General features: G+C 36.5%; 3 protein-coding genes across 4 annotated transcripts; 2 read left to right on the top strand and 1 right to left on the bottom strand.

The window, feature by feature from the left end:
• The first annotated feature begins 13,950 nt into the window (after window positions 1-13,950).
• LOC137813646 (uncharacterized) lies at window positions 13,951-18,880 on the top strand. Its single transcript, XM_068616010.2, has 3 exons — window positions 13,951-14,215; window positions 15,078-15,440; window positions 16,851-18,880. The coding sequence occupies exons 2-3, from the start codon at window positions 15,085-15,087 to the stop codon at window positions 18,652-18,654; spliced, it is 2,160 nt and encodes a 719-aa protein (XP_068472111.2). The 5' UTR covers window positions 13,951-14,215; window positions 15,078-15,084; the 3' UTR covers window positions 18,655-18,880.
• Window positions 18,881-20,009: 1,129 nt separating this feature from the next.
• LOC137813647 (DUF1997 family protein, putative (DUF1997)) lies at window positions 20,010-29,742 on the bottom strand. Of its 2 annotated transcripts, none has more exons than XM_068616011.2 (8): window positions 29,578-29,742; window positions 29,372-29,462; window positions 28,370-28,600; window positions 28,119-28,227; window positions 22,521-22,566; window positions 21,996-22,081; window positions 21,434-21,492; window positions 20,010-20,303 (listed from the first exon to the last, which is right to left on the bottom strand). In XM_068616011.2, exons 1-8 carry the CDS (start codon window positions 29,579-29,581, stop codon window positions 20,192-20,194), a joined length of 738 nt encoding a protein of 245 aa, XP_068472112.1. In that variant the 5' UTR covers window positions 29,582-29,742; the 3' UTR covers window positions 20,010-20,191. The 2 variants fall into 2 exon arrangements, with proteins under 2 accessions (XP_068472112.1, XP_090156947.1); XM_090300821.1 differs by having other exon boundaries at window positions 28,119-28,189; window positions 29,578-29,722.
• Window positions 29,743-38,909: 9,167 nt separating this feature from the next.
• On the top strand, window positions 38,910-45,991 carry LOC137813648 (putative metal-nicotianamine transporter YSL6). The gene is made up of 7 exons (XM_068616012.1): window positions 38,910-39,600; window positions 40,571-40,743; window positions 41,554-41,651; window positions 41,863-42,000; window positions 43,353-43,542; window positions 44,082-44,214; window positions 44,841-45,991. The coding sequence occupies exons 1-7, from the start codon at window positions 39,237-39,239 to the stop codon at window positions 45,773-45,775; spliced, it is 2,031 nt and encodes a 676-aa protein (XP_068472113.1). The 5' UTR covers window positions 38,910-39,236; the 3' UTR covers window positions 45,776-45,991.
• Window positions 45,992-72,089: the final 26,098 nt, after the last annotated feature.

Consider the following 72,089-nt stretch of genomic DNA (forward strand, 5'->3'; position numbering starts at 1 on the left):
CAGCATCCATGTAGCAGCTTGATGGCATTAGAGTGCTTGCTTCTTTGTAATTCTCCATTTCAAATTTCTTGAGAATCTCCTTGCAATACTTTGATTGACATAGAAAGATCCCATACCTTGTTTTCTTAACCTGCAATCCAAGAAAGAAAGACAATTCTCCCATCATAGACATTTCAAACTCACCTTTCATTGCAGCCACAAATTCTTCACACAAACTATCTTGTGTAGCACCAAAGATGATGTCATCAACATAGATTTGCACAAAAATTATTTTTGAATTTGACTTTTTGATGAAGAGAGTCTTGTCTACCATTCCCCTTTCATAACCATGAGATAGCAGAAAGTTGTTAAGCCTCTCATACCACTGCCTTGGAGCTTGCTTCAGTCCATACAAAGCTTTCTTCAACTTGAAGACAAGGTTGGGATGTTGATGATCTTCAAAGCCTGGTGGTTGATCCACATACACTTCCTCATTGATGTAGCCATTCAAGAAAGCACTCTTGACATCAATTTGGAAGAGTTTAAAACCACTCATACATGCAAAAGCCAGCAGCAGCCTCACAGCCTCCAACCTTGCAATAGGGGCAAAGGTTTCACCATAATCTATGCCCTCCTCTTGATTGTAGCCTTTGGCAACTAGCCTTGCTTTATTCCTTGTGATCACACCATCTTCATCCAACTTGTTTCTGAACACCCACTTCGAACCTATGATGTTCATCTCAGCTGTTCTAGGGACAAGAAACCATACCTCATTCCTTTAAAACTGATTCAACTCTTCATGCATAGCTTCAACCCACTTTTCATCCTTGAGAGCTTCATTAATTGACTTTGGTTCAATTTGTGAGACGAAAGTTGTGTGCCTGCAGAAGTTTGAGATGGAACTTCGTGTAGAGACACCTTCCTTTATCTGCCCTATGATGTTTTTCACTGACAGATCTCTAGGAATCCTCCATTCTTTGGGAAACTCACTCTGTTGCAGAATTTTAATCGGTTGTTTCTGCGAATCAACCGGTTGTTTCTGCGAATCAACCGGTTGTTTTTCTGCACTGATGTCCAGCTTCTCCAAACTGATGCTTTGTTTATCCTCTTCAGCACTGGTCTTCGGGATTTGGATGCTTCTGCGATCTACCTCATCAAAGACAACGTGAACTGACACTTCTACAGTCATCAACCTCTTGTTGTAGATTATGCATGCATGACTTGTGAGAGAATACCCTATGAAGATGCCAAGATCAGTTTTTTCATCAAACTTCCCTAGATTTTCCTTTCCATTATTGAGAACGAAACAACTGCAACCGAAAACTCTTAGATGATTGATGTTAGACTTCCTTCCATTGAAGAGTTTGTAAGGAGTCTTCTTCAGAATAGGCCTAATAAGCACTCTATTCATCACATAACAAGAAGTGCTCACTGCATTTGCCCAAAAATACTTAGAAAGAGATGATTCACTAAGCATTGTCCTTGCTAGCTTTTCAAGGGACCTGTTCTTCCTCTCTACCACACCATTCTGTTATGGAGTTCTTGGAGCAGAGAAATTATGCAAAATCCCCATCTTTTCACAGAACTTGCTGAACTTTTCATTTTGGAATTCTCCTCCATGATCACTTCTTATTGAGCTTATGTTGTTGTTCTTTGTATTTTGCAACCTTCTTGCTAGCTTATTGAATGCAGAAAAGGCATCACTCTTTGATTCCAAGAAGAGAGTCCAAGTGAACCTAGAAAAATCATCAGCAATAACAAGAGCATAGTAATTTCCACCAAGGCTCATAGTTCTTGAAGGTCCAAAAAGATCGATGTGAAGTAGCTCAAGAGGTTTTAAAGAGGAAACAACATTTTTTTATTTTAGAAGAGCTTTTCACTTGTTTCCCTTTTTGGCAAGCTTCACAAATATGGTCCTTCTCTAACTTGAGCTTTGGTAGCCCAATCACAAGCTCCCTTGAAATTAACTTGTTCAAATGATTCATGTGAATATGAGCAATTCTTCTATGCTAAAGCCAAGATTCATCTTGCTTGGATAGAAGACAACCAATTGAACATGGTGAAGAGATATCTAGAAGATAAACATTATTGATTCTCTTACCTACCAACATTACCTTTTTGGTGTTGGGTAGACAGATATCACATGTGTTTGTCTTGAACATCACTTGATATCCCTTGTCACACAGTTGGTTAATGCTCAGCAGATTGTGCTTTAATCCTTCTACATAGAGAACATCACTTGATATCACATGTGTTTGTCTTGAACATCACTTGATATCCTTTGTCACACAGTTGGCTAATGAATCAACAGATTGATGTCTTTGTCTCCTATGGATCCTCTCCCAAGAATCCTTTCCTTGTTGTTGTCCCCATAGGTGACATGCCCTTCTTGCTTAAAGGATATGCTTAGGAACTTTGATTTGTCCCCTGTCATGTGCTTGGAGCATCCACTGTCCAAATACCATTGTTGCATGCTCTCCTCCAAGTTTTCCTACAAAGAAGATTTTCAAGTACAAAGATTTGGTCCCCTTATGAATATGGGTCCATTTGGTTTAAATTCATCAATTGAACCTTTACTGCACTTAGGAATCCACTTCATAAAGCCCCTAGGAACAACATATTTTCTAATTTTATAGAACCTCACAGAATGGCCTCTTTTTATGCAGTAAAAGCATGTAACAACCGGTTGTTTCGATGGTCCAATCGGTTGTTTTTCTGGCATTTTCGAAAATGACTTTGAAAATCTATCTTGTTTGTTTTGTGGGTTAATGCCCAATCCAGCTTTTCCAGAAACACAGTTTTGAGATGCCAAGACATTCTCAAAGTTGGATTGACCTTTAGAAAGCTTATCCACAGTTAGTGGACCTTCTTTTCAAGATTTTCGCAATTTTCACAAACAAGAGTATCACACTTGCGAGAGGAGTTTTTGTAAACAATTTCAAGATTTTCAAAATCTGTTTTTGAATTTTCTAATTCCTCTTCCAGTGATTTGACTCTGTTCTCAAGCCAGTTATTCATTCCCTTTAACCGGTTGTTCAAGAGGGCCAATCGGTTGACTTCTTCATGTGTTTCTTGAAAGGCTTGAAGCAATTGACTATAATTTTCAAAATTTGAGAAGTTAGATGAACTTACACTACTTGAGTCATCTTCCTTTCTGGCCATGAAGCAGAGGTTGAGGCTTTTCTTGTTTTGCTTTCTTTTCCTTCTTGCTTGACTTCTTGACCTTGCCTCCTTTGGTTCATTGATGTTTCCATGAGTAGACTTGAGTGTGCCCCACATCTCTTTAGCAGTTTTGCATTTTGATACCCTGAAAAATTCATTAGTATCTAGTGCAGAAGCTATTATGTTTTGAGCAGTACAGTCAAGCTTGGCCATTTTACATTCTTCAAGGTTTTGCAATCAAAGATCCATTCTTTTTAAACTTTAGAATGAAAAGACCATTCTCAATTGAATCCCAAATTCCTTGATCAATAGATTCCACAAAGATTTTCATTCTGGTCTCCCAATACTTGTAATTCAATCCACATAATAAAGGTGGTTTGTAGATTGAAGCACCTTCCTCAAAAGATAGTTTTCCAGCCATAGAAAAAAGGTTTTCGGATCAAACTTGAATAACTTTCAAGAACCAAACTCTTGATGCCAATTGTTAGAATGTATGACTTTAAACTAGAGGGGGGGGTGAATGGTTTAAAGAGGTTTTTCGAAAACTTTTAAGCCTAGAATGAATTTATTCGAGAATAACTTGATTAAGAAATCAGTTTGTCAAAACACAAAGCAAAAAGCACAGCACCAGAAAAACAATCGGTTGTTTCGCAGAAACAATCGGTTGTTTCGCAAAAACAATTGGTTGTTTATACCAGTTTTACAAATATCAAAACTGAAATTAAAGAGTTAAAAGATAGAGAAAATGCACACAGAGATTTATACTGATTCACTCTTAACCCAGAGCTACATCCAGTCTTCCCATAAACCACTGGGGAATCCACTAAGCAATCAACCCTAGATCACTTACACCACAACCAAAGAAGTGACCTTGATCCCCTCAAGACACACACTTCCTTTGGTCAAACACACTAACACTAAGAATGTTGATCTTGATCCCCTCAAGAACACACAACATTTCTCAACAACACACAAAAAGTTTCTTTCAACAGTACAAAGGATTACACTTGTTACAGAACAAATCCGAAATCAAATACAAGATGAAAATCCTATCTCACACTCTTTGATCAAACTCAATCTCTAAGCAATTCTCAACTTTTTCTCTTAAGCAAAAATCAGTGAAAAACTCAAATATGTTTTTCTGTATATAATCAAAGTTGTTGTTTGTTATCAAATCTTAACAAACTATTCATTGCATTTAAAGATTGGTCAAAGCATTAAAAATTGGAGCGTAAACAGTGAGAAAATCATTTAATGCTCAGTCAAAGCACAAAACAGTTTTCTGTTATGGTACCAAAACAAACAATCAGTTGTTTCTACGAATCAATCGGTTGTTTTGGTTTTGACAGCAAGTCAACCATTGAAAACAATTTTCAATCTTTCTAAAAACACCTAAGTATAAAACAATCGGTTGTTTCGACAAAACAACATGTTGTTTTTCACTTAGTTTGAAAAACACTTTTCTTTTAAAAGGTTTGAGAATGCTTATGCTTTGGATTCAATCAAGAGTGGATGTTACATAAAATCTACCCCATATCCTAACTAAAAGACAACACAGTAACAACAAGCACAGCTAGCCTTTCATCATCCTTCAAAGGGTTTGGATTCTTCAAAGCTTGAACACACTTGGTTCTACATGGATAACTTTAATTATTTTTTCCTCAATCCACTTAGTGCATGACAGAGCGCTCAATATTTTAAGTATTTTCTTAAGGCTTGTTTATTTGGAGTCAACCCGCTGAGCCATTCACTATGCGTTGGGCAAATTGTCATTTTTTTCTATTTCCTTTGTTTGTTGGTTTCTACCATTTTCTACAAGATTTCTACAAATTTCTTCTTTACTTATTCTTTTATGAGCTTAGCTAGCTTTGTAGGGGTTTCAAATGCTTTTCAGCTCATTCTTCCACATTTTCTATACAAAATGCATGCCTAATGTATTATGAATTTTACAACATTTTAACCCTTATCAATCACTCTACCCATAGTCGAGCTTATAATTTCTTTGATGAGGACATCGAAGCATTAGGCCGGCTAGATTACTTGATGTTTGGAAGAGAAAAATAGTGATATTTTGTTCCTAAAAGAAAGAAAGGATGATAGGAACATATTTCACATCCAACAGCAAAATGAATGGAAGGTTATGAAAGAGCCCCTCAAGGATGAAATTGCTACTTCCTTCAAGCCAATTTCGAACTCGCTTTGGAACAAGTGAAACTTTGCTTCCCAACATTGATTTGTCTATTGTCGATCTGTGTAAGATGGTAGTGGATGGTCAAATAGTTGAGGACTAAAACTTGTAATTTGTTTTATCCTCCGTGTTCCCTATGTTGGACTTTGTTACTATTCACACTTTGTATAAGTCTTTCTATTTGATATTTTGAGAGTTTTCTTCAAGTTATAACTTGTATTGTATGGGTCCGACGATTTATATGATCGATTTTCATTTTTAATTACTATCTTGTGAATTTTAGTTTTCACAAATACACCACTATGATTTTATTTTTTTTTACTTTCATGTATGGATGTAATGAAACTACCTTTGTTTGTTTTTTGAGGGGTTTAAAATTTTTCTTTTAACCAACCATTACTTTGTGATAATGGCATGTAGCAATTTATGGCTAAATTTCTTGTTCCGTAATAGGTTTTAATTTTATCAAAATGAAGAAACTTTTATTCTATCATCAAGGTTATCGCCACATGGATGATCTCATGTCATTTTAAATATGCCATTTATGTAAGTTTCATTATTCTTAATTCGAGTACGCGATCACCACGTATATGGATTTATGTTTTGCAAATATCTTGTGTGGCCACCATGTGACTGGCTCGTGCTTTGTATCATGTGATCGTTATGTGGACAGGCTTACACATTGTGTATGGGACCATCGTGTGAACACGTTTACGCTTTGTATATGCGGTCGTCATGTGGGCAGGCTTATACTTTATATATGTGGTCACACTGTGGACGGGCTTATGCTTTGTATATGCGACTGTAATGTGGATGAGTTTATACTTTGTATCATGTATGCGGTCGCCATGTAGAGGAGCATACACTTTGTATTATGTATGTGATTGCCATTTGGACAAACTTATATGCTTTGTATGTTTTATAGCTTAAAAATATATAAAATTCGTTGAATAAATGACTTTTATTTCAACGTGCAACTTCATTAAAAACCCTTAAGAAAACAACTTTTTTTCAAAAAACAACTTAAGGAAAAAAGTGTTGCTTTATTACCTTTAATTGAAATAAAATCACAACTTTACCGTATTCCATGTCCGAGGTATCAAACCTCCATCTAATGTTTCTAGCTCATAAGCTCCCCTTCCTACAACTTACTTTATCTCATAAGGCCCGACCCAATTGGATGAAAGCTTGTTATCCAGGTTGACCTGGTCCCTCCTAAGCACTAGATTTGAGACTTTCAACTGTTTATGTACTAGCTTACTTTTCTACCTCATCTCCATTCTTTGTTTCATGGCCCCTCCTTTGATCCTGACACCTTATCTTATTTTCTCTATCATGTCTAAATTTTCTTGGATCTCTTCTTCTAAATGACTAGCAAAAAAACTTTTGAAGAGATGGTTTGATAATCTCTATGCATATCATTGTGTCAGTTTTGTATACGAGGTTCAAAGATGTTTCCCTAGTGGTTGATTGCGAAGTTGTGAGGTAAGATCATAATATCCTGGAAATCTCCTTTGGCCATTCGCCCTTTGATGCGTTCAACATCCTTTTGAGTCCTTGTAGGATTACTCTATTTTTTTTTTCAACCTGTCTGTTCATTTGTGGGTGCTCAACCGATGTGAAGATTTGCTTGATGTTGAACTCGTTGCACATTTGTTTTACCTGCCTGCTAGTGAACTGAGTGTCATTATCAGATATTAAGATTCTTGGGACATCGAACTTGCACACAATGTTTGTCCATAATAAGCTTTTGATCTTCAAGCCCGATATGAAGGCCACAACTTCCACTTTATCTACTTTGTGAAGTACTCCACTGCAACCATTTGAGCATAATAGTGTGCATCAATGACCGAGTCACAGAGTTGCGCCTTCAATTAGGTGGCAGACTCAGTGAGGTACCTCCGAGTTGTGCATGTTAAGCCTTCTTTTCAAACGGAACCATTCATTCCTCGCTCCAAATGCATACTCTTATGCCTTGAGAGGAAACATGAAGAAGAACACTTATCTTTCTTTTGCTACCTTCTTATTCTAAAAAAACAATTTATCCTTAGAAGTTGTGGACTTAAATTAAGGAGTTAAAGGGGAGAGCAGTTAAAGGGAATCGTGAAGGTTAACAAAGAAGTGAGAAGTTAAAATATTTATGAGAGAGGAAAAAAAGTGAATCTTCATATTTCAAAATTCAAAAGTGCTCTGTCAATTAGTAATTACAAAATGACGGAATGACCCAAATAAAATAAAATGTTAATGTAAGAATAAAATGGAAAAACATTTTTAAAAAAAAATGATTTTAAAGAAAAATTCTCTTTATATATAAGTATAAGTATAGATTCATATTATTAACATATTCTAAGTATTATATAGGATCTAAATTCTCTACATTTTTAAGAAAAAATCATGTAATTTAACCATTAATATTAATAAAACTAAATTTTAAATTTATTTATTAATTAATTTTATAAATAAATTGCATTAATGAGATATTTATGGAGTTTTACTTAAATCACCTCACCACTTTCTAATAAGTTCAATTTGACTCATTAAGAATAAAATAGGAATAAATTTATAGTATTGAATATCTTTCGCTTCAATCTTAACAATATATCTTTTACTAAATATTATAGTATTGAATATCTTTCACTTAAATAATTTTATTTTTTAAACTTTATTATTAGATTCAAAATTTTACTATATATATATATATTATATATTATAGCTGTTCCTGCTAGGGAGATGGGACCTAGAGAACTATTGAAATCTTCTTCTCCTTCCTTCGGTCGGTCAGGTGACTGGATAGTGAACTGAGGTTCTCTTCGTCCTCCTGCTTCTCCTTCGGCCCTCGGCCTCGGCTGAACACCGGATGGTGGGGGTACCTGCGAAGGCACTCCGACGCTCAAGTCAGTAAAGCGGGTGGTCAGCTCTCAGAGTGATAAATGACATACCTTACTCCTTGGGATGCGTACTATTTATATTATTCTAGTGGGCCTACCTTGTTGGGCCCATTTATCGAGGTGGACACCTCTTAGGTTTGCATTACCTAATTCTTAATGATAGATTAGCTTCACTGATCTTGGTTTGAGCGTTAACTGTAATAGGGGTCGGCCATCGGCCAAATCATCATGGCATGGGTCGGCCATCGGCCATGTTCCAGTGGTCTCGGTCGTCTCGGCCAAGTCTTCTAAGGTCTCGGCCTCTCAGTCGTCTCGGCCTCTCGGCCAAGTCTTCTAAGGTCTCGGCCCCTGGGGCAAGTCTTCTAAGGTCTCGGCCCCTCCGGCAAGTCTTATAAGGTCTCGGCCCCTCGGCCTCTCGGCCAAGTCTTCTAAGGTCTCGGCCTCTCGGCCAAGTCTTCTCAGGCCTCGGCCTCTCGGCCATACCGGTACACTTGCCCCCCAGGCTCAAGGGCAGATGTGTTACATATGTCCGATGAGTCTTTAATGATGGGTGTCGGTCGGTTTCCCTTGATCGTGCGGCTATTCCATTTCTCGAGGTGTGACGTGACCCTAGGTGTGATCAAATATAAGTTGGATTTGGGCGGTCGGCCTTTTAATTGTGATTTTAATCGAACAAGAACGGACGATCGGCCTTTTAATTGTGATTTTAATCGAACAAGAACGGGCGATCGGCCATTTAATTGTGATCTTTAATCGAACAACTAAGGATAGGTGGCCAGCTATTACTTGCGATGTTAATCGAGCAAGTGTAGCGGGCGGTCGGCCATTTTGATTGTGGACGTGTAACTCGAGCAAATAAAATATGGGCGATCGGCCGATATTTGCGAGCGTTAAACTCGAGCGAGTAAAATGTGGGCGATCGGTCATTTTAATTGTGAACGTGTAAGTTGAGCAAGTAAAAATGTGGACGATCGACCATTTAATTGCGAATGTAAAATTCGAGCAAATGAAAATGTGGGCGATCGGCAATATCTACGGTCGTTGAAATTCGGTAAATGAAAATGTGGGCGATCGGCCATTTAATTGCGAATGTAAAATTCGAGCAAGTAAAAATGTGGGCGATCGGCCATTAAATGCGAGCGAGTGATATGAGGGCGATCGGCAATATCTACGGTCGTCGAAATTCGGGTGTATAATACGGGCGCTCGGCCACTATTTGCGAATGTTGGATTCGGCAGGCCGGCACTTGCGATGTTAATCGAGCAAGTGGGCGTTCGGAAGGCCGGCACTTGCGATGTTAATCGAGCAAGGGGGCACTCGGCAGGCCGGCACTTGCGATGTTAATCGAGCAAGCGGGCAGTAGGGCGGCCGGCACTTGCGATGTTTAATCGAGCAAGCGTGCGTTCAGCCAATACTTGCAATGTCATCGAGCAAGTTTGGTGGGAGATCGGCCGGCACTTGCGATGTTTAATCGAGCAAGCGGGCAGTAGGGCGGCCGGCACTTGCGATGTTTAATCGAGCAAGCGGGCGTTCAGCCAATACTTGCAATGTCATCGAGCAAGTTTGGTGGGAGATCGGTCGGCACTTGCGATGTTTAATCGAGCAAGCGGGCAGTTGGGCGGCCGGCACTTGCGATGTTTAATCGAGCAAGCGGGCGTTCAGCCAATACTTGCAATGTCATCGAGCAAGTTTGGTGGGCGATAGGCCGGCACTTGCGATGTTAATCGAGCAAGCGGGCAGTTGGGTGGCCGGCACTTGCGATGTTTAATCGAGCAAGCGGGCAGTTGGGCGGCCGGCACTTGCGATGTTTAATCGAGCAAGCGGGCGTTCAGCCAATACTTGCAATGTCATCGAGCAAGTTTGGTGGGAGATCGGCCGGCACTTGCGATGTTTAATCGAGCAAGCAGGCGTTCAGCCAATACTTGCAATGTCATCGAGCAAGTTTGGTGGGAGATCGGCCGGCACTTGCGATGTTTAATCGAGCAAGCGGGCGTTCAGCCAATACTTGCAATGTCATCGAGCAAGTTTGGTGGGAGATCGGTCGGCACTTGCGATGTTTAATCGAGCAAGCGGGCAGTTGGGCGGCCGGCACTTGCGATGTTTAATCGAGCAAGCGGGCGTTCAGCCAATACTTGCAATGTCATCGAGCAAGTTTGGTGGGCGATAGGCCGGCACTTGCGATGTTAATCGAGCAAGCGGGCAGTTGGGCGGCCGGCACTTGCGATGTTTAATCGAGCAAGCGGGCAGTTGGGCGGCCGAGAAGTCGGCCAAGCATTGAGACTTGATGGCGCTCCTCGGCTCATAGCGTATGTCGAACTCGGAGAGTTCGACCGACCATCCTATCATCCTCCCTGCAAGGTCCGGTTTAGATAAAATTTTAAAAATAGGGTAGTCGGTTCTTACAGTTGAGTGATTTTGGAAATAGGGGCGCATCCGCCTTGCCGTGAGGACGAGTGCGAGAGCCTCCTTCTCAATCATCTGATATCGGGTCTCGGCCGAGTGGAGGGTTCGGCTAACATAGTATACGGGTCGCTCCTTGCCCTCGGCTTCCTGCACTAGGGCAGCGCTGACTGCTTCTTCCGAGGCTGCTAGATATACCAGGATTGGGTTGTCGGGCCTCGGCTTCTGGATGACGGCCGGGGATGTGAGGAACTCCTTGAATTGTTTGAAGATTTCCCCACATTGGTCGTCCCAGACGAATTTTTTGCCCTCTCGGAGTAATCTGGACCATCGGCCTCGTCCTCCAGGCGGTAGTCTACGCCGTTGGAGTCTTCGTCCGTGAAGGTGATGGGTGGCATCCTCGGCCGGAATGCCACTGCGTTGACCTGGTGTACCGCCCGAAGGTGTTTCTTCCGAGCATTGTTTGTGCTTCCTTCCCCGGCGAAGCCGCCGGCTACAGTGTTGATAACTTCTCGGTTACCTCTCCCGTCGGCCTCCCTGGGGGGATCGTCTCTTTGAGGGGGGTCGGCCCTCGCAGGTTGTCGGTCGCCTCTGTTATCTCGGTCATCTTGTCCGCCTGGGTGGATCCGCCCGGCCTGGAGGGTCTCGGTGGAGATGCCCAGCCTGGATAAGTTCCTCGATCTTATCCTTAAGGGCCTGACACTCGTCGGTTGAGTGTCCGATGTTTTGGTGGTACCGACATTGCTTCCTCCGGTCGGCATTATTTGGGCTGGCCACCTTCCTTAGGGGAGGGATCAACTTCGGCGTTGAGGGCCTCGTCCAAGATCCTCCCCCGCTTGGTCGTCAGGGGTGTATACCTTGACAACCGGATCGGTCGTTCCTTTGACCCGGCCGCCCCTGACGATTCTTCTCTTCCTTGTTTTTCTCTCCACCGGCCTCGGCACGGACCTGGTTACGGAATTCTCTCAGCTCTTCCAGCTGCATGTACTTAGCAGCTCTCTTTCTTAGCTCGTCCAGGCTGTCGGCCGGCTGCATGCACAGGTTGTCGGCAAAGGGCCCCGGACGCAGGGCCGTCAGCATGTGGTGCATGGCGACGTCCGGACTCAGATTCCGGATGCTCATCGCCACTTTACTGAACCTATCCACGAAGGTTCTCAGCGACTCTCCCTTCTCCTGGCGAATGCCTACCAGAGCGATGGAGGTTAGATGGTGCGGCCGGCTGGTCGCGAACTGCGTTTCAAACTTTGCGACGAGCATGGCAAAGCTGTCGATGGAGTTGGGTGAGAGCTTGGTGAACCAACTAAGGGCTGCACCCTTCAAGGATGTGGGGAACACTCGGCACAAGACGGCGTCGTGCGAGGTGTAGAGACTCATATGGGTTGTGTAGGCGTCCATATGCTCGTCCGGGTCGGTCGACCCGTCGTATCGGTCTCGGTTGAAACACTTCCACTTCTCAAGAAGTGGGACTTCGATGATGTTGTTTGTAAAGGGATGTCGGCGGTTCGGGTCGGTCGTCGGGGTCGTCCGGGTGGACCTGATTAGGCACGACTCGTCGCCCATCTCAGTCTCGCGGGGAGGGGGTCGGCCTCTCGTCCCCTCGGCCACATCCGGGTTGGGGGGAGAGGTGTAGGACTTGCCGACCACGTTCGTCGGTATGACAGAGGGTCCTCCCTCCCCCAGCTTCTTTCTCATATCTTCGTTCTCCCTGCGGAGAACTTGCAGCTCTTGCTCATTTTTCTGAGCGGCCTCCTCGGCCTTTCTTCGCATCTCGGCCATCTCCCTCTGGAGAGACAGCAGCAACATTGTTTGGTCGGCTTCAGTCATTCTTTCCATGCTTCTTGTTAAAACCATCTACTTTTTTCCTTCAGCTAGTTTCCCTCGGCCCCACGGTGGGCGCCAATTGTTCCTGCTAGGGAGATGAGACCTAGAGAACTATTGAAGTCTTCTTCTCCTTCCTTCGGTCGGTCAGGTGACTGGGTAGTGAACTGAGGTTCTCTTCGTCCTCCTGCTTCTCCTTCGGCCCTCGGCCTCGGCTGAACACCGGATGGTGGGGGTACCTGCGAAGGCACTCCGACGCTCAAGTCAGTAAAGCGGGTGGTCAGCTCTCAGAGTGATAAATGACATACCTTACTCCTTGGGATGCGTACTATTTATATTATTCTAGTGGGCCTACCTTGTTGGGCCCATTTATCGAGGTGGACACCTCTTAGGTTTGCATTACCTAATTCTTAATGATAGATTAGCTTCACTGATCTTGGTTTGAGCGTTAACTGTAATAGGGGTCGGCCATCGACCAAATCATCATGGCATGGGTCGGCCATCGGCCATGTTCCAGTGGTCTCGGTCGTCTCGGCCAAGTCTTCTAAGGTCTCGGCCTCTCAGTCGTCTCGGCCTCTCGGCCAAGTCTTCTAAGGTCTCGGCCTCTCGGCCAAGTCTTCTAAGATCTCGGCATCTCGGCCAAGTCTTCTCAGGCCTCGGCCTCTCGGCTACAATAGCTATACAAATTTATGTTTAATAAATTAATTGATATTTCATTTATATATATAAAAAATAATAATTTAACCATTAAATCGACCTATATTTTATATTAAATTATAATTTATTTGATATTTTATTATTATTATTATTATTTAACTTTAATAAAATATAATATGGATAACATCAATTATATGTAATTATAAACTTTTACATAAAAGTATAAAAGATATAATCTTGTATAAAAGATATAATCTTTGATAAAAAGTTATACTCATATAATTAAATTCCTCTCTTGCATATATATCACACTGCAAATCCTTCAGACTCACCCAATTATCGAGGAGAGATTAAATAATAACAATATATCTTTTACTAAATATTATAGTATTGAATATCTTTCAGTTAAATCATTTTATGTTTTAAACTTTATTGTTAGATTAAAAATTTCACTATATATATTATAGCTACAAAATTTATGTTTAATAAATTATTTGATATTTCATTTATATATATATATAGATATTTATATATATATCAACCTATATTTTATATTAAATTATAATTTATTTGATATTTTATTATTATTATTTAACTTTAATAAAATATAATATGGATAACAGCAATTATATAATTATTGGGAACACAATATATCTGTATTTTTTACTTTTATTATTTATATGTAATTATATTTATTATTAAAATTAAATAAACAATATTATTCACACTTAAACATATCTAACAAAGTAGTAATAAATTTATTGATTATTCAATTTAATTTAATTTTGATAAATTTTAATCCAATTAAATAAATTCCTCTCTTACATATATAAATATAAGTATAAATTATAAATTTTTACATAAAAGTATAAAAGATATAATCTTGTATAAAAGATATAATCTTTGATAAAAATTATACTCATAACTAAATTCCTCTCTTGCATATATATCACAGCCTTATAGTTTTGTATTTAGCAAATCATTTGAGGCTCACCCAATCTGAAATTGGAGGAACTAAACATTGCAAGAAGAAGAACCCTCGCTGATTACAAACCTAATTCGCGTCCTCATTCTCAATCTCTCCAACTTCACTCAGAGGCCTTTCTGTCTCGCGTCTTCGGAGGTATATTCTCTAATTCGCTTCCTCTCTTTGCTTTGATCTATGTGCTAGCCTTTCGAATCGTATTTTTTTTCCATCGTCGTTTAACATAGGGTTTTAAGGGATCAAACATAAACTCTAACTTGTACTCTTTCAAATGCTGTTTATTCCAAAACTGGGTCAAGTTGTAAGGTTCTCGATTATTGGAATTTAGGGTTAAATGATTTCTTAGTTATACTGATTGATTTTTTTCTTATTATACCCCTTTTTTATATAGCTTTTTAGCTGTGATGATGGCTCTGTAATTTATGATCGAGGTATTTGTGTTCAAACACTGTTTTTTTTTTTCTAGTTTTTAAGCAAGGCGAGAACAACCCTGCTACTATGCTGTACATTTTGATCGCCCTTCAAAGTGTTTTCATAATAATGTCATGCAAAGTTGCATTTTCCTTTTATTTATTTAGATGTTTATATTTTAAGCTTATGATGGAAGGATTTATCAAAGAGCTATGAAAGGGGAGCATTTTAATAAAATTTGTATATTTCAATTCCTTGGTCCAACGAGTTATTGATATTTAGCATTAGTCCATCATGTAGATTGGTATCGAATTAAATTTTTTAGTCACTTCTCTTGAATTAGAGAAACTTCATGTTATTTGCGTTATCAAATTGGATTTCTGTCTTATAAACAGAATCTTGTGTTACTATGTTATTTTGGATAGCGTATTGATATGTGGTACTATACATCAATGATTTTAGCACATTATCTTGTTTTTGCAATAGAAACCCATTTTCTTGGATGTTCAATTGGTGGATATATTTTATTTTTTTTTCATGACAATATTTCTAAATTACCATTGAAATTGATTTCTAATAATTTTTTCAGAGTTGATATGTACAATGGAATTGGACTACAGACCCCAAGAGGGTCAGGTACAAATGGCTACATTCAGAGTAACAAGTTCTTTGTGAAGCCCAAGATTTCAAAGGTTGCGGACAACACGAGGGGGTTCGAGGAAGATCAGGGCACTGCTGGGCTTAGCAGGAAGCCCAACAAAGAGATCCTTGAACATGATCGTAAGCGTCAGATCCAGCTTAAGCTTGTCATCCTTGAAGACAAGCTCATTGATCAGGGCTACACTGATGCCGAGATTTCTGAGAAACTAGAAAAAGCTCGCCAAAATTTGGAAGATGCTTCTGCCACCAATGAATCTGATGGACTTGGGCCTGTATCTGCATCAAATAAGAAGTAATTGATCTTGAATTCTGCTGTTTTTGTTAGAATTGTGATTCTTGTGAAATAATTGTGTCTATTAATGTGTTAATAGGGTTGTGATTGATTTTTAATTTTAACATATCTGTTAGGGTTGTGAGTGATTATTATTTGTGATTACAGTATCAGCATCAGAGAAGAAGCAATTGACTTTGATGGAATTTTAGGCTTGTGATTCTTGTGAAGAAATAATTGTTTCAATCAAGCTTTTTGTTGATAAGCTCTTTTACATTTTTATGAATTGTTGTGTTTCTTATGTACTGTTTGTGTCTGTGATCTTAGAGCTGAAAGCTTAATGTGAGAACAAACAAAACCTTTATGCGGAGAATTACGATCTTTTATGGTTGGACTCTATAAATTAAATAGGACTAAGTGTAACAGAAAATTCAAATGGTAACATCCTATCTTAAGTTTAGATGGTAAGAACAATATCATTATCTTTACCTCAACAACATCTGTGAATCACATCTTGCACACCAATCATCCAATTCTTCCACAGAAGGTTATGACACCTTTTATCCAAAGGTTGTTGCTCTGAACCTGTTCAAGCTTGCAGCCAAAATATAAAAAAAAATGGCTGCTCGAGCTGGCAATCACTGCACTGCAATCTACATTTCTCTGTGTTGTGTTTGCTGCTAGTGGGTCAAGAAGGGAGATATCCCAAAACTCTACAGTTATACTACTACGTATTGTCTTCTTTTTTATGTTAAGATCTTTTATATTTTAGTTCCAAGACAAAAACCACCTGGTCTCATCTTACTTTGGGCCTAAAGTTATCTATTGGACCCTTTTATTCATGGGCTTTCTAATGTTCTTTAATCAAAATATAAATAACAAAATTTAGATTCATTAAGGTGAAGGTTTTTTATTGAAAAAACTATGTTTTTTATTGAGAACTCATAAATAAGGGCTACTGCCTATTACATACTAGGTATAACAAACACATCTATGTGAAACCTATACAACAGAAGATAATCATTATTTGAGGTCTTCATAATGATGTTGTAAAATATCTGCAAGTTAATCACTGGAATTGATAAAATTAACTAATATCCTTGGATTACAACTTCTCTCGATTAAAGTGACAATCAATCTAAATATAAATATGTTTAGTTAAACATTGGGTTAGATGCAATCTGAAGGGCTGACTTATTATCACAATTTGACTTAGTTTGTTGGACTCCTCTAAATTTGAACTCTTGAAGAAGTTGTTTGCATGTTGGATTATTTGGATGTAAGGTTGTTTTAATTATTTTAGTGGTTGCTTGTTGATTGACGTTTCGAAGGCATACATGCAGTTATATTTGGATTATGTCAATTTTTGAATGGTGTGTGTAAATTTATGCCTAGATATATATTTAATAAAAATTATTTGGAGTTTTTCAGGGTTTCAGATACGCAGACTCATCAAATTGCTGCTAGGAAGGAAAAGCAGATGGAATCATTAAAAGCTGCTCTTGGCATTGTATCATCTGAAGTCAATGAAATAAATGCAGATGGGACTGATGGCCTTGGAAATGATGGGAAAAATGGTTCTAACATGGACGGGAAACATATTTCAAAGCCTGAACATGCCTTTTTGGACAGAAATTTTAGTAGGAAGAAACAAATGGTTGAAGGTCAAAAGGATGAAAATGTTAAGAGCCACAAGAAGATTGGAACTCGTGAGAAAAAGTACAATGATGATTCTTCTGATTCAGACACCTCTTCAAATGAGAAGAGAGGTACAAAGAAGCGTGGTAAAAAGTATGATGAATCTGATTCTGATAGTGATTCTAAGAGAAAGGTTAAGGCCAAAAAGATGAAGATTCCTAAGCACCACAAGAAGGGTAGGGTGGAAGATAGTGATTCTTCCTATGACTCTGATGACAGCAATATTGCAAGAAAAAGTTACAAGAAGAGACAAGAGTCTCATTATAGGAACACTTCAGAGGATGATTCTGATGATCATGATGACATCCCCAAGAATAAGACTAAGGAAGGGATGAAACATTCAAAAATGAGCAAACGTCATGATTCTGAGGTGGAATCTGATGTTGACAGTAAGGAAAATAAATATGGTACAGCTGGGAAGCAGAGGACAAGAAGGTATAATTCTGATGATGAGAATTCTGATAGAGACGGTGTTAAGCATGCCTCTGAGCAGAGAAGCAGAAATTATTATAACAAGGATGTTGAATCACAGATTGTTGGTCGGACTGCTCGCCATGGTGAGGATCATTTAGCAAGGAGGCATAGAAGAGACGATGATAATCACAGGGAGCATGAGCATAAAAGGAATAATGATGACCGTGGGGAAAGGAAGCATGGAAGGGATGAAGATCGCATAGAAAGAAATTACACGAGGGATGAGGATGTTGGAGAAAGAAAGCATGCCAGGAATGAAAATGATTCTAAAGAAGAGAAGCACAGAAGGCATGATGATGGCCGGAGAGTTAACCGAACAGGAAGAAAGCACTCAAGAGATGAGGATGATCTTGGAGAAAGAAAACAGGCAAGGGATGGTGATGATTCTAAAGAAGGGAACCGCAGAAAGGATGAGGATGACCATAGAGAGAGGAAGAACTTGAGCGATGTAGTTGACCTTGTTGAGAGAAAGCGTGGAAGGGATGAGGATGAACATGGAGAGAGAAAGTTCAGAAGGGATGAGGATGAACATGGAGAGAGAAAGTTCAGAAGGGATGAGGATGAACATGGAGAGAGAAAGTTCAGAAGGGATGAGGATGAACATGGAGAGAGAAAGTTCAGAAGGGAGGAGGATGAACATGGAGAAAGAAAGTTCAGAAGGGACGAGGATGAACATGGAGAAAGAAAGTTCAGAAGGGATGAGGATGATCATGCAAGAAGAAAGTTCAGAAGGGATGATGATGATTATGGAGAAAGGAAGCACTCAAGAGATGAGGGTGGTGTTCATATGGAAGCAAAACACAGTAGGATTGAGGATAGTCGTGGAGAACGAAAGAACATAAGGGAGGATGATGATAGAGAGAGAAAGCACTCAAAGGATGAAGGTGGTCGTGGAGAAAGAAAGCACAAAAGGGACGATGATGATGATGGTCATGAAGAAAGAAAACAGCACCGAAGGGATGATGTTGGCAGAGGAGAAAGAAAGCACAGGAGGGAGGAGCAGGAGCGCAGAAGGGATGAGAGGGAAAGTCGAGGAGATTATTCCAAAAGAGCCAAATACTAAGTTTTTCCTTCTAGTGGAGGAATGAAAGTCTTATGAACTGTGATCCAGGCTTTGAGAATACTTTTTTGCTGCTTTAATCTTTGGATTGTATGTGTGTTGTGTTGCTTTTCGAATTATGTAACTTATGTTTGAAATATTTTTCATGCGTGCTTGTTTCAAATTGTGTTCTGCTGTGTGACTGGTAGTATTTTTAAAAATAAAATAAAAAATTTACTTTTTGTTGAAATTATATTTCAGACGCATGGATTAAATGTCAGGCTTCGCTAGTATAATTGGTGGTTCTTGAAAACAATAAATGCCGATCGTTTCATTCAATGGGGAATTAATGATAATATCTATTACATAAGAAGATGAACAAACCTATTTTTAATAGTTAGGCTCAAAAGCTTAATTACCATTTTAGTAGCTCATTAGTTGTGGCCGAGATTTTTAAGTTGTTAAAATGGGAACACATTATTTATGTTGTCTAATAAAAACGATAATTTACCTGTAAAAGTATACCATTTAATCAAGTCTCTATCTAATAATATTGTAGTTTTTAAGATGAAATGCTTCGGAATGGACATCACGAGACCATAAATGTTATTCTCCATTTTATCTACAATTTCATAGCTACACATGATTTTGTATTTGACATAAAAAAAAAGTTGATACACTATTTCCACCTGTCATGCCTCGTGTTTCTTAATGACTTGTTCTGCTTTCACTATTTTTTCAATTTTGTTTCACAATCATTAAAAATTATTATTTGCTCTCATTCTTTATAAATTGACTTATGGATTGTCTATCAAACAACAAATATTATGAAAACTTATAATTTGGCCTATTTTTTAAAAATTGATTTTTGTGTATAAAAGAATCCAATGTAGTATTGATGTGACGCTGAGATAATATTATTGAATAAAAACAATAAATTAATCTATAATTTATTTTAATATTTAAACGTTGTAATTGAAAAGTGAGTACAGAATGAAAATGACGTTGCCATCACCCTCACACGGTATAAATGCCACTTTTATCCATTTAATAGAAGAAAAAACATCGTCATATTTTTAAAAAAGGACCAAATTAAAATTTTAATAATTGTGGATAAAATTTTTAAAAAATTGGTACGAAAATTTGAATGGAAGTATCAGTGTAAGGAAGAAAAGTTAAGAGACTAAATTAATACAACTAAAAAACCAAAATCTGAATCTGATACTTGAGTTAAGAAATACAACTGTCTCACTAAATTTTGAAAGCTTTTATCATTTTTAATTTATATACTGTTATTCGTTATGGTTGTATCTTTGCATCTCAGTGGTGTTACGACAACGATAATTCTTAAGTAGATAGAATGTATTGTGACTGTTAAATAAAAAGAACAGAGAAAGAGACACTGTTACTAACTAGAAGTGTATTGTTTACATGGATACAGATTTCAACCAAGGTCTCTCAGAAATCTATTCTCTCTCCTTTTCCCTTAAGCATCAACTGTTCTTCCTCTCTCTCTCTGTTGTCTCTATCTAAAAATTGTGTACATGCAACTAGTCCATACCTAGAATCCTGATTTAAGAGAGTATGATTGCATTTCAACCCATTCATGATAATCTTGTAGCATCTGCTGAAGTAGCAGTGGCACCAGCTTGTCCACCAAAGCCTGCATCATTCTGTTGCATAGCCAAAAGAAATTAATCATCCTAAACAAAATGGCGAGTTACTAATTTTGTCTTCAAAGTGATAGACAAGGGTGAGCACATACTGAGTACAAGGCGAAGACACAGAAAAGAAGAAAAAGAATCACCTCCTTTGATCTACTTGCTGCTTTCTTATTCAAAAAGTTCTTACATAATGAAACTTATTCATAAGTTTTAATACTAAAGCACATTGAAATAAGCTAAACTAGGTTATAAACCACTGAAATAAGCCTAAATAGGGCCCTAAGTTCATCCTCTAAAAGAAAATGATTTAAACAAAGCATAAACAAATTAAATGTCACATGCATACAAAGTTGAAAAGAAGAGATATTCACCAAAATTCCCAGAGGATTTAAATTCTTGTCACTTCAAACCTCAATCTGTAATTTCTCAGCCAAGTCCAAATTACAAAATAGGTTTCTGCCATAAGGCTACAGGTTTGTAACCCAGAGAGACAACCAATATCTACTATAAGTTAACTGCAGAATATGACATCACCTTGCATAAACTGAGTTCTTATTTATCATTTATATAAACAGAATCCATAGCAAAAATAGAACTTCTGTGCACATCCAGAAGAATAACTAGTAATTCAATCTCAACATTTACATTATCTAATATCATAAATTGGTAAAGTCAAAATTGAAATTAGGAATTGTTCATCTTGGCAGATTAGAAAGACTATTTAGGTGAAAATTTTACGTCATGATAGACGGGTTTGACAAAGGGCAAAGGTTACATCATAAAAGTAAGGAGGAGGAGAAACTAAGCCATCAATCAGAAAAACAGTGTCTGATGATTTTTCCTTAAATTTAGTCAACAAAAAACTCAATATTTAACTGCAATATAACGTCCTACCCCTCACATTAACTATATATTAGTGTTCTAGAACCTCTCAATTTCCAATAAGTTGCTTTTGAATATATTCCGAATTCACATGAAGTACATAGACCTTAGTGAAAGAAAGACCTATATTAAAAAGAGTTTAGCATGGCATTTATAGCAACAGACACTTAATGTACAAATATATCGTAAAACAACTTGACCATGCAGAGTACACAATCTAAAAGGACGAAATTAAAACTATTTACTAAGTAACTCACATATTTCCCGGACCCTCAACAGCAGAAGTAGGCATCATGGTAAATGGTTGTGTGTAGATCTGCAGAGAGATATCTTTATTTTAATGATGAGAAGAAAAGCTAAAATCAGTTATATCAAATTGAATTAAAGTTAATATAGTCATGGATACTAATTTTGATTAAACCAGTGATCTTTTTAGCATATGAATACGCAGCTACAAAAAATGAATTAGCAATGATTATGTTGGAGTTAGTAGGACTCCTTCATTACGTAGAAATGAACAGTGGAGCAATATCACTGAGAAAGAAGGAATCTCTCAACTTAATTCATAAGTTTTTAGACAAGAAACAAACCAGAAATTTCACTTTGATGACAAAATTCAACTGAATACCTGGACTTTCTTTCTTATAAGGCTACAATATAATTTCCATGAAGTAAGGCAATCCATGACTTCATAGTCCTCGAAAACAAATTTAATCATCATAACATACAGGATTACCACTCTAATATTCCAGGAAAGCCAACAAATATGGATGTAACAGTATATGTAATATTTATGTATTTTATGAGGATAAGACAAACCTCAAGGGTGAGATTCAACTTAACATCAACTTCTAAATATGATTCGGCACCAGCACCACCCCATTTCATATGGTTTACCATGAATGCTGCAAAACATAGAGTTATTAACAAACTACCAGGACAGTTGTTAAAAGCACTGAAAAAACAAAAGTCTCATGAAACATGTATTTCAGATAAACTTGAATTCAGCGGAAAATTGTGATGAAAGACTAGCTTTTACAAATATAATAATATCAAAGGTTCTAAGTAAATCTCCCCTGATATCTGGAGAAATTCCATAATTTTCTGTCTGAGCACCCTTGATAAGTCGTTTCCAGCATTTTCAGCACCAGGTGGTGGAGAGTCTTACCCTCAATTTATGATAAGGAGAACGAAACAGTTTTCTCTCTACTAAGCGGAAGACAGATAAATTTCTTTGCACAAGGTTTTGATAGAAAATAAACATTTTTTATATTTCAATTTCACAAAGGGAGGATTTATAAAACTAGTACAACTACGCACACAGAGTACATTATAACTAACTACCTGAAAAGTGGCGGTTTTGCTCTTTCACGACTTCTGAACCCTCAAACTGAATAATAAAGTATGAAACAATTAAAATGGGATGAGTAACGAAAGGAATGTTACAAAGACTCATGTTCAATCAAACTAAGGTTTATATACATCTATTATTTCTTAGGGCATTGATTAATGTTGGAAAAAATGGGATGACAGTATAAATAAAATCGAGAGAAAATAATTAATTTTAATGATAAAAGTTTGTTACAAAAACTCTCAAATAATCTCACACTACCCTTCTGGACAACTCATCTCTCAAAACTCTCTTTTGTTTTGTTTGTAAGGTTTTAAAGGTTCCGATGTTGTTTTTATTAAAAGAAAGACGTGTAAGTACTAATTAATAAATAATTTAAACCACACATAACTATAGCTATCTTTCTAACTTTGATAGCATGAAATAAACTCTTCTATTGGTTTCATTTTAGATGTAGTGGAACCATACAACAATGCTCCCCCTCCAACTACATCTAGGAAGTCATTATCTAACATTCATTTCACTAATGTCTTTGCACAACTCTAGCTTTTCTATAGTGAGCACCTTCGTAAGCATATCCATTGCATTCTTCTCTATGTGAATCTTCATCAAACTTAACTCTTGTTGATCCATCATCTCACGAATCCAATAATAGCGAGCATCACAATAATATTTCTTTTCTAGCTGCCTCTATTGTGAATAAAGCAACATACTTCTACATCCTTGATTGCCAAGACATGACTCACTTGCAAAAGTGTATATGTATCCCGATGTAGATTTTCTACCATCAAGAATCCCAACCATGTCTGCATCTATACAACCTCTAAGATTGGATCAACTCCCCCGTAACACAAACATGTCTTAGATGTGCCAATCTAATTAACTACTTCACAATGATCCTTTCAAAGATTTTAGAGGTATCTGGTCATTGCTCCAACAACATGTGCTATATCAGGTCTCATTCACATTATCGCATACATCATGCTTCCAACTGCAAAAGAGTAAGTAACTATTAACACTTCATCCATCTCCTCTTTAGAAGAGGGACACAACCTCTTTATTAGCTTGGAGTGATTAGCCAATGGTTGGCTTAGTGGCTTGGTATTCTCCATATTTAACCTCTGAATAAATTTCTCTTGTGACAGCCACAACTTGTGTACTTTTCTATCCCTGTAAATGTGCATGCCAAGAATCTATTGAGTTCGTCCTAAGTCTTTCATATCAAATGACTTGAAAAGTTTTCCTTTCATATGTTTTTATCTTTGTTGCATCCTTACCGACTATCAACATGTTGTCCACATATAGTAGCAATGCAACAAAATATCCTCCTAAGAGCTTTTGGAAGTAGACACATTGCCCCATAGTTATTCTTTTGTATCCTTGACTCATCATGAAAGAATCAAATTTCTAATACTATTGTCTTAAAGCTTTCTTAAGGCCATATAAACTCTTCTTCAATTTCCATACAAGGTTCTTCTTTCCTGCAACCTCAAATCCTTTTGGTTGTGGCATGTATATTCTTCATCAACATAAAGGAATACAATCTTCACATCCATTTCTTCAAACTCTAAGTCTAGACTAGAAGTCAATCCAAACATGACACACACCAATGTCATTTTTACCACATTTGAGAAGATTTCATCAAAATCGATTCCTTTCTTTTGGAAGAATCTTTTAACCACGGTCACGCCCTGTGCTTCATGACCCTTCCAATACTATCTTCTTTAATCTTGAAAGCCCATTTATTCCTTAGCGCCTTCTTTTCTTCAGGATCTTAGCTAAGTCATCTGTCTAATTATTTTGCAAAGATTGTGCATAGCAGCCTGCAACAATTTCTCTTTGTTTGGATGAGACAACACTCTTTTTAATCCTTTCGGCTCTTCTTTTTCAGTGGGAAGAATGTATTGTGTATTTCGTATACGTCTTGGATGGAACCCTACTTCTCGTTGACCTCCGTTGACTCATAAGGTTTTGGTGGTGCTTCATTTTCTAATCTTTCTTCATCGGATTGTTGAACCTGGTTCAACAATCTCTTTTGCTTACTCTTCAATAGCTTCAAGAACATCCCTGTAAGATTTGAAACAAAATATGTAATTATTAGACTTTTAGTCAATGTAGGTTTATTTAGATCTTCATTTTCTAATCTTTCTTCATCGGGTTGTTGAACCTCACCTGGTTCAACAATCTCTTTTGCATACTCTTGCATAGCTTCAAGAACATCCCTATGTAAGATTTGAAACAAAATATGTAATTATTATACTTTTAGTCAATGTAGGTGTATATAACTGGTTCCTAGGAATATCACATCTCTACTTTTGAATACCTTCCTTTCCTTTGGGTTCTATAACCCATATCCAAAATTTTCATCTCCATTGTAACCAATGAAGATACTTGGCATGGTTCTTGCCTTAAGCTTTTGCCTTCACTATTTGGATAAATGTGCAAATGTCAAACATGTGAATCCCTTTAAATGTGAGCATGAGGGGTCTTACCATACCAGATCTTCTCTGGAGTCCCAAAATTCAAAGGAACTAATGGTGATCTATTTAATAAGTGACAGGCAGTGCGAACAACCTCTCCCCAAAATGTCTTAGGCGGCTTAGCCATACTTAACATGCTTCTAGCACACTCCATGATGATTCAGTTAAGACTTTATACTACACCATTGTGTTGAGGTGTACATGATATTGTCTTCTCATGTTGAATGTCATATCTCTTGCAGTAGGCATTGAACTCCTTAGAAGTACACTCTGCTCCGTTGTCTCAACAACTTCTTTCCTATCTCACATTATACCATGGCATAAAATTGCAAGAAATTTTCTAATACCTGATCCTTGATCCTCAAAAAATACACAAATCTTTCTAAAAGCATCTTCAATAAAAGTTAGAAAATACTTGTTACGATCTAGTGATTCCATCTTCAAGGGACCGCATATATAAAAGTGAACAAACTCAATAATTCTAATCTTCTTACAGATGAGGAGCTTAAACAAATTCTTCGTTGTTTACCATACAAACAATGATTACAAAGATGACTTTTCATATCCTTAATAGTGATCAACTCATGTGTGACCAAATCTTTGGTGCCACAAATCCTACTACTCTTCTTCCACTACATTGGTGCTTTCTAAGTTGATTTTTACTCAAGTTTTGTATAAGCTACCATAAAGTTTTCCTTGAGCCGTAACTCCTTTCAACACTTTACATGTTCTATTGCGGAAGCGATTTTCAGAAACCTCATTGATCAAGAGTTCATCTTGAAAGTAGATTCAATTGAAGATCTTCTGACATATATCAAACATCCTTCAGAGTAACTCTACACCCAACGTCTATTATTATTTGAACATCGTCAATACTCACAGTCTTATTAACACTAGTGTTGTCCATCTTCACAGTGCCAAATTCATCGGTCTCATGATGTGAAGATGTCTCTTCTAGGAATGGCATGGCAAGAAGCGGCAATATCTATTGTCCACTCAACTTCTCCACTTCACACCACTATGCATAATTCTTCTTGAACGGCAAATGCAACCATCTTTTCAACAACTATGACTTGTATCTCTTCATCCTTGTGTGCTTAGGAACTCTTTGAATCTTGCTCCCTTCACAACCTTCAACAATCCCTTTTAAAATGACCTTTCATCCAACAATAGTAACAACTCAGTTTCCATCCTTCTACTAACCTGCCCCTTCTATGTATTGGCTTACCCCAACTTTTGCTTTTACCTTACCCCTACTTTGATTTTCCCTTAATTATCTCCCCCTACCTTCAATGAAAAAGGCGTCCTCATTGTTTACATTGTTGTCCTTTCGCCTACCTTCCTCATTGAACAAACCATCCGTCACAGTAAACATGGTGAGTTTTCCTCCAAAAGTCGAATTGTTGAGGGTGACTCCTAAAGTCTCCCAATTATCAGGAAGAGAACTAGGAAGAGAACTACGAAGTAAAAGGGTTTGAAATTCATCGTCAAGATTTAACTCCATTCTAAAATATTGGTTTGCTAGGTTCTAAAATTCACTAGTTTGTCTGCTATTGAAGTTCCACTTCATATTCATAAACTTTCTTATTAGGAGAGCTTTATTTTCTGTGGTCTTAGATTGATACATATCCTCTAGCTTCTTCCAAAAAGTACAAGCACTAGTTTCATGAGACATGTGTTGAAATACACTATGATCGATCAATTGTCGAATCAAACCATGTGCTTCCTGTTCATCTTTTTCCACTCTACATCTTTAGTAGGATTAGGATTCTTACCTTCATGCTCTATAGGATCATAGTAATATTTTCAATTAAGGAGATTCTCCATCCTTGCTTCCAAAGTGTGTAGTTGTTGGCAGTGAGCCTAATCATATCACCAAATGAATCGTTGATTCTCCGTTGCGAAGAAGAAAAATAATATCGTAGGGCTAAACTTAAGAAAAAAAATTAACAGGGAAAATACATACTTTAAAAAGACAATTTAAAAGGGACAATGAGTTGACAAGATGAAACATGACAATGAGGTGATAATGGTTTTACGCTTGCGTGGTAGCTAATGTGGTCGTCTCTCACCAGATTTTATCTCAACACACAATCACACCCCCCAAAACTTCAACCTAAGCTCTAGTACCACTTGTTGGGAAAAATGGGATAATAGCACAAATAAAATTGAGAGAAAACAATCAATTTTATTGATAAAAGATTATTATAAAAACTCTCAAATAATCTCACACCACCTTTCTTTACAACTCATCTCTCAAAACTCTCTTTCGTTTTGTTTTTAATGTTTTAGAGGTTCCTATGTTATTTTTATTAACTACATAAAGACATGTATATATACTAATTATAAATAATTTAAACCACACATGAGTATAGCTATCTTCGTAACTTTGAGTGCATGAAATGGTCAACGAAAAACTTTGGCTTCGTTTTAGATGTAGTGGAACTATACAACAATTAATATGTGTGCTTGAGGAATATTATTAACTAAAGTTTTCGAAAGGTGCTTACAAACTAGAAATTAAGAAACTTTACTATTTGGTGTATATTTCGTTGATTCTCTCTCACACACATAGCATTTGTGGACACCAGTATCAAGCACTTCCTTACTTGTACTGTCTGATAGCTGCTAGAAAATTTACTTTAAGAAATCTAGTTGTTGAACTACACTTGATTAATATAATCACTCATTAATCTGGGAGTAGATAGTGAAATAGTTGATGGGTCTTTGACACATGTATAAGATAAGAGGGGCAAGAGAGCATGAGCAGGAGTGTTGGCCGAGGTTTATGAGAGCATGTGACAGCAATGTACTGGAGAGGGGAATTGTTAAATGATGGGGAGAGGGTGAGAGAGAGAGAGAAGGAAATATGAATACGGAGAGGGAAGATAATGAAGAGGCATAACCAAATTTTAGGAGTGAATTGGTGGCTTAGGCAAGGAGGGCAGAATCTATGTATTAGCTCTTATTGTTATCTCTTATTGCTTTGTTTCTATTGCCCGGTTGTGTTGTGTTTCTGTTTATTGAAAAGAAGTCTAAAAATTAAAGCTCACACTTAATCATGAACAAAACATTTTTGTTATTTTTGGGTTAGGGAGGACGGGGTCAGACCTTACAAGAAAGCATCTCAACCAAGCAATCTTCATCCGTTGAGGTAACTCGCAGATCCAGCAATGGGGCAGCTTCAAAGTTTAAAAATTGAAGTTTAGGCAGTTCACATCTACACATACAAGAATAATTATTTGATTACAGATGTATACTAATTTTTATGTCACGATCTAGATGAGTAACAATATTTGCATAAGCCAAACCATTGGAAGAACAACTCAAGCCACCAAAACAGAATTAAGGAGGTGGCAAACCTGTATGTGTTGGCATCAAGAGATTGAAACGATTGCAAGGCCTTTGTGTTTAAAACGGCTGCAATTCCACTAGGGTGGCTCAGAAATTCACTGATGTGATATTTGTTACCTCCAAAATCATCACTATATGTTGGCAGCCTGATTCTCTCCTTTTTTGCAGCAAACAAATTTGCCCTCTTTGAATTTGAATTCAAGGAAGTTACAGCCTTCCCCTTGAGGTCTATTTTCTTCCTGAAAATTTAAAATTCATGGCCGAAAAACTAACTATTCTTAGCAAAAAGATCACATTGACAAGATTTGAAGGTTCAAAACAAACCCAACAGAGAAAAAAAAAAAAGATAAAAACACAAATTACCCTAACACCTCTTGTGGTATCTTGAGGAGATTACACATATTCATCTTTTTAACTCCTACAGTACCATTTCTTAGATGTTTCAAATGCATTACAGTGTGAGGTATCAAAAAACACATTACACACTTCTCTAAGAGAAGTTATTGTAAACGTTAAAAAAGTAGAGATATCGTGGGCAATTTGAAGAAATCACATGAAACGTGAGTGTAATTCGCTCTTAAAAGTAAACAAATGCTTCTCTAACCTCTTTCATAAAGCACAAACAAGAAGTGCCACAACTAGATCTCATCAATAAACAAATACTCATAGAAAGGGAAAACTTCAACCAAGTTCACCTAACTTAACTCGTATCATTTGAAGCTTATTGTGTTTTATGGCCACTAATAGAACTAAGAAAGAACAAGAAATCATGTATATCAGTACCCACAACCATATAAATACCTGCTATCACTCATATTATCACTACCTCCATTCTCATTACAGGAATAAAAAAAACTAAATTCACATAATAAATTATATTAAAATTTACTAATTTCTTAGTATTTTTCCTAAATTGTCAATGAAATAAAAGTTTTAAATTGACTATAAATGGAGAGGGAGTACAATTTTACTAGTATGGAACAACAACGAAGTTAATTACGCTAACTAACCCGTTGATAAATTGTTGCATGGTGGGGGATGAACGTGTAACCCAGATTTGTTCTTGTCCGAAACATTTGTTGCTCAAAAGGATTGCTTTTGCTGCAAAATGAAAGCAGTAGAGATTAATGGAAACATAAAAAGATAAAGAGAAGTGAGAATGAGAGTGTGTGGATGCAGAGAAAAGAGAAAAGGAAGTGGGGGTTGGAGTAATCACCCATTTATGTGTTGGAAGAAATACTAAGAACGAAAAAGATTGAAGCAAAACAAAGCAGATTATGTTGGACCTGTTGTCTGTAACTGACAACTTTAATGGAAAGAGAAGATTTTAAGGGGAAAACTGATATCCTGTTTGCATGAACAACACACATGATCCTTTCAATCAGTTATTAATCTTACATTAATTTAAATTATAATTACCAAAAGTGTTAGATGTTTTAATCATTAGTATTAATGCAGTTCATAATCTAAATATTAGTGCGTCCATTCACTTTATATTAAATCTAAATGTAAAATTGAAAAGAGAAATATTCGCAATACTCCATCTCATGGTTTTAATATTTTCTCTATTATTGGTTAGAATTTATTGTAAATCATAATTGAATCTTACTGTCGTCTCTATAAGCAAGAAGAGAGACCAGCTGGATGAGTACTACGTTTCACAAAAATTACGATTTTCAATAAATTTTACTTAATAATAAAATTATAAAAATAAAGCATTAGAAAAAATATCGAAAAAAATTATCACTTAATAACTTATTTCAACTAAGTATTTAAGTACTTTTTTTAATTCAATTATTATTAAAAGTACCCATTTAGCTTTCGTTAAAAACAACTCAATGAATTTCTTTTAAGAGTGTTTCGTTGTGTATGGATTGGAAGAAATTGTATTTGAATTGAGACAAGAGTGTCAAAGATTGAGAAAGAATATGTTAAAATTTGAGGAAGTGAATTTAGAGTGATTTTTGTTTGTATTGGGATATGTTATTATGAATTTATGAGGAAAGTTTATTCAAGTATATTTTTAATTTTTTTAAAATATGTAAAATATAAGTTTACAAATTTATTTTGATTTTTACAAATTTTTAAATAATAAAATATAAGATAATTTTGTGTAAATTTGTTGTTTTAAAAATATTATATAAGTATATACAAATTTATGGTTATATTTAAAATTTTAAAAAATATAATTTATTTATTTGTAATTTTAGTTTTTTTTAGTTAAAACATTAATTTAGCAAATTTGTAAACAAGTGATTTTAGGAAAAAAAAAAATCATGTAAGGTGTTTATTGTTAAATTAATGCAATGGATTAATTTGTAAGTTATTTTAATATTTAAATACTATTTTTGAGAGGTGACAATGACTTTGGTTTTTAGATGTATTTTTCAATAGTGAAAAACATAATGGTGATTTGTAAAGAAGTTATTTGGGAGACATGTCTTACCTTAGGTTTCAATAGGAAAATTCATAATTTTTAAGACTTTTATATAAATTGAAATTAAGCTAATCTTATTTTAAATTATTATATTCTTTTTTGATAAAGTTGTAATTTATTGAATTTTAATTTTCTTCTTTAAATAAAGTATTTCAATTACTATTAAATGTAAAAATATTAAATAATTATAAGTAAATAAAAATATTAATATTAATTATTTTTTAGTTGATCTTGTTTTATATTATTTTTCAGTCAAAATTTGTTAAAAAAATTTAAATTCATATGGGTAGAGTTTTTTTGTCAATTTAGATTCATCGAGATTACTTTTAGTTAATATCTACTATAATCAATTTGTAGAACATTGTTAATTGTTTTTAGATTTAATTAGCTTATTCATCCTTATATTTGGAGTCAATATTCAATTTAGTACCGTGGTTTTTAAAAAGAATCAATTTGGTCCCTATGTTTTTTAAAATGTATCCAAATTGGTCCTTTACGTTAAGTTCCTCCTAAGGGCATCAGGTGTTGCTTACGTGGCAGAGAGAGAATGTTTATATGGCAGAGATAGTGATTATGTGAAGAGAGGTGAAATTGAGAATTATTATTATTATTATTATTATTATTATTATTATTATTGTTATTATTATTATTATTACTATTATTATTATTATTATTATTATCATTACTACTACTACTGTTGTATTATTATTATAATTATTATTATTATTATTATTGTTATTTTTATTACTATTATTATAATTATTAATAATATTAATTATTTTTCTTAATATTATTATTATTATTACTACTGCTATTATTATTATTATTATTATTAAAAATAGTAATAATAATAATATTAAGAAAATTAATATTAATATTAAGAAAATTAATATTAATATTAATATTAAGAAAATTAATATTAATATTAATAATAATAAAAATAAAAATAAAAATAAAAATAATATTAATATTAATAAAAATAATATTAATATTAATAAAAATAATATTAATATTAATAAAAATAATATTAATATTAAGAAAAATAATATTAATATTATTAATAATTATTATAATAATATTATTAATAATTATTATAATAATATTATTAATAATAATAATAATAATAATAGTAATAAAAATAACAATAATAATAATAATAATAGTAACAATGGTAGTAATAATAATAATAACAATAATAATAATAATAATAATAACTCTCAATCTCACCTCTCTCCACATAAACACACTCTCTCTCCCACATAAACACTCTTTATCTCAAATAGACGTTCTCTCTCTGCCATGTAAGCAACACCTGACGCCGTTAGGTGAGACTTGACGGAAAAGACCAATTTGGATACATTTAAAAAAATACAGGGACCAAATTGATTTTTTTTAAAAACCGCGGTACTAAATTGAATATTGACCCCAAATGTAGGGACGAATAAGGTAATTAAATCTTGTTTTTACTAGCTTTTCTATCAATGTCGGTTGAAAAATTCTCCAAGGTTACATTGGTAAAAAAAACTTAGTTAATGTTTGTTGAAAGTTTTCATAAGCAGATAAAAATGCTAACAAATTATTGACAAAAAAAATAACATTGGTGTTAGATTATAAAAAAAAATCATTATTAACATCAACAACAAAAATGAAAATAGATACTAATAATAAAAATATAATTCACATGTACTAAAAAATAGCTTCTTTACTATTGGCTAAAAATACTCTAGTTAATATCGAGCAAGAAATATGTTGACATAATTGACTCCAAAAAGGGGGGTTTGAATGGATAAAGTCCATTTGTAGCAAATAAAGAACACACAAGGTAGTCTAATAGCAAAGAGAAAAATACAACACAATAGATTTTTATATTGGTTCACCTTAAACTCTTTACGTCCAGTTCTCCCTAAACAAATTGTTTAAGAGGTTCCACTAATCAGAAAAGATTACAAAGCTAGTACACCAGCATCTCCAAGTTATCTAAGTACACAAACCTCTCCAAGTTATACAAGTATACAAACCTCTCTTGGTTATACGAGTACATAAACTTCTCCAAGCTATATGAGTACACAAACCTCTCCAGGTTATACAAGTACTGATGTGACCCAAAAACACTTAAAGATGACCAAGGATGCTAAACTTGAAGGGTCATCCCAACAAGCAAATAAAGATGTCATCAATAAGAGGAATGGTCTAAGGACCAAAACATTTGAAGTTCTTCCTATTAGTGTTCTTAAAATGGAGGCCTAAGCCCAAGAAGCCCAAGCCCAAGTGGGGGCCCAAGCCCAACCCATGAGCTCAACATCCTTCATGCCTCAAAGGATTGCTAGGAGCAAGGCCAAGGCCTTGAGAGATGAGCATCATTGGATGTCTCTTTTTGTAATTTCTTTTGATTAGTTTTTAGTAGAACATAAATGGAAGGTGTAGATATAGATATAAGGGGTGCTAATATACAAAGATAAGTCACACATTCCATGTAACATAAAAAGAAGGTGTAAGTGTAGATTTAGGAGGTGTCAAAGTAAGAAACCAAGTCACACCTCCCTTGTGACTTGGAATAGGCGCCAAATTCAAATGTGTTTCATTTGAATTTTCCCACTTTAATTTCAGCACTTTCACACTATAAATAGAGGTGTCATGCTCATGTAAAAGTAGAATGAATTTGAAGTAAAGTTACTATACACAAATTGTGTGAGTTGTGAGAATTGTTTCTCCTAATCTTGTCTCATCTTGTGAGTGTTAGGGAAGCTCTCAAGTGGTGGCACTCTTGCACTTATCTTGGATTAATCACCTTCCAAGTGGCGTGTTCTTCCCTCCCATGGCTTCAACCACATAAGTCCTTCTTGTTTTCATCTTCCATTTCCATTTCTGCACCATAAAATCAATTTCAATCGGTTGTTTTGTATTGTTCTTCAATTCTAATCGGTTGATCGTGTTCTTTATCCATTCTAATCGGTTTCAATTGTTTTTTTATGTGTTATATTCAGTTTAATGTTTTGATATTGTTCTCCTTTTAATTTCCTCATTGTTTTGTTGTTCATTTACTTGTTCTTGTTTCCTTTCCATTCATTTGTTATGTAAGGAGATGACACTCATGTTCATGAGTTTGGTTCATCATTTGGAAGACATTGAACTCCATTGATGTGTCCTTAAGCCTCCTTATTGTGTTGCACCTTGTCTTCTTCTAGTCAATTCTTCATCATGTACACAATCTCTCTAGGCTAAACAAGTATGTAAACCTTTCTAGGTACAACCAGTCTTAATCTCCCATTGAGACTAAGATCTCTCAAAATAAAATGAAAAACATTTTCAAAGAGAGAATAATGAAAGCTCACAGGGTATACTTTATACTGTGAAGGGCTTACAAATTTTTGCTCACAACCCAACAAACTAGACACTCTATACAAGAACAAATAGGAACTTGTATGTTCAAACTTTTTCTGTTCAAATTGGTTTTCTAATTCTTTTTATTCTTATTGTAGCCTTCTGATGAGCATATATTTATTCACACTCACTAGCCTTATTCATAGATTATTGGACTATAATAATAAATAAATCCATTGTTTTAATTAATATTCTTATAATTGGGTTTATTTGGGCCTTAACTATTATTATTGTTAATTTTGTGTTTTTAGAGTAAATTATCCGGAGGAAGCATCTACCTTTGTGAATGGGCCAAATATGCAAAAGTCCAAGTTGCTTCTTGAACCAAAACAGAACAAATTCTGAGGAGAAGAAAGAGAAAATAAAATCTACAATATCTCAGAAACAAAATTGGGAGCAAATCTTCTGCAAAATACAAGAATTCTGGAAAGATGGAAACATAGAAACGGTTAACAAAATATAAACTACAATATTCTCTCAAGATCCTTGGAGCAGAAAAGCCTATAAAAGGACACAAGCATCAAGGAGAAAAGAGGGAGCTTCATAGGGTTTTCTTAGTTTATTTTCTTCTTAGTAATTCTTTTGTTTTGCCTCCGCATGGAAGGCTAAACCTTTTTGGTTGATTCTTTTGTAATTCCCCATTGAGTTATGAGGTTTTGTTCAATAAAAGTTTTGATTTTTAATTCTCTATAGCAGTTGTTTTTATTGTCTAATCTCCTGAAAAACTGGTTTTTGTGAGAGGTTGTACTTGAACGCATGATTGAGAGTCTTCCTTATCTTAAACTTTGGTTTCTTAGTTAGTTCGCATTGTTCTAATTAATTTCTTGGGCGCATGATTCAAGGGAGAGGAGGTAAGCATTCCCATGGAGTATACGCATGGAATAAAGTGGGTATTGATTAAACTAGTAGACGCATGCTTTACTGGTGAGTTTCAGTTGAATCAGATCGGCGCATGTTCAATCTGGTTTAGTTCTGTTGGAGGATTGAGAAAAGATTAATCTTTAGAGAACCTGTGAAGAATTCAATGGTGGAAGAACTTGGGATCAACCGCTTTTTATTTGCTATTTTAATCTCTTTTATATTTTTTGCACAACTATCTCAAACCCCCTTTTCATCTTTATTGTTATTGCTAACTTTTATTACTTGCAGATAGATTTTAAACCCTGATCAACTGATTTTACTATTGGATTCGTTGGGAGACGACTTGGGAACATGGACATTTGTCCACAATTATACTATCATCTCTCTAGTGTTAGACAAGTCTACGCTAGAATCATATTAATTTGACAGCAAAACGACAGCTATCACCTTCTTCAACTTTTAGTCTTTTATATAGCCTTAGAAATGATGATTGTAAAAGCTTGTAAACTACAAGTCTTTAAAACTACACAAATCTCGCTTTGTTATCCATCATTTTGGCATTAGACGCTCTAAAAGAAAACTTCTAAACTGAAGATTTATACGCATCTGAGCGTTTATACACTTCTGGAAACAGTTTAAATGTGATTGAAATATTCATTAACTAGAATAGATCAATTATCATTGAATAGAATAAAAAATATTAATCCAAAATCAACAATTCAAAAAGCTTTTATATGAGTAACCTTTTGTTAAAATTTATTTTTGAAAACTTTCTATACTTTTATATTTTCAAATGTTGAAATATATCAATGGTTAAATAGGATGATTTTATTAACACAAAATCATGAATACAAAATAACTTCTCTTTTTGAAAAACTATAAATCATTCAAATTTCAAAAAAAAATTGTTAGCATTTTGCATTTTTGAAAACCTTCCATCTTTGCATAAATTTTAAATGTTGAAGCATATCTATATTTTAAGTGAGATATATTTTATTAAGACAAAATCAAGATAAATAAGATATTAAGTTTTTTAGAGCCTCTGTTAATATTTGAATTTTGAACAATTTCCAAAAGGATTTAATTGACATGTTGAAAGAAAACTTTGATTAAGAGGAACTTTGATCCAAACAAATTTCATCATATTTCTCATTCTTCATTTGTCTTTCTTTATTTTCTTTTGCATATTTTTTCCTTCTTTATTTTCTTTTTCAATGATTTATTTACACAAGTAGTCTAAATTGGAGTACAACATCATGTTTGTTTAAGAACCTATCCCTAGAAAATAATTCAAAGCTCTTATATCCTTTAAGGTAAGGACAATAATTGTTTTTATCTTTTTAAGGATGGTAATGCAGTTAGAAATAAGAAAAGAATAAAGGCTCAAAGGTGCTAACAAGTGGATTATCATAATGACTCAAGATCAACCAAAAATGCCTCAATCATCTCAAAACATGCATGTGAACAAATTTGCAAAATAGTGTATGAATGTCTCATCTTTGTTAGACCATCTCCAACATTCTTTCCAACTAGTTCTCATATGAGTCTCACTCAAATTCTTCTTTTGATTCTGTACCTTAGGAACATAAACTTTCTTGTCATTATGAACTTTGAGCATCCATTGTCCTTTTTCTAGAATGAGTCTTCTTGTTTGGATTTAGAATATCTATAAGAGAAATTATTTTTGTTTTGGGTACCCATACTTGTTTGGGTCATTTCCTATTAGTGTTTTTCAATGATTTTTTTATATGAAACATCATTAGACGGTGTACTTGTAGACATTGTAGAGGATGAAACAATAAATTTTGTTTTAATTTTATGATTTATTTTTTCTCATATCCTAATCATGACTTATCATGAGAACTCATTGAATTTTTTTATCAAAAGATCCATAGATTTTTTTTCACTTATATTAGAATCTGATATGATTTTTTTAAGAGCAACATTTTCTTTCAATAGGTAGTCTAATGTCTGATTTATTTTCATGGGTCTTTTACCCAAAATCTCTTTAACTAGAAACAATTCCCTTTTAATCATTTCCATATTTTTGTTTTGAATTTCAAGGTTTTGCTTTAGATCCTTATTTTCCTTGCTCAAATCCTTATGGGTATTAAGAGTTGTTCATAGTCAGCATATAACTCACTAGACATTTCTTGTTCTTTCTACATTAGTTCAAATTCCTTGCAAACATGTTTTATTTTCTTTTTATGTGTTTAAAAACTTCAATAATTTTAGCATTATTAGATATGACTTCTTCATATGCTTCTTTAAGAGAATGTATGCAAAAAAAAAAAAATACACCTCTTCATCAAACTCATCCAGTGTGAAATTGTAGACGGGGCATGCCATGAATTCATTTTATACTTCTTGATTAAAATCTAGATCTTCCCAGGTAAACATGAGACTTTTTTTTCTTCATTCTCTTTTCCTTATTTAAGTTATGAACAATGTCCAAGCTTCTTACACTCATAGCAGAACTTGTTCCTTCTTCTATGCTTTTTCATAATCTTTTTTAACTTGTTGATGAGAAAGAATAACTCATCATCTTTTGTGTCCGAACTATATGATGTATCATTTACAAAGTCATAGACTATATTAAATTTTGTCTTCTTCTCTTTGTGTGTAGTCTTGAAGGCACGATTTTTCACTTTACCATCTTGACATCACTCTACAAAACATGTTCATGAATTAGAAGAATACATGGGCATGGGGAGGGTCCTAAACACTCTCATAGAAATTTCTTGGGCTCTCCACTTAGGGGGAGGGTCCTAAACACTTTATCATTAATATCATATTGGGTAATAGTGGTTCCAAAAGATCTTATACTATTTGGAATAGTTTGCGACCTAACAATCATTGCTTGTCCATAATAATATTCAGTTATAGCCTGAACTGACTAATGTCTAAAGATTACTTAGTTTGAATCTAGCAATGTGAGTTTGTATAGTGAAATTTGATCAACTTGATCAAGAACTAGACATATTTTTGTTTATAGACGAACAATTATAAAAGCCTAAACGATAAATATTTCTTATCCTCTAACTCTTCCAAATTACTTGTTATCTAACATATTAAAGAAGGGGACTCGTTTTACAATATTTGTGAACATTCTTTTAACGATAAATCTATCAACAAATATTACATTTAATCTATCATTAACCTTAAAAACCTTTTTTTTCACCTTATCATATGCTATTTTTGTTAAATATTGCAACTTTATAATATACAATTCAATTATCCGTGTATTTTATCTATTTTTTCCAGTTTATTTTAATATTTAATAATCTTGTCTGAAAATTTGCAACAGTGTAGGGCTATTGGTTGATATTATATATTACAGGGTCAAGATATTAAAAATGAGACATTAAGGTGAAGTTTTAAAAATACATGTAAACTTAACATTGGTTGAACATATGGTTTTAGTGTGAGAGTCAGAGAGAAACAATTAAAATTATAATATTTTAGGTTTTCTCCTTAACATCTAAAAAGGAGAGAAATTTGTTTAGAATAAATTAGGTATAGAATAATACTCAAATTAAATCACAAAGTTTTTTTTTTATGTCTTTCTTTTCTTTCTTAATTCTTATTTTTGTTTAGGGTGGTTGTTTGTTACATTTTAGTTTATCATTTATTTCAACGATTTTATGTTAAAATTCACAACATCATGTTCAAAGCATTTTAAACATTATAATATTAAGGTGAAATGTTAAAGGTGAAGGTAAATCTCATTTTAATTTCTTAAATATAATATTTCAAAACAGTTTTTTTTTTAAATTTTAATAAATAAAATAAAAGTTAAATTTAAGAGATGAAAACCAAAATTATCCTAAAATAGGAATTAAAAAGTGAAATAAATTTAGTTTTATGGTAGTCAACTTGGTTAAACTAAAAAAATCCAAGCAACGTGATGACAGGTTGTTAGGTTAGGTTAGAGTCCCGAGATTAACCCGATCAAGTTGCGTGTTCCGCTGTCACTTGCCCATAAACAATAACAGAAGCAAAGTTGTTCTGATTCCATAGATGCTCACAAAAATCAAACCCTGTCAAAATCAATATCCAGATACGTTTTCAGTCCCATAACCTAACCCAATCATTGCTCTCATCCCAAACCACAACAACTGATATCATATTTGGTTTTCTGGTTATTTTGATTCCACTCCTAGCCCCCGAATCTCTCTTTGTTCCTCTCCGGCACGATGGGCACAGAGACCTCATCAATGGATATTTCGGAGCCCCTGCTCGTGGATCCTCACGGGAACGCGGAGAAGGAGGAGTATTTGCGTGAGGAGGTTCCAGAATGGAAGGAGCAAATAACAATAAGAGGGTTGGTGGTGAGTGCTGTGTTGGGGACCTTGTTCTGTATCATCACCCACAAGCTCAACCTCACAGTTGGAATCATCCCTTCCCTCAACGTCGCTGCTGGTTTGTTGGGGTTCTTCTTTGTCAGGACCTGGACTGGTTTCTTGACCAAGATGGGGTTTTTCGCGAAACCCTTCACCAGACAAGAGAACACTGTTATTCAGACTTGTGTGGTTGCTTGCTATGGCCTTGCCTTTAGTGGTATCTCTCTCTCTTTACCTCTTACTTGTTTGTTTTGGTTGAAGACTATGTTTTGATTAAAGTTTTGTGATTTCTTGTTCACTAACTAATGTCAATGCACATGATGAAGAAGGAAACAGTTATTAGTTTTATAGTACAAGTACTTTCGAGTTCTCCTAATTTTAATCTTAACATTCACTCAATTTTCTTGCCCTGGCTTAAAAATTGGTCTGGGACAAGGTCAAGGTTTGCCACAAAACTACGACTCAACTGCAGTTTAAATCCTTGATAAGAATGTTTCTGATGTTTGTTGCTGTTGAATTCACTTTAGAATTGCACAACTCTTTGGCAAAATCTTGGCGCTTTGCTTGAAATATACGTTTCAGCTTGGGGTTGGTATTATGAAGGTTCTTAGAGGTTATGTGAATTTTGTGAAAGAGATAAGGTTAATTGATAATGGAGTAGGAACTTAACTTCTTTCTATATTTAGAAAATATGTTATGTATGTTTCTAATTCTTGTCGTATTTTTCTTGGAATAATAATAAATTAGCAGGATATTTTGAGTTTAACTAGTAGTCTTGAGTTTGACATTTGGGTTCGCAGTAGTTGCGATAAGTCCACAGGAAGAGTTTTATCACCCATTGTGGTAATTTCAAGATCGAGCACGATTAACTCACATAGAATATACAAGTATTGCATACCAAAAAGAATAATAATAAACTAGCAAGGTTTTATTGCCTTATGAAGGAAATCTGTTGAAAAGCTTTATAACATTGATAAAATCTTTCTCACCAATAGGAAAAAAAAATTAAGGAGGGAATGTTAAAATGCGTTGATTTTCTTAATTGTACAAGGTAAAACATAGTTTGTTACACGCGATTGCTTCTCAACTCTAGTTAAGCAATCTGGCAGTCATGATAGTTGCTTCTTACACTGGTGAGATTTCCCCCCCATAAATTTCTCTTACGTGCACTCTGATGTTGGTAACAGGGGGGTTTGGTTCATCCTTGATTGCCATGGATCAAAGAACATATGAACTAATAGGCCCTGATTACCCTGGTAATAGAGCTGAAGATGTTAAAAACCCAGCATTGGGTTGGATGATGGGTTTCATGTTTGTTGTCAGTTTCCTTGGACTTTTTAGCCTTGTGCCACTTCGGAAGGTAAATCTATTTGGTTTGTTGTTATCGTGTTAGATTTGCTTGAACTCTATTTCTTTCTTTGTTCCTTTTCTTTTTCATCTTATGGAAATTATACTTTAAGAACAGAGATAGGATAACACAAGCAGGAAGATGTTTTTTGTCTCTTGTACTCTGGAAAGTCGAATTATTAAATGTGGTCAAACTTTGAGCTGCTAGTCATTATACCAATTGTTGTGCAGGTTTTTTGAACTAATGATATAATGAGTGTACCTTTCTTCGTGACCTTCCATATTTCTGGTTTTATTGCTGAATATTTGGCATTCTATAGTACAAAAGTATACAAAAGCATTTTAGAAACTGTATTGTTTTCACATATACTAAAAGTAATGCTTCCATCATCCCCCTTTCATTTTGTTTCTTTGGTTGAAAACACAAATTTTGGAGGAATCATATATGTGGTGCAAATTATATGAATTATTTATTTATTCGGGGGCAAAAATGTGAATAATTTCTCTGTTGAGAGAGGTTTTAAGTTTTTATAGATATATAAAGATGGCTGTTGTTAAAACACCTAAATAGAAAATTTTATTTAAAGAGGAACTATTTAATTTTAAGCCTTGGACTTTTGAAATTGTTCTTTTCTTACAAAATCAAATGGCGTCTATTTAGTAGTACATCTATAATGAGAAAGTGAATATAGTACGAGTGGAACTGGAAGGAGTGAAAATTTTGGTTATGGCCTTTCTATTCTTTCTATAGCTGTAACCTCTTTTTACTTGTGATGTATCATTTCCTTTGCCAATGTATCGTGATCGGTGAATGGAATTTCAGGTTATGGTCTTGGATTATAAACTTACATATCCCAGTGGGACAGCGACATCAATGCTTATTAACAGTTTCCATACAAAAACTGGAGCAGAACTTGCAGGGTATACGTTACAAATTATGTTAATTTGACCACTCAGAAGATTTTTATTTCTTACACTCTGATACAGGCCACACACATTATTTCTGTATATTTTCGCTTATTAATCTAAGCATTGCTGAAACCTTTTAACCCATCTTTTAACCTATTATTATTTTGTTTCTATTTTCTTTGCTTTCTATATTATTAATTTATTGTCTATGAGAATTGCACAGGAATCAAGTTCGGCAGCTTGGGAAGTATTTAAGCATAAGTTTTGTCTGGAGTTGCTTTAAGTGGTTCTTCAGTGGTATTGGGGATTCATGTGGATTTGACAACTTCCCTAGCTTTGGTTTGACACTATTTAGGAACACGTAAGGGCTCGAGATTTTAGTTTTGTCTTCACTTCACAGAATTAATTTCCTACTCATTAAATTATGGTGCATCTGTTTTCTAGCTATCAACATTGTATACTCTGTTTGATCTGATGAGAGATAATGACTAGGCAATAACAGTCCAAGAGTAACTTTGTATGTGGGTCAGGCTGTACGTTGCTATTAAGAGAAGATATTGAAATGAGTAATTTCTTTTTGAAAAGGCCTGTATTAAACTATAAATCTACTTTGGTATATATTTTGTGATGGTATCATTTCTATGATTTCACTTGCGCCTTAAGGTATCCACCCTACAGGCAGAAACTTTTTGGATTCAATACAAGTCCATGAGTTAGTGCTAGGCTTTTTACTTGTTATTAATAATCAGAACTTAATGAACTTGATAAATAACAAAAGATACGTCCTCTCATGATTAATTTTTCCCTGTACTAGCAAGATTCCAAAACTGAATTATGATTAGGAATTCCAATACATTCTTAAGAAACTAATGGGGTAATGTCACAAACTTTAACTAGTTATTTCTGATGAACTCAACCCATAACTATCCCACTACTAACATGTGAGTTGAAATTCTGGGACTACATGAATTCCTGAGAATAATTGCAAGCGGTACTGATAGACTAAGGAAGAGTGGCTGATCCAAAGTTCCACTAATGCACACAAACACTTAAGAGAAAGTGGTTTAGGATAAGAAGTAAACAGTACTTTTTATATAACCAAGGATAATTGCATTCTTAGTCTGTATTAATACATGGAATGATAAAAAGAAATGAAGTATAAAATTGTGTTCTAGGTTTTCAATTTAGCCTTTAGTTTGTAGTGTTCTTGTTGTGTTTTTCTTGTGATTGATTGGCTGTGGCCTCTGTCATTTTGTTTTTCTTTTCCAGAACCGGTTAGAGTTTTGTTATTCTGCCTCTGGTTCAATGTATCAGAGAACACAAATTTTAAATGACTGATGTGCGTAATGTGAATGGTAGCATCTGTTTATTGAAATAATACAATTAAACAACAAGACTGGCACCTTTACTGATTGTGTTATTAAACAGCTGATGGTAGCATAAGAGGCAACAACTTCCCAGAATAGCCCAATTAAGTAGTTGCTTCAGGTTTTACTTTGTGGTTGTTTTTATTTTTTAGCTGCCCCTCGTGGTGCCATGCTGCTTGAAGCAAGTATTTTCATTAATAACTGCTTGTCAAATATTTTTATTAGTTATCAAATAAGTTGATTAATTAATGCTTTATTGTTAACTGCTGTGCTGCAGAATGAATGTGTAGGGTTCTCAGGATACAATTAACTGTTCAGATACTAACATGGCATCCTTTTCATGCAGATTCTACTTCGACTTCAGTCCAACCTATGTTGGATGTGGTCTTATCTGTCCTCACCTAGTAAATTGTTCAGTTCTCCTTGGAGCTATTATCTCATGGGGCTTCCTGTGGCCTTTCATCTCTGAGCATGCTGGGGACTGGTATCCAGCTGACCTTGGTAGCAATGACTTCAAAGGTCTTTATGGATACAAGGTATGGCTAAGAAAATATACTTGCAGCATCTCTAAGGAATCTTTACGCAAACATTACTTGTGATTTCTTCCTGAAGCTCTGTGCTGAGATTAATAAAGGAAACAGTGCCTTAATGTTTGCAAGTGTAGATTTGAAATTGACATTTGAAAAACTTGATTACTCATAACTCGAGTGCCAAGCATGAGCAACCTACTATTTATTAGTTAAAAATACAATTGTAATCCATGATATTTACCTTCTTTATATCTTAAATTTCAAGTTCCAAAAGAGAGTAGTCGATAACGTAACATGGCATAATAAAGAATATTGATCATTATCAACGCTGAAATTTTAAATTTTACTTTCGTCTTGCTGAGTACAGTAAACTATAGCACTTGTTTTGACTTGATATTAAAATAGTTGTCTTATTTTCTTTGAAACATACTGAGATGACCTGAATTTTATTTGGGTTTTTTCCAAGATTTAATGCCTCAAAAAGTGCCATATTCTGTTATAATTCTGTTGTACAGCTTTTTTCTTACTTACCATGTTTTCTGCAGGTCTTCATATCTATTGCCCTTATTTTAGGGGATGGTGTTTATAATCTGGTGAAGATTATAATTATAACTGTTAGGGAGATGTGGAGGGCAAGCTCCAAACAGACCAGCCTTCCTGTTGTGACTGAGGTTAATGGTGAGCACAACAAAATATTTTCTATAAATTTATTACAAGTATGATTTCTTTTTCTTTTAATAAAGTTAGGTTGGTATCTGCCTAGTTATTTCCCTTGCAAGACATGTAAATTTAGTCAACTTTTCATGCATGAGTATCTTATACTTTTCCAATAAATTACTTTCGTGCTGCCATTTAGTCTTGATCTGTCTGACAACTTGGCTATGGATAATATAGAACTGGTTACATTGTGGAAAATAATGGAAATGAATGTAGTTAATTAACTTTTGAAAATCATTTGATTATCTTTTCTCAGAGTCATCAGTTGAAGCTAGTGCTATTAAGAGTATACATTTGGTGTTAACCTCGAGTTCTACTAAATTTTTTTCCATCCATAGTTAAAAGATTAGTGATCACAATAATTTATATGAAAATGACTTTATCTGTTTTCTGATTATTTGGAAACGGAGCGGTGTTCTATAGATTGATCTGTTATTTGATTATTTAGTAGTATAATCTCATTAAGCGTGACTCTCCATGGGCCATAACTGAGATCTGTATCTCTTGCCCAGCCTGGTTTGGTCAGGATCTGACTGCAAGTGTATATAATCTATGAAATTTAATTATTTTCATATCCATGTTCTCAGATGATGAGAGTTCTGAACAGCAATCAGAAGAAAAGATGAGGGATGAAGTATTTTTGAAGGACAGGATACCCACCTGGTTCGCTGCCTCTGGATATGTGGGCTTGGCTGCAATATCCATAGCAACAATACCAATGATTTTCCCTCCTCTGAAATGGTACTTGGTTCTGTGCTCTTACATCCTTGCCCCTGCCCTTGCCTTTTGCAACTCTTACGGCACTGGCCTCACAGACTGGAGCCTGGCATCCACTTATGGAAAGATTGGTCTTTTCATAATTGCGGCAGCAGTCGGCCAAAATGGTGGTGTAATAGCAGGTGTAGCATCATGTGCCGTTATGATGTCTATAGTCGCAACTGCAGCTGATCTCATGCAAGATTTCAAAACCGGTTACCTTACCTTCTCATCAGCAAAGTCCATGTTTGTGAGTCAATTGATAGGAACAGCGATGGGTTGTGTGATCGCTCCTCTCACTTTCTGGATGTTCTGGACTGCCTTTGATATTGGCTCACCTGATGGCCCTTACAAAGCACCATATGCCGTTATATTCAGGGAAATGGCCATTATCGGTGTTCAGGGATTCTCAGAGCTTCCATTGTACTGCCTTGAAATGTGCGGTGGTTTTTTTGCGGCAGCCCTGGCTATCAATCTTGTAAGGGATGTGACTCCTAAGAAATTCTCACAGTACATACCTATCCCAATGGCAATGGCAGTTCCTTTCTACATCGGTGCTTACTTTGCAGTTGATATGTTTGTTGGAACTGTGATATTGTTTATATGGGAGAAGTTGAATAGAAAGGATGCAGAGGACTATGCTGGAGCAGTTGCTTCTGGATTGATATGTGGTGATGGAATTTGGACAATTCCATCTGCAATCCTTTCTATTATGAGGATCGATCCCCCCATCTGTATGTACTTCGGCCCTTCTTCAAGTAGCTGAAATCAGCAACTCTGTTGTATTTCAGACAATGTTTATATATTGTTTGTATCTGTAAATATATGGCTGTGACATCAGAGGGAATATCTAAGTTTCATTTCCTCTATGTTTCTCCATGCTTCTGTATTTGTAAATATTTTGTGATGTCATTCAGTCCCGGAACTGTCTCAGGAAAAAAAAGGAAAGGGGGTGCCTCGACTCTGTTTTCCTTTTGATGCATTTATGTATTGCACATTCTTTTCCTCTAAGTTGTTTCAGCTTAAAACAAAAGTAATGTGTAAATTACTTAAAAAGTTATTATGTACTGCAGTAGTTTTAATCTAAATCTAATAGTATATTAAATTGTGTAAGAGGGAAAGGGAGAGGTCTATGATTTAAAATAGACCTTAACTAACACTTGTTTCTTTACCCTTGTGCTTTCTATTTATTTGGCATCTCATGTCTCCAATTGCAAGTGAAAGACCAAAATACTGTTGAGCTTTATTTTGAAAAACTATATCCTACCTCATGCACCTCGGACGACATTCAGATATCTTCTCCTCATCCTATAGCTTCTTCTGCAACCTCCATCCTGCTTCAGCAAGAAAGACTGTTTGATAGAGTACATGCACTATTGAAATATTTAGTAATAAATTTTCAATCCATCAGACTTGAATTAATGATTCCATCAACACTAGAACATATATAGATTAAGAGTAAGATAAGAAACTACTAACACAAAATATGAATTGAATGATACATCATCCAAGCCAAGGGAATTAATTAAATGGTGTTAAATTTTTCTAGGTTTTCCGTTAAATTTCCCTTGTGTTTAACAGTGAGTACATTAGATTTCTTCAAATCAGTACATAAAGTCAATTTTGATTATACAACAATAAAGTTGTTTAATAATACAAGATTGACAATCTTTAGAGTAAATATGTGTTAGAGTTAATTCTAACAACCCTACTTTTGGTTAATTATTTTTCACAACAAAGCATAAACTCCATGAACATACTTCTCCTATAAGATGATGTGTTTTATAAATAGCCGAACATGTAAGATGCAAGTGTTTTATCTGATAGGTGATATAATACCTTGTAATTTTTTCTTCGTCAGATAAACAATGTCTTCATCACATGATAAACACAGAGTTTTAAGCTTAACGTTGTACTTAACAAAAATACTTTTCAAGTTTATTCTATGTTGCAAGAAATGTTTCCACATTTAGTTTACCAAGAGGATCCGCTAAAGCACATGTTAACATATCTCTTGGGATACGAGGTAAAGTTGTTTTGCATCAACATCCTTCCTAACACAAGTATATGTCAACTCTGGTCCAACTATCTACCGTGTATGATCTCTACTTTTACGCATGAAGATGGTCATATGAATTTTGAAGCTCTCAATGGCCAAAAAAGGATTTGCAACAACATTTTCTTCTATGCTCTATATAAAGCTTTCCTTTCAAGAAGAAAATATAAGATAATGAATTGCGAAGTGTTGATGAAAGCTAAACTTGAATCCTTTTTATGCGCATAAAAGCTTTGTAATAATGTGTTTATTTAGCAACCTAAAAGAGTGTTAATCCTTTGTATATGTCGAAAGATGCTTATCCTCTCTTTAGTGAGCAAACCATGTGATCTTTTAGATCAAACCTTTTTACAAATCCTGTTTGTTTAGCCAGGAATGAATGTTGTTAAAAAAAATACTCTGTCTTAACTAAGAGTTGTGATCTTTAAAATAATAATATGGGTTGCTTTTCCAGGAGTGTTTGCTACAAAAAATACTCGAGTTATTAGTTAGGATTGGTTGAGATCCAAATAATACTTGAGTTGTTTTTAGCCAGGTGTGACTGATGTCTAAATAATATTTGCGTTGTAACTTGTATTGATAGTCTACATAGTGAAACTCAATAAGTTGATTGTGAATTAAATATAGTTTTTGCTATAAGATAAACCAATATAAAACTCCAAGCATAAATCTTTGTTTCCTTTTATCTCCTGTTAATTGCATATTATTGTCTTGAATTAATAAAAGGAGAGTTTTATAAATTATTTTTTAGAAAAATTGTTTGACAAATCGTCTTTCATATAAACTATCATTTGACGGTGAAACATTGCGAAAATTTTAAAAAGTTTAAATACATAATTCAACCCTTCTTTATTGTGTATTTTGCTTGTTTTGAATGTTGGTATTCAGTCTTTAAAAGGTTGAATGTCTCACAATGTTTAGAGGAAAAGATCCAACAACCACAATAAGAGTAGAGCAATTGATCGCAGAAGGAGTTTCCCTCTCAAGACCTCTAACCTTCGTTGCGAAGAATTTCCTTGCAAGATGAAAATGTATGTAAAGTCCACACATGATCAATTGTGGCAGATCATCACTAGAGGAGACATCAAGATCACATCCCCATAAGAAGATTGAGAAGAAGAAAAGTTTAACACTATGTTAACTAATAAAGAAAGATGCACTGTTATTCGTTCTTTGTCTAAAAATAAATATAAAAAAGTTTACATGTTGAAGACTACCAAGGAGATATGGGACTTCTTGAGAATCAACTACGGGGAAATGAAGACGTTCAACTAAATAAAGTTGTCACCCTCACACATCAATATGATTCTTTCACCATGAAGATGGTGAAATTGTCGATGATAGTTTTGGGAGCATGCACATCCTTCTGAACATACTTGAAGTTTTGGGGAATAACTTTTCCAAATAAGAAATAAACCTAAAGTTGTTGGACAACATGATTGAGGTTTAGGAGCCCAAGACAACAACCATCACAAAGGTTCAAGAGCTAAATAAGTTGGCATGGGATGAGCTTCTTGGAATCTCTAGATTACATGAGGTACATCTTCAAGATAGGTATTAGAAAGAAGCTATGACTATGTGTGGCTTCAGCCAAAGAAGACGCAGTAAAACGTAAGGAGAACAAGCCAATCTATGAAGGGAAAATATAGAGAAAAAGGTATTTTCTATTCCTAATTCTTCCTCTATTTCAACATTAGATTCAGCTTGTTCACTGTTTGATGAAGAGGATGAAAATGTTCGTTTTTTGCACTTTTCTACACAATCTTCATTGGTTTCCCTCTTTTCTTCCTGTTCTTCATGTGCAACTTTAGTTGGAGTATTTTGGCATACTTCTTGATGATACGTGGCTCATTCTTTCTATTTTACACGCCTTTTAAATCTATGAATTCAACTATGATTATACATTTATCACGATCCTTCATTGTTCTCTCTAGAAGAGAGTTCATTGTATTGAGAGGTCCTTGATCTTAAAGGGAGATTAGGACTGTGTACCTGAAGAGGTTAGAATACTTGTTGTGCCTAAAGAGGTTGGAATAATTGGTATAGTTGGAGAGGTTAATATACTTGGAGAACCTAAAGAATTTTAGAATACTGTGTGAACATGCAAAGGTGTAGCATATTGGTTTACCTGGAGTGGTGGATAATACTTAGTGAAAGGCTCTTAAGTAGGTTGCCTAAAGAGCATGGACATAACCCTTACTGAAAAGTGAACTAGTATAAATTTGATGTCCATTTCTCTCTCTCTCTCTCTCTCTCTCTCTCTACTATTTGATGGACTCTATGATGCAAGATCATCTAGCCATTACATTTTCTTTGGTCTTGTAAACATTGTACAAAGTAATGTAGACTTTATTTTGGGCCTTATTTGGGCTTGTACTTCATGTATTGAGCTTATTTTCATGGACCTATTGGGCCAATTAGAGTAGGGTGTAAATAGAGAAAAAAAGAGTCTAACTAGAGTTACAATTGGCCTCCTTGGACCCAATGCAACTCTAGACCATTTAGGGTGCACAAAAAAATTTACTAGAGTGCAAATAGAAAGCATGGACTGGTAAGGAAGGCATGAAAGTCACATGTCATCCCCTTAATGGAGAGGATTCCAACCAATTCCAAAAAAACACTTGTCTTCATGGGAATGGAGAGGATTCTCTCTAATTAGAGAATGACACTTTCCAACCTCTAATTTAAGAGGATTTGCTCCAATGAGAGGAAGTCAATATTCACCATGGGAGTGGATAGTTTTTAGGGTTAAAACTTGCACCTTTGCTACCCTTAGCACTATACATACAAGTGTTAGTCCTCTTGTAAATTAGATTAGAATTGATTCAAAAAATACTGTCCAAATTTGTGCACATCTTGTCTTCTTTTCTCACTCTATGTTAACACTAGTTTTGTGTTTAGCTTAGAATTACTTAGAAGTTGGCCTCACCTCTTCTAAGTCTCTATATTCACCAACCATTATCATGTTTTTCATTCATATTTATTCATCCATTTAACCCACAAAATGCCTCCATCAAACTGCAATAAACAACAAAATATAAAGAGCAACATGGATTCAACATAGGGCTACATCATTTGGTATCTAGAGCAAGGTTTTGGTTCAAGCTAAGTGTTCTTCACCTTTGTTTTCTTCTTAATTCTTTTGTGGTGTTTTCATTTCTTTACATGTCTTGAATCTGTTTTGGGTCATTTCACGAAATACATTGTGTTCATTGTGCTTCTAATTGGTTCAAACCATCCATTCTATCTTGAATCATCAAAACATGTGTTTTAGGTTTCATACTTATGCTACTATGTGTGCTTTTATTTTTGTTGAGTCTTATTTCATTTTTATTTGGTTCAATATATGTTTTGCATATTTTAATTTGAGTTTTAAATTTAATCCATGTTGTCCAAGTCATGTTCATTCCATATATGTCATAAACTTCTAGTAGTACTGTGTTTCATTTTAGTTTCTTGATTTTGTGAGTCTACCACAAAATATTGTGTAATTTGATTTGTTTTGGATCTTAGCATGATTTTTCATTTATGAATTTTAGTCTCTTAGCTTGTTATTAGACCATTAACAAGTTTTTTAGTGTTAGATTTTCATTATCTCTTGAGTTATCATAATCTTCTTTCAATTTAATAGGTTTCTTTCTGTTTGTTGTTTGTTGTTTTATGGTACTAGCTAAACAAAATGATTGCAAGCTATATACATGTTCAAATGGTGTAAAAATTTTTATGTGAGAAGTTCAGTATGTTTATCTCTAGTTTAAAAGGCACATCCAAATTCGCAGTAGTGAAAAATGATAAATCATAAAATCCAGGATGTTAGTACTGAAGAAAAAATAGAAGGAAATGTGAAATTTGATCTCGGTCTGGATTTTATTGGAATTAATTCATTGCATATTTTGAGTTGAATTTTTTGAGAAAATTACCTATTGTGTTAGCAATCTATGGTACAAATTTAGGAGAAGAATTAAATCTAGAAAAATTTAAATAATTTCTTGAATTACTCTTACCGTCTTAGTGATTTTGTTTGTTTGTTTTGAAATCTATTCTAGTGCCATTCCTAGGTTTCCAATTTGTGTGCTCATTATTTTTCCATCTTTATTTGTTGATTTGTGTCTTAAAAACACTCATTGTTGTTGTCATATTAATTTAAATTTGAGTTTAGCATTTTTTTAATTGAGCTTTTCTTGATTTTACTTGTTGGTCTCTTTAAGTGAAATTCTTCTTGTGTGAGGTTTGGACTTGGAAGTTGTGAAGCTAAAATTCCTATTTGATGTTTCACGAATAAGCCATAAATCAAGGTCTTACTTTGAGAGAGCTAAAGTGAAGAATCAACACAACTTTGAAAGAAACAAGACTTGACAAAGTGAAGAAGTATCATGGAAAAAGAAATTCTTGTATTTGTGGCCTTTTATCACGGAACCTTTGAGTTCATTTTGTTTTTAATTTCTTTATTTCTTTTGTTGTTTGAGAAAATGATCTCAAAATAAATCTCATTAAGAACATTGTAATAGTTAATCCGCACATTAGATAGTGAAAGTGTGTTAAGGGGCTTAAAGTGTCACTTACACTTTCACATAGGACACACCTAGTTTATTTTTCTCATATGTTTCTTGGTTTTTCTTTATTTCCTTTTTGCTTAATTTCCTGTGTTGTTTTATTTTAAGTCTCCGTGATACTTAGGAAAATTCTCTCTCTTTTTTTTGATAACCTTGTTTTGGTTATTAGGAAGTCTTGCACACACCATATTTAATAGAAAAATTGTTTTTGAAGTTTCTTTTGAGAAAAAATTGGTTAAGCCTATTTGAGGAATCTCCGACTAGGAAAGAATGATACTTAAGTGGTCTAATTGACTCATCACTCTTTCCTAGGAGTGAAATCTAAGAGAAGTTGACTCTTTGACCTTGATAGAAACTTCCAAACCTCAAAACTTATTTGTAAAAACTTTTATCACTAATTTTTTAATTAATTTTTTTCTAAAAATATTTTATTTTTAATCCAGAATGAGTGATCATAGTCTTGCATCTAGTGTACAAGGGAGTAATAGGGAAGAAGAGTAGATTAATTTTTGAGAGAACAAAGGGTGACCTTTCTCCCTTTTATGGAAGATTTGACATAGATAAATTTTTAGATTGGGAGATGAAGGTGGAAAACAAATTTTAATAGCAACCATGTAGAAGAAGGTAGAAAAGTATCCCTAACTACACTGAGCTTTCACGGACAAACCATGTATTGGTGGACTTCTTTACAGAAAGACCCTTATGTTAACATTTGACACTGGAATGAGTTGAAGAATACCCTTAGGAGACGCCATGTTCCTTCTTACTATGAAAGGGAGTTAATGTATCAACTCCAAAAAACTTCGACATGGAGATCTAACTATAGAGGAATATAGGTAGAAAATTGAATTACTTATGTTGAGGGCTCGTGTCAAGGAAAAGGCTGAGGTTACCATTGCTAGATTTAAGAGTGGCCTAAACCTTGAACCTAGGATAATGTCAAACTTTTTCCTTTTAATTACTTTAAAAAACTGGATAACTTAGTTCAACTATGTGTTAGGGTAGAACAACAACTTAAGAGTTGGACTATCCCTAGGAAAGATGATCCTAACACATCCTATTGCAAGAGAGAGTTTAAGAGGGAGGATTACTCCTCCAAATCTAGGTACGAAAGGTCACATGAGGAAGATAGGAAAAAAAGAATAACAAAGGAAAGTACAAAAAAGTATGTCTTGAGCTTAACTAGATATAGATATAAAATTTTCTTCCCTAGAAAATCCAACTAAAGGTGTGGTTGAAAAACAAGAAGAAGAGTTCAGAAAAGAAGAATAAGAGTCTCTTATGATACCCCGTATAAGCACAATTGAGATAAAAAAAAATCCTTAAAGAGGATTTGCAATACTTTGAACTTCTCTTTTTCAATTATATAATGCTTATTCTTCTACACAAAAATCTAAAAAAATAACACTTTGTGATGTTGTTGCGTAACTTGGGTAACGAATAACACAAAGTGAACACAAATATTTTTGAAAAAGGCCCAATTTCTTCTTTCTAAAACTTTGTTAAAATAAAAGGTCTTATTTCTGTTTTGTTTTCTTTTTCTTTTTAATAAATACACTTATATCATGTTTGTTTAATGTCTATTGTAGATTGATGTTTGATCATGGAGGGAAAATATAAAATTCAGGAAATAATAAGGTTGTTGTTTAGAGCCAACAATGTAGATCTGAGGACAAATCCTTCTCAAGAGGGAGGGTATGATGGAGGACCATCTAGCAACTACATTTTCTCTGGTCTTGTAAAAATTGTACAAAGTAGTGTAAGCTTTATTTTGGACCTTATTTGGGCTTGTACTTGGGTCATGTATTGGGCCAAACATAGTAAGGTGTAAATAAAAAAAAGTCTAATTAGAGTTACAATTGGACCTCCTTGGACCCAATACAACTCTAGACCATCTAGGGTGCACAAATAAATTACTAGAGTGCAAATAGAAATGATGGATCGGCAAGGAAGACATTAAGGTCCACATATTATCCCCTCAATGGAGAGGATTCCCACAAATTCCAAAACACCACTTGTCTTCATGGGAATAGAGAGGATTCTCTCCAATTAGAGAAGGACACTTGTCAACCTCTAATTTGAGAGGATTTGCTCCAATGAGAGGAAGTCAATTGTCACCATGGGAGTGGATATTTTTTAGGGTTAAAACTTGCACCTTTGCTTCCTTTAGCACCATACATACAAGTGCTAGCCCTATTGTAAATTAGCTTAGAATTGATTAAAGAAATATTGTCCAAATTTGTGCACATCTTGTCTTCTTTTCTCATTCTATGTTAGCACTAGTTTTGTGTTTAGCTTATAATTACTTAGAAGTTGGCCTCACCTCTTCTAAGTCTCTATATTCACAAAACATTATCATGTTTTCCATTCAGATTTATTCATCCATTTAACCCACAAAATTCCTCCATCAAACCACAATAAACAAAAAATACAAAGAGTTACATGGATTCAACATAGAACTACATCACTCTTTGTTTGTTTTTCAGGTTTGCGATTAGAGTTTAAGCTCCATTAACCCCATTCTTCTGGAACAAATTGCACCTTTAGTTGGTATCAAAGTTAATTTTAGGGGTTAGTTCTTTATAGAACTTGAGGAAACGATCCTAGGTGAACTCATGGAATTTGAGGACAAGCAATCAACATGCCATCCTTATTTAAGGGAGAGAAATATGATTAGTAAAAATTGGTGATAAAATCATTACTGGAATACAATGATATGAAACTATTGAAAATCATAAAGAAAGGTATTTCCTCCCCGATTGACTCCTCTGGTAATCTCACCTATCATGATTTCGAGAACGAAGAACATAAGGCATTATATCAGTTAAATGCCAAAGATAAACACACCATCTTATATGCTTTGCGTGAAGATTAAGTATCAACAATTCACACTATGTTAAGTGCAAAAGACATGTGGGAAACACTTGCATTATTGCATGAAGGTTCCAAGGAAGTAAGAAGAAAAAAATTCACTATGATGTGGACACAACACAAAACATTCAAAATGGAAAAAGGCGAATCCATTCAATCTATGATAGCACACCTTTAGATTTTTCTGAATAGCTTTAGAAACTTTGGGATTGTCATGAGTCAATATGATTTTAATGACAAAATTATCATAACCCTCCCTTTGGAATGGATATTTCAAGTCAAGGAGTTCAAAGCATCCAAGGATCTCGAAGCCATGCTTCTAAAAGAGTTGGTAGGTAATCTCATTCTCTATGAACAAGTTTTACAGGAAGATTATTATGAAGTGAAAAGCAAAAATCCGACTTTAAAGACCTTCCAAAAGAAGAAAAAAATTGAGATTTCGAAAGCCCTTGAAGTTGTTTGAAACACATAAGACAAATCATAACCAGATGTAGAGGATCTCACATTCATCACACAAACATTTAAAAAGATGTGGAAAAACAAGAGGAACTCCTAGAAGGATAAACATTCTAGCAAAAAAAAGGGTAAACAAATCTGCTATGGTGGTGATTAGTTTTATATATTTTCTTATATGTTGTGTTGTATCTTCGTCTATGTGATCTTATTTATTTTCTATAATTTCTCTATTGTATTTATCTTGAATAGCGTTGCCATTAGTGTTTATTGTAATAGGGTTTCACAAATGGTGATAGAAGATCTTGTAGGGTTCAAGATCTTATTATGTGTATGGTATTTTCTTGTTTTCTTAAAGGATTCTTGTAAAACTTAAAAATATATTAGATTGGTCTAATCAGAGTGATTATGCAAGTAGTTGTAGCTATTGTGATAGAGTGAAACAATATAAATCTTGTGTGTCTCTCTCTCTCTGTCTTTTCTTTTCTTGTTATACTGCATATTATACTTTAAAGATCTCTTATTCTCTATTTTTCTATATGATTTACTCATCAATCTTAATGGATTGAGAAAAATGTTTCTCTCAACTTGATTAAGCTTATACTAAAATTTAGTAATGATTGGATAACTTGATCTATATTCCTAGATTTTGGAGTGGTTTAACTGTTTGAGATAAAATTTTCATTAGAATAAGGAATTTCAGGTAAGAGAAGCTATCTCTATTTTTTTTATAAAACCTTGGATAATTGATTTAGATAATAAGTTAATATAGTAATTGTATGCATGTTAGGGCATAAAGTTAGTTAAACTTAATTTGATTAATAGTTTATATGAGTTTGAATAATTGAGATTGTATCGAAATGATTGAAAAATATAATGTTTGAACAAATTTTAGTTTGGATTGATCTTTTTAAACGGTTTAAAAGTTGTATGGTTGGATTGTTCTTGAAATGATATTTTTAAAAAAATTATTAATTAAATTTCTTTCTTTCTCTTTTTTTTCTTTTCTTGTATTTTCAATGAATTTGATTATATAATATTTCTTTTTGTAAATATAAAATGAATATTAGTTGGTAGATTTATTGAACTAATACATTCACTTAGGTTATCAAATTTTTTCATTCTTCACTTTCCATGATAATTCAAACTTAAAAACATTCTCCATTGGTCAACCCTTATAATGGAGTGTCGAGTCATTTACCAAAAATATATGGTGGATTTCAAATGTGAAAGATATTCCTAATTCCCTCATTTATTAGAGATTGAGAAATCAAGAATCAAACCCATCACACTGAGAACCCAAGGACTAACAAGCCTAGACTAACATAAAAGATGATAACCCTAACCCACCTCACCCCATCAACTTTAATGAAAATGACAAGCAAATAAAAAAAAAACGAGATTTTTTTTTGGACGACTTACCTTTTTGTTACGAAGTTGCAATTTTACGTTAAACAACGTTTTGTTTTCTTTGTGAAGTTTCTTTGTTGTCTCCCCTTCATTTATGCTTCCATGATTTTTCTCCTTTACCTAAACTTAGTTCAATTAGTTAGAAACCCCTTACCTTTTTCACTCCACTTTTGATTCTCGATCGTTATCGAGGGTAGCTTACATGTTAAACCATTAGAAATCATATTTATGTCTAACACAAAATGAGCATACACAACATTATTTACATTTTATATAGGCTAAAGTAATAATAAAAATTTGTGAAATATGTTTCAATAGTTTCTTCATTTTATAGGACCTAAAATATGTTGCAGAATATTATTCAAGCTCACTAAGCAGAACCGTCTACCACATAAACACCACAAGAATGATAACAGAAGTATAATAGAAGGAAAGTAGAAGATAATACACAAAAGATAACATGGTTTAATTCAAGTATTAACAAAAAATTGAATATACAACAAAATTCAACGTGAACAAGTTTTCTTTCTTCGTCTCAGGAGTTATGGAGAACTTACCAAGATTTCAAATCTAGTATTTTTCTCACAGTGATTAAACTCTCTATTTTTTACAAGATTTTTATTTATACGAAAAACAACACAACTAACTCTCTACAAGTTATTTAACTGTAACAGACAATGTTTTTCATTCTTGGTATGAATATAAAAAACTCTTTGGTCCTAGTAGATGTTATAGTAAACTTAGATGGAAGAGTGGGCATCCCTTAACTTTAGTGGGGCCAAGCTATCTTAGTATGGGCAGTTAGTATAATGTAAAATGTGTTAGAGTTAATGGCATAAAAGGGGTGAATAGTTTCACAAAATATTTTTTTAAAGATTAGTTAAGAATGAAGTTTTATAAACAATCACAGAAAAAACAATCAAGGAAGCCAAACAATCAAAGCATTTAAAACTGTTTGCAGAAAAACAATCTGTTGAAATTGCGTTTTAACCTGTTGTTTATGACATCAGAGACAAAAATCAAATAAAACAGTTTATAATGAGTGAGTGAGTGAGAGAGAGAGATTGCACAATCAATTTATACTGGTTCACTCAACCCCTGAGCTACATTCAGTCCCCAAAACAACCACTGGGTATTCCACTAACAATCAATCACAGATTACAATATACAACACCACATAGAGATGATCATGATACCACAAGAACACTCACCCTCTTTGTCTTTCACACAACCTTAGTTAGAACACCCTCTGACCTTACAAGTTTACACACTTACAAGTATAGAGAAGAAACTATTACAAGAATAAAAAAGGAACAAATTACACCTAGTAATTCAGGAACCACAGAGCTCCTAAGATCAGATCTTGAACCAATGCACAACTACTTAGCAATCTTGCAAACCTTAGAATCAAATCTCTTCTAAAAACCTTTTTCAATATCACTTTTTGTGTATTTTTGAATACAAAGAGAAACCATATTTATAGCTCTTAAAACTAATCATTTTAGACAGTTAATCATGAGCCAAATCAGTTTTAATTCAACTGAAAATAGATTTAAGAGGTTTTTGAAAAGTTGTTAAGAAATGTGACAATCAACCAGTTGAAATGTCTTTTTAACCGGTTGAATTGGTTTTGACAGTTAGTCAACCAAGTCAAAAACAGTTTTGAAAACCTTCAAACAAGCTAAGTGTCAAACAATCGATTATCGTGAATTCAATAAGTTGTTTTTCTCTTTGCTTAAACAAATAATTTTCTCTTTTAAAATAGATTGATTCAGGTTGTGCATAAGACTAAGAATGATCTTTAAAAGAATTCTAAACATCGTAGAACTAAGCCGCAACCAAAAGCAGCAAAGCATCAACCCTTCAACACAGTTTTGATTCATCAAAGCTTCCATGTTCTACAAAATGTATAAATTATAAATAATTGGACAAAGTAATATAGGATATTAGAGTTTGTATTTGGATCAAGTAAGGGTATTTGGTATTTGAGATTGTATTCTAATCTTTTAGTCTAGGGTTATCTTAAATGACATTGTACATAACTACTTAGGTTATTATGTTAGAGTTTTAATTAGACTCACTTATGCCCAAATTAAAACCTTAGGCCAAATAGGCTTCTAGATGCACTAGGGTTTGCATAATCACATTTACAGCATGTTAAATGTGAGAACATATGCAAAGTGTGACCAATGTGCATTATATCTTTTTTTTTGCTCATAGGAGAACTTGGGGAATTAAAATTAAAATTAAAATTCTTAACACTTCCGATCCATATAAATAAGAACATTAACTCCTTGAATTTTCACAACGAATTGATTTCGAATTTGCATCTTCACTTGTTGAAGAGTCACCATATTCACTACAAAATAAATCAGATTTACCAACAAATTATTATCCATGGATCTAAATCTGTAGGTAAATTGATCATTACATTCAAATATTATCTACGGATATGAATATGTAAGCAAATTTAACATTACCTACGAATTATTATCTACATGTCTCTATCTTTATTTGTAAGTAAATTTTCCATTACTCACAAATTTTAGTCACAAATCTCTATTTATAAGTTAAATTTATTATTAATATAAATATTTTTATTAACAATATTAATATTTTTATTCATATTATTATTATAATATTAATAAAATTGATAACATTAACAATATTGATAACTTTGACAATATTAATAATATCAATAATACTAATAATATTAGTAATAATAATAATATTACTGATATTAATAACATTAATAATATATATATATATATATATATATATTAAAAATATTAATAATATTAGTTATACAATAAATTATTATAATATTAATATTATTCATAATTGTTATCGTTGAGGTGAAGGTCGGGAGCTTGGAGGTGGTCTTCGAGATGATCCCTTTGTAAATGCAACTCTTAAATGTCTAGAAGTCACAATAAGATGAGGGGGACTTCGCCTCATGAGAATACTTCGACGATAAGTCAATGAGAGCATAAAATTTACTAGTGTAGTATGTATTGCTTGAACAACACTTACATTTCTCTTTGAACGTCATTCTCTTATTATAAAGTTTTACTGGTTGATCTCTTCCCCTTTATCAGAATAATACATATTTGAATAATAAGTAAAATGTATCAAATTACGAATTCATCAGGAATAAACAACCATCTCAATAAAAGTATATTGATCAATTAATATTTTATATAACAAATAAATTAAGAATATATGGTATATTATCATATTTTAGAAAATAAACAAAAGAGTAAAAAACTCGTTAACTTATAAAAAATATAAATTAATAATATAAATTATAATAATAATACAAATTATAATAATAATATTATTAATAATCCTAATAATATTAATAATAGTAATAATATTTATTATTAATAATAATACTACTAATATTAATAATATTAATAATAATACTACTACTAATATTAATAATATTAATAATAATAATACTAGAGGGAGTGTTGGTGTGGGAGAAACAACGACATGAGAGGAGCAACGACATGGAAGGCATAGGTTTGCGGGTGTAGGGGGTTGTGGGTGTAGCGGCGCGGGGTGGGAGCGCAATGGAGCGGTACTGAAGGTGGCGTAGGGAATAGCAACGAAACTGAGAGTGAAGAGTGAGTTGGAGTGAACAAGTGAAGAGGGAAGTGAGATAAAAAAGCGCTGACAGGTATTATTATTTTGTACCAGTGAATAAATATTTTTTTAGTAATTAAAGATTCTTGTTGAAGAAACTTTTGTTTGAATCTGTTAATAATAATCATAATAACATAAACAATAATTATAACTATTAAAAATTATAAAAATACAATAATATAAAAATAAAAAATAAAATATGCATCTAGAGCTTTACCGACGAGTTAATGGGTAACTTGGTAAATGACGAACACATTGTTCTACTTACACCGAGATTAAAAGACACCTTCATTGTGAGGTTACCCACGGATGGATGGAGTGTCCTACCTATGCCTAGATTAAAATACACCTGAAAAACTATTTTACCAATTGGGATCTCCTTTTCTTCAAAGAAAATCCATCAAAGTCCTACTTAAATTAGACACTCCTAACTTATAAGACATATCACCCATAACTAGATGAGCTTCATCAGAGTCACTCTACAATTTAAATTTGGTTAGATTGTTTGATGATCTTTTCTCATGTATATTAATTCCAAAAAGTGAAAAAAGGAATGTAAATCCAACCCTAACCCGTCGAGCATCGTGTTATAGAAATTGCAAAGATCTTACCTATGATCCAAGAATGGAAAATATTATTAACTAAATTCATAAAGTTGTTTCAAAGGAACACAAAGGCCTCGTGAGCTATTTATGAAAAAATATTCTTTGCTATTTTTGCTGTAAAGCAAGTGCTGTTTCACCTTGAAGAAGTCCTCACGTTATGATTTCTTTACCTACAATACTCCAACGATAATTTCCTATATTTAATTTGTTGGAATATTCCTCACAAAAGAAATTTTGGTAGTTTTATGATGTGGGTGAAAGGGTTTTGCAGTTTATCAATTCAAGGAATGAATAGGAAAACGAAAAACTGAAAGTGGTAGAAGGTGGGTATCTCAAACAATGACACTTTTGTTTTTTATTTTATTTTGAGAATCTAGTTCTTGAGTGTTTTCATTGCCATTATAATGTTGGATTCTCTTTGAGAATGAAAATCCAATACCATTAATCCAACCCAAAGTCACAATCTAGAAATCTGTCAATCAGTCACATGGCACAGATTGTGACATCTTGGATAGTAAACCCACTAACCTCCATAAGATTCTTTTTCTACACATTTTTGACACATTGATCAACACAAACCAACCATTTTATGGTGATTATCTCAAATTATATATTACGGCCATGGATTTGCAACATCATGCTGCTTTCTATTTAATAAGTTTTAGGGTTATTGAATAACTTATACGATATCATTTGTCCTTAATTGTGACTATTGACCAGAACGTACAAAGCATGTACGAGGGACAAAACCTTTAGATTGCTAAAAGTTTGATGAAAACCATTCTGTCATATTCATATTACTTCATTAAGAAAATAAGAAAAAGGATCACAAAAGATTTCAAAATCGAACATTGCAAGCAAGATGGGAAGATATGAGAATAAGGTCTTTATTTTCAAAAGAGCAACTGATATTATAGATTCTACTTTAAATTTGATATTAGAGATTCTTAACTGTGTTGTAGGTCAGATATTTATTACAATATTACTATTATAATCCAATGTAATATTACGTACTAGTAGGGTCAGGCAATTACGAAATTGAAGCTCCAAATTTAGAATGATAGACTCAAACAAAGTTTCTCCTTTATAGCAATTCTTACACTCATAACACATTAAAAAAAGCCAGGAGATCACATAGTTGTCAAGCATTATATTTTCTATTTTTTTTTTATATAAATGTTAGGCCGACATGACCTAATGGCCGACAATGTCGAATAACTCTCTTAATTCAAACACAACTCGTAAATCCATAATTAATCGTAATTAAGTCATGTCAGTGGTAAATCATGATTAAGGCATGACCTAGGCTTGTCCTTCTAGAAATTAGGTCAAAATGCCTTCCAAAAGGGTTAGGAACAAGCTAAAATGATACCCACACCCCCTATTATGCTAAAGGTACCTTATTCTAGCATATATTTGCTATTTGGACCTCCAAAGTGAGCCCAAATTAATTACAACATATGCTAATTATTAAAAAGACCAGTAGGAAGAACATTAAACGCTCTGGTCTTTGTCCATTTCTCCCTCTGGTGAGGTCTTCACTTGCATGTTGAGATGACTTCTCATAGTGTGAATGGTCATTTGCATCCTTGGTCATCTTCTTGTTGGCTTGGCTTGCATCATCTAGTGACGAATCAGGTAAGATCACCGCTTCTGATGAAAATAAGTCTAACCAACTTGTTGTATCCTAGCGAGAAATAGATCGCACTAGTGTAGAAAGATTAAAAGACGAGACTATCTTCAAAGATTAAAAGGGCCCGTCCACCAGAGTCGTACGATCTCTTTGATGTGAAGCAGTATCAAGGAGAGACGCTGAAAGAGTATATCAACCGGTTTGGAGCACAAGTGGTGAAGGTTGGCACCACAGAGGAATCGATGATTGTCTATGCGTTCAGGAAAGGGATGTGCCCTGGGCCTTTCTGCGAATCAATCATCAGAAGCTGCCCCCGAACCTTTGCAGAGATTAGGCGTCGCGCGGTGGAGCACATCGCAACTGAGGGCGAGGTGTGCGAGAAGCGTACGAGTGTTCCACCAGCACACCCAAGAGCGCAGTCGCGTGCCCAGCCCGCCAGGGTGAACGAGGCCACGACGGGAAAGAGGGGTCAGGACAGGAGGCGCCCTTACGAGGTAAGGAAGCCCCAGGCGAGGGGGCGTGCAAAGGGAAATAAGTCGGTGAGGCATAATTTTATGGTAGAGTTGAAGGACTTAATCGTCGTGCCTAACATTGCAGATAGGCTGAGGGCCTTGGTGAAGACTGATAAAGTGCTGGGACCTCACAAGGATGCATGGTGTGAGTTCCACCAGGCCTTCGGTCATCACATCAACAACTGCTTGACACTGGGCCATCAGTTGGATGAGCTGGTGAAAAGTGGGTTTTTGAAGGATTATCTGGCCAGGTCCTCTACGGCCGCGACACTGGTAGTACATGAAGAGGATCAGGCCCATGAGATGCCCATCACGGAGAGATCCACACCATCTCTGATGGATTCTCAGGTGGGGGGTGCACAGCGTCACAGCGTAAGAGGTATGCACGCTCTGTGATGTCAGTGGATGGGAAAGTGGCGGTGGATGACCCGGTGGATGTAGACCTCACCTTTAAGAGGGTTGACCTTCACGACGTCGTCCCCCACGACAACGACCCCGTGGTGATTTCAGTTGTGACTGCGGGTAGGAAGGTGCACCGAGTGCTTGTGGACCAAGGGAGCTCCGCGGATGTGATGTTCCTATCCACATTCAATAAGCTGCAGTTATCCCCCGATCTGTTGAGGCCGTATGCAGGGTGCCTATATGGTTTCGCTGGGGATCAGGTCGAGGTGTGAGGGTACTTGGAGCAGAGAACGACGTTCACAGATGGCACCGCATCTCGTACTGAGAATCCGATACTTGGTGGTAAACGCCAATTCAGCCTACAACATCTTGTTGGGAAGGCCTGCGCTGAATAGGCTAAGGGTAGTGGCCTCTACGCGCCACATGAAGATGAAGTTGCCAGATCTTAGTGGCTGGGTAATCGTGATCAAGTCAGATCAGGAGGAGGCCCGAAAGTGCTATGAGAATAGTTTAAAAACAAAGAGGGGCGTCTTTGCAGTGACGAAACGCCGGGCCAAGAGGAGACGCCCATGGATGTAGAACCCTCAGAGGCATTGCCCGAGGAATACGTATGTATGGGGGAAACGCCTGTCGGGGCGAAACCCATGGAGGGCACGTTCGCTGGAGCGAAGCTTGGGAAGGAGGCGCCGGTAGGCGGCGTTGCGAGAGGAGACGTCGGTTGTGGCATGGCCCGTGTGGAGGACGCCCGGGAGAGATGACCGAAGCCAGTTGAGAACGTCGTCGAGAGACAGATAGGTGGCAGAACCTTTCTCTTGGGGAGATGCCTAAGCCAAGAAGAGCAGGACCAGGTGGCGGCCGTCATCTCGCGCCACCTGAACGCCTTTGCACGGTTCGTCTCGGACATGCCCGGCATTGACCCGGATTTCATGTGCCATCATCTGACCATGGACCCCAAGGTTCGTCCGATACGGCAGAGAAGAAGAAAGTTTAATGAAGAGAGGCGCCTCGTCGTGCAAGAGGAAACGAGGAAGTTGCTGAACGCCAGATACATCAGGGAGATCCAGTACCCTGAGTGGTTGGCCAACGTGGTCCTAGTGAAGAAGGCGAATGGGAAGTGGAGGATGTGTGTGGACTTCACGGACTTGAATAAGGCGTGCCCTAAAGACTCATATCCTTTGCCCAACATCGACGCATTGGTAGATAGTGCCTCGGGGTGGAAAATGTTGAGTTTCTTGGATGCTTTTTCAGGGTATAATCAGATCAAGATGCATCCCCGTGATGAGAGCAAAACGGCATTCATGACCGAGACATGTTGTTACTGCTATAAGGTGATGCCGTTTGGGCTGAAGAACGCGGGTGCCACCTACCAAAGGCTGATGGATAAGGTCCTTGCGACTATGGTGGGTAGGAATGTGCAAGCCTATGTTGATGACATGGTGGTGACCTCGCATGAGAGGGAGTGGCACACGGCTGATTTGGAAGAGTTGTTTCCCACCATAGCCAGGTACCGCCTCAAGCTGAACCCGGAGAAATGCGTCTTTAGGGTCGAGGCAGGAAAGTTCCTGGGATTCATGCTCACTGAACGGGGAATAGAGGCGAACCCCGATAAGTGTGCAGCAATCATCGCCATGAGGAGCCCAACCTCGGTAAAGGAAGTGCAACAGTTGACGGGGCGCATGACGGCCCTGTCAAGGTTCGTATCTGCTGGTGGAGATAAGGGCCACCCATATTTCCAGTGCCTGAAGAGGAACAGTCGCTTGTGTGGATGGGGGAGTGTGAGGCAGCTTTCCTCAAGCTGAAGGAATACCTGGCGACGCCTCCTGTGTTATGCAAGTCGCAGACGGGCGTGCCCCTCCGCTTGTATTTCGCAGTGACGGAGTGGGCCATCAGATCTGTGCTAGTTCAAGAGCAGGATCAGGTGCAGAAGCCTATATACTTCGTAAGCAAGGCCTTGCAGGGCCCGGAGACGAGGTATCAATCTTTGGAGAAAGTGGCCTTAGCAGTGGTATTCTCTGCCAGGAGGCTCCATCACTATTTCCACAGTTTTACGGTGGCGGTGATGACGGATCTCCCCATCCAGAAGGTGTTGTAGAAGCCAGATGTTGCTGGGAGGATGGTTCACTAGGCGATGGAGCTATCAGAGTTTGATATAGTATACGAGCCCAGGGGATCCATTAAGGGACAGATCTATGCAGACTTCGTCGTAGAGCTATCACCAGGAGGTGCCCCCCAGGAAGTGGAACTCGATTCTCAGTGGCTGTTGTCAGTGGACGGATCCTCGAATCAACAAGGAAGCGGCGCTGGGATAGTCTTGGAGGGGCCCAACAAGGTATTAATTGAGCAAGCCCTGCGGTTCGCCTTCAAGGAAAGCAAGAACCAGGCAGAGTACGAGGTCCTCAGGGATGCTTTTAGCCAAGGAGATGGGCGCGCGAAGCCTCTTGGCGAAGAGCGACTCGCTGCTGGTCACGGGGCATGTGACCGGGGAGTATCAAGCAAAAGACCCGCAGATGACTGCGTATTTAAGGTACGTCTAGTTGCTAAAGGGAGCATTCGCGGCATATGAGTTGGTACACGTCCCAAGAGAACAAAATGCCCGTGCTGACCTGCTCGCCAAGCTGGCCAGCTCAAGCAAGGGGGGAAGGCAGAGGACGGTCATCCAAGAGACCCTCAAGGCGCCGCGAAAGTTTGTGGCAGATAACAGAGTGAATGTCCTCCATATCAGTGCATCCAAGGGAAAGCCGGAGAGTCATCGGTCTTTGACTCAGGAGACGGCAAGGGCCCCTAGCGTAAGTGTCTACTCGGCCTCGCCCACAGGAGGGGACCTCATGCAAGTGTGCGCCCTGGAAGAAGGAGACACCTGGATGACCCCCTACAGACGCTACCTTGTAGGTGGGATCTTCCTAGCGGAGCCAGAAGAGGGCAAGAAGGTGAAAATAAATGCCGCAAGGTATACCCTGGTGGACGGGACGTTATTCAGGCATGGGTTTACACACCTAATCTTGACGTGTGTAAGTGGAGATGAATGCACTAGGATAATGGTTGAACTCCATGAAGGGATTTATGGAAGCCACGTGGGGGGGAGATCGTTAGCATCCAAGGTGGTACGGGCAGGCTTCTATTGGCCAACTATAAGGCAAGATTGCGTAGGGTACGCCCAGCGGTGCAAGCAGTGCCAACAACACACCGATTGGCACAAGGCGCCGCCAGAAGAACTGAGGTGAATTTACAACCCATTGTCTTTCCACACTTGGGGAATTGACATTCTGGGGCCTTTTCCATTGGCGATAAGGCAGATGAAGTACTTAATAGTAGCCATTGAGTACTTCACAAAGTAGATAGAAGCAGAACCGGTGGCACAGATCACTGCACATAAGGTACAACACTTCGTTTGGAAAAACATTGTGTGTCGTTTCGGTGTGCTGAGGCGTCTGGTCTCGGATAACGGTACTCAGTTTGCAAGCCAACAACTGGGGAAGTTTTGTGCAAAGGTAGGCATCAAACAGGTGTTCGCATCAGTCGAGCACCCCCAGACGAACGGATAGGTGGAGTCCGCAAATAGAATCTTGTTGAGAGGGTTGAAGAGGAGGCTTGAGAAAGCCAAAGGAGTTTGGACGGAGGAAGTACCAAGGATAGTGTGGGCTTATCACACCACGCCCTTGACCTCCACCATGGAGACGCCTTTCAGCCTCGTGTACGGATCAGATGCGATGATCCCGGTGGAGATTCACGAGAGCTCACCACGTTTCCAGAACTTTGTGGCAGAGGTGTCCAACGAGGAGAGGAGGGTGAATTTGGACCTGTTGGACGAGGCCAGGGAGAAGGCGAGAATAAAGGCTGAGGCAGTGAAGAGAAAGGTGGAGCACCAGTACAACTCCAAGGTGAGGCCTCGCCAGTTCCAGGTGGCGGATCTCGTCATGCGCAAGGCTCATCCGTATGAGTTGGAGAACAAGCTGTCTCCCAAGTGGACCGGGCCCTTTAGAGTAACCGAAGCTAAGGGGAACGAGTCGGACAGTCTCGAGACTCTGGAGGGAGGCCCCATTTCACGCACCTAGAACGCAGCTAATTTGAAGTTTTACTTTAGTTAAAGACTTTATGTAGTACACAGTTAAAAGGGGACACTCTTTTTCCCTTTCGGGGTTTTTTTAATGAGGTCACCCAAGTAAAAAAATCAGTTTAAGTATACATAGTCTTGAGTTTTCTTTTCTTGCAATGTAAGGAAACACTAAAAAGAAAGGGCGTGGTTCATTAAGAAACGAACCCGCCATCATGGTGTTTAGACACCTCAGTAGGAGGGACGCAGATATCTCCTCTGGGCATGGGCACCAAAAGCGCGAAATGCCTCGGACGTTTAGACACCCCAAAGGGAGCGGCGGGAGCGCACTCCACGGGCGTGGACGACGAACGCAAGAGGTAAGTACAACATAGTTAAAATCCGGGCGTCTTGTCCCTGAGGCAGGGGTTAACAGATTCCTTCGGGACGCCCCCTCCCCAGGTAAGAACGGTTGGCCCCGGTGTCTGATGTCTAGACACCTCGCAAGGAAGTGGTGGGGGGCGCCTCCTTCGAGTGTGGGCATCAGGCAGTGAGGAAGTTCGAAGCAGTGTAGAGCCAGGTGGTTTGGTGCAGATACACGCCAGGTAGGAGAAGCACCATCCTTTGGGAAACCTTCTCCTTAAGCGTAATCACCAAATCTTTGGTCGTCTTGGTGTTTAGATACATCGGGGACGATACGACACCGCTTTCAGCATGCCTCTCCCCGGGCGTAGGCACCAAGCGCACTGATAGCCTTGGTGTTTTTAGACACACCGAGGACGAAACGGCGCTGCCTCCGGGCAGGCCTCTCCTCGGGCGTGGGCACCAAGTGCACAGAGATAAGGGCTAGTTGCCTTAGGTGTTTAGAACCTCGTGGGCGATACGGTGCTGCTTCCAGCAAGCCTCTCCTCGGGCATGGGCACCAAAGCGCAACTTTGTCCCAAGTGTCTAGACATGCTGAGGACGAAACGACCTTGCGTTCAGCAGGTCTCTCCTTGAGTGTGGGCACCCAGTACGAGCAAGTAGGCTTTGACCAAGATAAGTCCTCCTTCGCCTTTGGGCGATGACGAGGCCAGAAGAGTTAAAGTCCTCCATCGCCTTTGAGCGATGTCAAGGCCATAGAAGAGATGTGTCCTCCTTCATCTTTAAGCGATGACAAGGCCATTAACACCTTCGGTGGTAGGTGCCTCAGGGCCACGAAGAGTAAGCAAAGATCAAGCTAAAGGTTTATTACGAGTTAAAGAAGCAGAAGGAATTCACAGAGCAAGAGAAAGCAAGTAAAGACAATGATTGATACGAAGATAAAGCACAGACACGATTACCAAGTAGTAAAAGAAGAGAAGCACAAGTAAGAATACAAAGATAAAATGGTTGATTATATGCAGCGTGGCATTACAGAGGAACAAGTGGTTATAAAAGTACAAAGTTAGAAAGGAGGCTAATCCTCAGGAATATCTAAGGGTATGATCTTTCCTTCGACGATATGGTTGAGCGGGCTGCAGCTGGAGGTGTCGATCCCTGGATTTGCACATGCCGCCTGGGCTAGGGCCTCTGCGAACCCCTTAGCAAAAGCGCCCGCGGCGTCGTCGACCAGCTCCTTCTCCCCCTTTTCAAAACGCCCGGCTTGGGAGGCCATTTATTTATCTTTGGCTTCCAAAGCTTCGTCCTTCTCTGCTTGCAGTTTGGAAAAGTTAGCTTGCAGCAGGTCAAAGGCTTCAGTCTTGGCATTAAGCGTTGCCTCCACCTCGCCCTGTTTTACCTCTCGAGCGACACAGTGGTCCTCAAGTTTCTTCTGTTGGATCTTGGAGGATTCGGTAGCATCTTGAAGCTCAACGATCTTCACACGAAGAGACACAGTTTGACTAAGAAGCTCAGCGTAGGTTTGACCAGCCTCGTGGAGTCTTTTGTTGGCGGCATCCTTTGCTTGCTGAGCTTCCTTCAGAGCTTCTTTGTAGGAGACCTCTTGGTGAAACCAGCGACGCTCTTGGGCCTGAACTTGCTCCCGCCAAGAGCGGGCATTGGAAAGGTATTCCCCAATGTAGTAGGCGACACCTTCTTCTGTGGTTGTATCAATTGAGCCTCCCGGCGTCGCCTGGTGCAGAAAGCCTTTTATGAAGCCTTGGACTGGTTGGGGAAGTTCTGGGGCCGGTGTAGGATCAGGTGTGGGCGCGGACTCAACCCCACCCCCCAAAGCTAGTTGATGGGGCGGTGATGTGGCACTTGGAGGGTGCTCCCTCAGGGATTCAACACCATGGTTGGAGGAAGAATGGGGTGACGACCTTGTTGGTCCTCCTCCTCTTGAAGACTTGCCCATCCTCGGTGTCTTCATCATCCTCAGAGGGAATCACCACCACCCCTTTGCCTTTGTCTAGGGGGGCTGGTGTGGTTGCAGTCTCGACCACGGTGAAGGGCACGACTGCGATGGGAGGTGGAGAGCTAGGGTTGGGAGTGGCATGCGGTGAAGGAAGGCTTTGGTTAGGTGCTGTGGTTGGGAGGATTTGAGAGTGGGATGTTGGAGAGGTTGGAGGAATAGGCTCAGGGGCTGGGTGTGTGGAGGCATCAGCTCCCTTGGATGTGGTTTTGCCTCGGGCTGTCAATGCCTTGGCAAGCCTCATCGTCTTGTTCATGCCCATTTTTGAATCTGCACCAAGGAAGCAAATGAAGCAGAGGTTAGGCACAGGCTAAATCAAAGCATGAAGCATAATCAGATATACTGTGGAGACCTAAAGTAAACAAGCAGTACATATACGAACAAGAGTAAAAACTAGCAAAGGCAGAAATTAGAGAAAATAAGTGGGGAGTAGTTCCCATACTAAGGTATTGGGTGAGGGCTTCAGAGTTATATTCACGAGCTATCAACTCAGCAGTGTCTAAGACCCCCACGCTGGCCAAAATCAAGCAAACCTCTCAATCTGTTGAGGGTAGTTCGTCTAAGGTTTTGGGTTTGGTCAGCTTTAGTTTCTGTACCCAGTATAAAGGGAACCCATCCAGCGCTGTGCGGTCGTGATCAGTGCAACACCCCCTGAAGAACTTGCCCCTCCATCCCTTGTAGGATTGTTGGAACAGAGATAGAAGGATCCTCCTGGCGATGCCGCTGAAGCTGACCCAGAGGCTTTTCCCTTGTTTCTTGACCTTGAAGAAATGAAGGAATATGTCTATGGAGGGGGGTTGGCCAAAGTACCCACAAAGAATTCCAAACGCCTTGACAAAGGCCCAGCTATTGGGGTGTAGCTGGGCAGGGGCGACATTGATTTCGGTTAAGAGTTCTCTCTCGAATCCAGAGAAAGGCAAATGCAGGCCTATGCGTTTGAACACGGTCTGATAGAAGAAGAAGAAGGCCTCCCCGTTGTTCGACGAGTCGTCCACACAAACGGGCTCCCCGGGTGTGCAAGGACGCACATATATGTAGGCATCATGCCTTTTGGCGAAGGCGTCATGTTTGTAAACACCTGGTTCACCTACATGGGCCCTCTAATAAGCTAAGGTGGTTAAGGTTGAATTCTCAACAAGCTGCTCATCAGAAGCCCAAGGGTACTGAGACTTGTAGTTGACACTGGGAGGTGGAGGGTTGGCGGTGGTTTTGGTACGCGCCATTGCACAGCAAAGAAAGCTGAGAAGAAGAAATAGCAAAGGTTCAGAAAACAAGGGTTATGGCGCAAAAGGGGAAGAAACCCCAGAAAAGCCCTACCCACGCGAGAAGCTCAGAAATAGGGGAACGAAGAAAAGCGAGAAGGGGAGGATAAATGCGAGAAATATAAACAGGCCCAGGCAGTTATATCAGTACAAAAGTTCAAGAGGAAGGGCTATCGATGAAGAAAAACCATACCTTTAAATGATCGGAGGAAGGAAGATTTTAGGTGCGAAGAGAGTGTCCAGAGAAAAGGTTCGAGAAGGAAGACGAAGAATCAGTTGCGATTACAAGTGATAGAACAGTAACTGAAGCGTGCGATTTCGAAAGCCATAACGTAAACTTGAGGAGTGCAAAAGACGTTAAGTGGTGGCCGTGCGATTGGGCCACGTGTCGGGAGATGATCACGTGACTTAAGTTATCACATAACAACGGCGAAGGGTGGTGATCTTGAACAAAGACGAAGGAGTCCTTGATACGCGAAGTCTTAGCTATGCACGAAGCACGATCTGGTCAACCGACAGGAACAATCATATTTGTGAAGCTTACCAAAAGGGGAAACAAGTGAAAAATTCTTTTAAAACAAAAAATGTTGTTTCTTCTTTAAAACCTCTTGAGCTACTTCACATGGATCTTTTTGGACCTTCAAGAACCACGAGCCTTGGTGGAAACTACTATGCGCTTGTTATTGTGGATGATTTTTCTAGGTTCACTTGGACTCTCTTCTTGGAATCAAAAAGTGATGCCTTTTCTTCATTCGAGAAGCTTGCAAGAAGATTGCAAAATACAAAGAACAATGCTAAGTGAATATTCTCTTCCTAAGTATTTTTGGGCTGATGCAGTTAGCACTTCTTGTTATGTGATGAATAGAGTGCTAATTAGGCCAATTCTGAAGAAGACTCCTTATGAACTCTTCAATGGAAGGAAGCCAAACATCAATCATCTTAGAGTTTTCGGTTGCAACTGTTTTGTTCTCAACAATGGAAAGGAAAACCTAGGGAAGTTTGATGAAAAAGCTGATCTTGGTATCTTCATAGGCTATTCTTTAACAAGTCATGCATACAAAATCTACAACAAGAGGCTAATGACTGTAGAAGAGTCTGTTCATGTTATCTTTGATGAGGTAGATCGCAAAAGCATTCAAATCCCGAAGACCAGTGCTGAAGAGGATGAGTAGAACATCAGTTTAGAGAAGCTGGACATCAGTGCAGAAAAACAACCGGTTGATTCCTCGAAACAACCGATTGAAATTCTGCAACAGAGTGAGTTGCCCAAAGAA

The sequence above is a fragment of the Phaseolus vulgaris genome, chromosome 1, assembly GCF_051622355.1.
Source record: "Phaseolus vulgaris cultivar YP4 chromosome 1, ASM5162235v1, whole genome shotgun sequence".
NCBI lineage: Eukaryota > Viridiplantae > Streptophyta > Magnoliopsida > Fabales > Fabaceae > Phaseolus > Phaseolus vulgaris.

Excerpts from the sequence above, each read along its gene's own strand:
- LOC137813646 (XM_068616010.2), top strand. The coding sequence starts at position 15,085 with ATGTACAATGGAATTGGACTACAGACCCCAAGAGGGTCAGGTACAAAT. Across the intron at positions 15,441-16,850 it reads GTATCTGCATCAAATAAGAA|GGTTTCAGATACGCAGACTC; the intron begins GTAATTGATCTT and ends GGAGTTTTTCAG.
- LOC137813647 (XM_068616011.2), bottom strand. Across the intron at positions 28,601-29,371 it reads ATGCAACAATTTATCAACGG|GAAGAAAATAGACCTCAAGG; the intron begins GTTAGTTAGCGT and ends TTAAATTTTCAG. Across the intron at positions 22,567-28,118 it reads TTGAGATGCTTTCTTGTAAG|TTTGAGGGTTCAGAAGTCGT; the intron begins GTCTGACCCCGT and ends TTTATTATTCAG.
- LOC137813648 (XM_068616012.1), top strand. The coding sequence starts at position 39,237 with ATGGGCACAGAGACCTCATCAATGGATATTTCGGAGCCCCTGCTCGTG. Across the intron at positions 41,652-41,862 it reads ACTGGAGCAGAACTTGCAGG|GAATCAAGTTCGGCAGCTTG; the intron begins GTATACGTTACA and ends AGAATTGCACAG. Across the intron at positions 43,543-44,081 it reads AAGGTCTTTATGGATACAAG|GTCTTCATATCTATTGCCCT; the intron begins GTATGGCTAAGA and ends TGTTTTCTGCAG.